Genomic DNA, 57,836 nt, shown 5'->3' with positions numbered 1-57,836 from the left:
GGCGGTGTGACTACAGTGTAGAAAAGAGAAATGAACTTGCCCCGCCGTTGGTTGTAGCTGGCGTGGGCTGCAGGGTGTAGATGGCTGAGCCATAGAACAGGCAGACGGCTGTCAGGTGAGACCCACAGGTGCCATCGCTTTCTGCGGCGGCTGCCTCTGGTCCTCATGGCCCATACAGCACGGGCCACGCCGCCATAAGAGGCCAGGATGACGGCGGAAGGCACCAGCAGGATGAACACGCGGGCAGCAAACATCTGGCGCTCGGTGGAGTCCACGCCGCCGCCGTCGCAGGCCAGCTGGAGCAGCGCGGGCAGCTCGCAGATGAAGTGGTCTACCCGACCGGGCGCGCACAGCGGCCGCGCGGCCAGGAGCGCGGTTTGCTCGGCAGAGTTGGTGAGGCCACCGAGCCAGGCGGCGCCGGCCAGAGCGTGGCAGAGGCGCGGGGAGGCGAGGCCGGCGTAGCGCAGCGGACGACACACGGCGGCTGCGCGATCCAGAGCCATCACCGCCAGGAGGACGCACTCGGCGAGCCCAGCGCCAGCGATGCGCACAGCTGCGCCAGGCAGCCGCCGCGCTCCAGCCTCCACTCCCGGCCGCCAAGGTTGGCCAGCAGGGGTGGCACCACGCTCGTGGTGAAGCCCGCATCCACCAGGGCCAGGTGGCAGAGGAAGTAGTACATGGGCGTGTGTAGTCGCGGCTCGCGCACCGCCAGCAGCACCAGCGCCGAGTTGCCCGTCAGAGTCAGGAGGTAGCAGAGGAGGACGAGGACGAAGAGGACAGGCTGCAGTGAGGGCCAGTCGGAGAAGCCCAGCAGGAGGAAGCGCTCCTCTGTGCTGTGGTTGCCCTAAAGAGGGAAACTCGCAGGTTTGGAAGGACGACACACAGGGCCATGTGTCCCTTACAAGCAAAGGAAAACCCGGACCATGGGAGAGGGGAGGGGGAACAGATGGCAGCACACACATGCTTAGGTGTCCACTGGAGCTCATTTACAGATCTGAACCCTTAGTTTAGGAAGGCAGCCATATATTAGTATACTCTAGTTATATATTTACCCGAAAATTCTATGAGGAAATAAATAGAATCTCCCGCTTAGAGATGAACAGACTTGGGCTCAGTAAGGTAAAGCATCCCAAGGTCATAGATAAGTGAGTGGTCCTGTACTCAGGACTGTTTGATTTCCAAAATCAGTGTTTTTTCAGTGGCTTTCCTGCCAGAAGGAGAAGTTTTAATTTGTGGTGAATCTCTCTTCTAGGCTGTGTCCAATGTCCATGCCACTCCTGCTTACCAGCTACTGTGATGAGCGTGAAGAACACAGATGGACACATATATACCAGCCTTTAAATCCAGAGTCATCTGGGTAGAGAAAGACCACTAGGCAGGAGACCTGGGTTTCACCTAGTAGATCTCCCTTTGGCTAATGATGTGATATGGGGACGTCACTTCATTTCCTCCCACCTCAATGTTTTTCTCGTGTGAACCATTGAGTATGAACTAAATGACCTCTGAGGTTCCTGTACTACCTTCCTGGCTCTCATTTTAATAAATATTTTTTTCACTTTAATAAGTATTTTTCAAGCAAAGTAAAAGTGGGTGCAAAAGTCTTAACCCTTGAGGTAATGCCAAATCAAATTTGTAACAGTACAGAAACCATCATGGTTGATGTGATGGATAAAAGTCACATAGAAATCTTCCTACTGCATGGTCCCTGACAGGTATCATTATAAAGATAACTTATTTTAAAAATCATATTCACTGTTCTTAAATTATAATCCTATAATTTTTATTGTTCAGAAAAGAACCTTCTTCCCCCAATACAACATTGTATTTGTATGGTTCTCTCATTTATCTTCATTAAGCAGAACAAGTATTAATGTTCTGATTAACAATAAGGGTTTGGGGGACTTCCCTGGTGGTCCAGGGGCTAAGACTCAGCACTCTCAATGCAGAGACCCTTTGTTCAATCTCTTGTCAGGGAAGCAGATCCCACATGTCACAACTAACAGTTCACACGACACAACAAAAGAGTCCTGCATGCCACAGTGAAGATACTTTATGCTGCAACCGAGACCCGGCAAGCCAAATGTTGGTAAATAAATAAATAAATATAATAAAAAAAACCCACAAGGATTTGGAAGTCAGACTGCCCTTGTTCCATTCTTGCTTCTCTCATTTCTTACCCGAGCAACCTTGGCCAATGTTGTTTAACCTCTCTGTGCTTCAGTTTCCTCACGTGAAAGCAGAATTGGTTAAGTAGGTCAAACGTCAAGCTCTTAGATCAGTTTCTGGCAATGTCATAGATGGTGAATAAATGTTAACTATTAAACTCTATTTCATATCAGGAAATAGGCTTCTAGAGGGTTCCTATACTAGGTAAGGACAAAACTGGTGTGTGAATTTATATCCCTTTTCATATATTCACTCTGACCTTATGTGAAAAGTTAGATAATATTCTTATTTTTTGTAATAAGAGAGGAGAGCAATAGAGGTTAAATAACTTGCTCAAAGTCCCATAGTTTGTAAATGCCTCTCAGGATTTCAACCCAAATCTGATTAATTCAGGGATCCTTGCTTTTTTAAATGAACCAGGCTCTAATATACTAAGGACTGTGATGGATAAAATTCCTTACAAAGATTTACTTTTATTTCTGGATAATATAGTCATATCAAAGATGAAAAAAGTATGAAAGCTGACATTTAGGCTTATGGTTCAATGGTGTTAGGGACGTTGAGTTATAAAAAGTCAAATTTTGTAATTCTGTGGCTACATAGATACACAACAGTTCAGCCAGGCAAGCCTTAAGACACTCTTCTGCAAACCCACCAAACTCTGAAAACAGGCACACAGTGGTAAAATTGTACAGACATCTTTACTGCAGGTACACACACATTCCCAAACAAGTAGCTCAGACACGTTTGTACACACACACACAAACACCCCATAATCCTCCTCAAGCATCCAGAACACAAATATGTTGTAAAAAATATTCTAATGTGTCCTCACACATCATTTGGTGTTCTAGAATGCACCCTTCATTCATTAGACCATTTTTAAAAAGTGGGATGTGGTAGTAAGCCTACCTTCATGTCTTATTCTTTGGCACTGATGTTTAGGCCTTCAGCTAACAAATGAAAGGCTGGTCTCTTGCTCCTGCTCTGGATTCTCTGGGTTTGCAGTGGCCTTTGGAGGGATGAAAGAAAGGCCAAGTCACATGACTGTTATCCCTGGAATGGGTGCCTGAGATCACAGCTGTTACCTTAGGGAAGAAGACTCGGTGGGTGCTTCTTGCTGGTCAGCAGAGGAATGAATAGAATGTCCTGGGGCAAGAAGTCCCCTAAGTCCTGGGATACACTGAGATCCAGGTAGAGGTGGTGATGCGGGTTCCAGGAGAACCCTGTAATGAGGGGTAGACAAGGCGAAGACCTGACCCTTGTGGTGATGGCAAATCAGTATTGGTGGTGGCAGCAAAGATGTCTTTCCTTAAAAATGCTTTTTAAAGAATGAAAAAAAGCCCACATCTCATTTTATTAGATTTGACTCCTACGTGTTCAAAACAAAAAAAGAGAAGCATAAAAATGTTTTTTTAAAAAATAGAAAAAAGTCTGCATCCCAATTTATGTGTTTAAATAAAAAAAGCATAAAAATGCTTTTTTAAAAATAGAAAAAGTTCATATTCCATTTTATCAGATTTGACTCTTTATGTATTTAAAACAAACAAACATAAGCATAAAAATAGTTTTTAAAATATAGAAAAGAAATGTCCTTCCTGATTCTTAAGGGCAGAGCAGTTGTAGAGAATGAGGAAGGAGCCGGGGAATTAACCCATTCCTGTTATTTAGAGAGAGGGTGGAGCTCTGGGGACTCTATGACCCTCTCCCATAATTAGTCCTTTGTATGGAGGTGTCCAGAGAGAGAGCTCTCCCAGGGTAGGCAAGGGAAAATACTAGAGGGAACGGTCCCTTTGGGTAGAGTGTCCCTGGCAGTGTGTGGAAGCCAGAGGCAGCATAACTCCTTCTCACATTGTTGCTACTCTTAATTTTTAACTGGTTTAGGATTTCATTCTCTGTTGGGTGACCTTCAGCCAGCTGTTCAACCTCAGTGATTCTTGGTGTCACCATCTGTAAAACGTAGGTAGCAACCCTGACCTGTGGGAGATGTTATACATTTAATGAGGTCATCCTCAGTTTTGAACGCAGCTTCGGCTCTCGCTTCATCAGCTTTACCCCCGACACTCCTCAATGCTGTTATTTCCCACCTCACCCACTTTGCTTTCCTTTGAAACACACACATCTGTATGTACCACTTTACATCTCCACCAACAGCACACCAGGGTTCTCTTCCCCACATCCTCACCGACACTTGTTATCTCTCTTGTCTTTTTGATGATAGCTTTGTAATAAGTGTAAGGTGATATCTCACTGTGCTTTTTTGGGGGGGAGTTCTGTGATGGGTCTTAGTTGTGGTGTGCTGGGTCTCTATTTGTGGCACTCAAGGTTAGTGTCTCTGAGGCATGTGGGATCTTAGTTCCCAGGCCAGGGATTGAACCCGTGTTTCCTGCATTGAAAGGCAGATTCTTAACCACTGGACCACCAGGGAAGTCCAGTCCCCTCTCACTGTGGTTCTGAGTTGCATTTCCCTGATGGCTAGTGACGTCAAGCACCTTTTCATGTTCCTGGTAGCCCTTTTTTATGACTTTGAAAAAAACACTCTATTTAGATCCTTTGTCCACTTTTTAATTAGATTTTTTTCTTCCTGAAAAATATCTGTTCAAGTCCTTTGACAATTATTTAATTGAATTTATTTTGCTAGTGAGTTGTATATGTTTTTGTTTGGAATATTAACCCCTTATCAGATAATATGGTTTACAAATTTTCCTCTTATTCTGTGAGCTGCCTCTTTTGGGGGCCTAGTGAAGACATTTGAACCCAGAAACCTTCACCATGGTCCCTTTGATCTTCTTTCCATGTCTCTCAGGATCTTTCAGAGTCCTTGTATTCATCTTGAAATTAACTTAAATGATTCCTGCCTCAATAAGAGTGTTGGAAGGTTGGAGAAGTATGTGACTTTCTCCAGTGCCCCTCTCCCCAGATAGAGCCAGTAGTCTGAGGTCTGACATTCAAGGCTTCTGAGAATCCAGCCTCAAGTTTTCAGGCTCGAAATATGTTCTGCTTTTTCTCACATAAACTTGCTGCCCTGGTGGGGTTGGGTGACTATTTGTGCATCCCCACCTCTGTATCTTCGCTTGAAGGAATGCCCGCCTTGTCCCCTTGCACCAACCTCATTCCTCCCCACCCCTCCAGCTTCAAAACAAGCATCACCTCCTCCAGGAAGTCTTTCCAAGCCTCTACTCATTTCCCACAGCCTTTAGAATTTGCAAAAACTAACAATCTTTTTTCACTTTCTGCTTTTCATTTCATTATAGGGCTTCCCTGGTGGTCCAGTGGTTAAGAATCTGCCTGCCAATTCAGGGGACTTGGGTTCAATCCCTGGTCCAACATCTCTGGAGGACCCAGAGCTCCTGCTTCTCAGCCCCATGGCACCTGAGTTTCTCCCACTTTCCTCGCCTCTTCCTTAGTTGACCCTTACAGTGACAGCGCATACCCTAGAGAGACAGAGAGGCTGCCGGGGAACAGAGTGAGCACCCACTCATGTTTTCTGGACTGAGCTGAAGCCTTTGTCTCTATTCCTCACCCACTCCTGCTTCCTACATCTCTTTCCTGGCCCCCAAGGGAGATCCTCTCCTGCCAGACTCTCCAGTCCCTCCCTGGGACCCTGATCTGTGAATCCCAGAGAGCCTGGGGAGGAGGTGAAGCAGGGGGATCCGGGAGTGCAGGCTGGGAAGGTGAGATCCATGGGTGAGCACGCTGCTACTTAGCTCCTTAGCTCCTAAAAGAGGCTGGCCCAGGGAGCCCAGACACCAATTTCCCTGTGAGCTAGTGAGTTTTCCTCTGGGCTTTTGTGGTGGTCCTTCTCTATCTCCACCAGCGGGTCACCCTGCCTGCACCCCTCCTTTTCCCATCCGAGTCACCTCCCACTTCAGTTCTGCAGAGTGAGGGGAGGAGGCCACCTCTGGAACTGATGCCTAGGGGTGGGGCACACTTTAGAGGGTGGGTCCTCTGGGGATGGGAAAGTTATGGGAAAGTCTGGGGAGAGAGGTGGAGAAGAGGAAGCCTGAGGGAAAAGGAAGTGGGAGGTGAAGTGGAGGGCCAGGGGTTGTTGTGGGCAAGGGCAGGATCCGAGAATAGAGCAGGATGTGAATAGGGGTGATAGCTCCTAGGTGTCAGGTTCAGGGAGGTAGAATGGAGTAGGGGGTGATACCCTCAAGAATGGGATCTCTAATGGCCTCCCCAGCTTAACTTTCCCCTATCTTCATCATCCACAGCTAACTGCGATGTCCTTGCACTTTGCAGCTGGGGTTCAGGGGAGAATGTGGCCTCTTGACTTCCCCCTTTTCTTCTACTTCTTCCTCTTTCCTACTTTAGTGGCGACTCTGTGTTCCTTTTCCTTTTTGCTCTTTGGGCTAGTACTCAGCCATCACTTTCCTTTTACTCCATCTCACAAGCCTGACTGTTTCAATTTTCTCTGAACTCAAAGCTCTGACTTGTCTTATGATGAAACCAAGTGGGAGGGATTCATTCATTTGTTCATTCAGCATGTATACAGAGGCAAGATCACAATGGCCAGAGAACCTGGTTGGGCCAAAGGAGACCTAGGATTCTGGTCTGCACTAGGTAGCTTTGTGACCATGGACGCCTTTAAATCTCTGTATGCCTTTGTTTTCTCATCTTCCAAATGATGGGATTAGACCAGATAAGCCCATTTTTCTGCTCAGATGCCCTATTGACTCCTTGATGCTGGAGTTATGTTTGGACTTATGATGCTGGACTCAGAGTCACTTGAGATGCTCTCTTCTGGGCTTGAAGTCCTAAAAATTCCCACCAAGTAAAACAAAGCTCAAGTTTTAGGTTGTGAATATTTTTTAAGTTGACAGATGCATTTGGTCAATTTCTAGAGCCCTCCCATTATCGTTTTTGATAAATCTATAGTTTTTGTTAATGGTGGTGGTCAGAGTATTTGCTGAGTGCTTGCCTCACTCAGATGTTTTAAAAGTTCCCCTCCACCTTAACCTTCCTAACCCCTAAATAATGATAAGGTAAGTAGAATCAGGAAATTAAATCTACTAAGACCAAGTAGAAACAACCTTTTATTTGCGTTCTTTTTGAAAGGTCTGAGTTTCTTGCGAGGATCCAGACCTTGGAGTCTGAAGTAACCCTGTACACCTTCCCCTTTCCAAGTGCTTCATTCAGCACATATTTATAAAACAGCTTTATAATCGTACAGACCTGTTAAGTGTGTCTTATTTCCCCCATTTTACAATGAGGAAGAAGTCTTAGAGATCCTGAGTGATTTGCTCCACGGGTCAATATTGGCCTCAGTACACGAATCTGCCAATTTGCCCTGCATTTCATTTCCACCCATCTCGAGCCCTGGCTTCTGCTTTCCGCTACAGGGGACATCATGAAATCCTTCCCGGCCCAGGAGATCTGTGAGGCAGGGACTCTTTCCCCAGCCCTGCCCAGGAGCCTTCTGACAAGGTTTTCTACTGGTGCCCTTGAGGGCAAGGAACTGACCCTTTGCACTGCCATCGACTCTCCTTGATGACCCTTTTCTGCTCCAGACCCGCTCAAGTCTTACCAGTGCCCGCGGCGGGGGAAGGGCTTCAGCCCCCCTTTCAAACGGAACTGCCAAGAGCGCAGCCCCACGGGGCGAGAAGCTTTTCCAGGGTCCACAGCTCAATCAGAGTCTGAGCTGGAGCTCAGATCCAACGTGTCAGTGCTGCAGGCACCACGGGGAGGCTCCTTTCTGCTGCGCGCCGTCTGCGGAGCGCTTTGGCCTCAAATCTGTAGAGTTGCTGAGGACACCAGCAGTGCACGCACGCAGCTGAGCTGCCCTGGCCGCAATACACCCGCAGCTTTGGCCGCGTCTCATCATGCTCGCGCACCAGCGAATCCACAGGGGCCTGCAGCCCTACCGCGGCAGTGAGTTTCGACAAGCGTTTCCACCTTGGCTAAGACCCGGCACCGGCGCATCCACGGTGCAAGAGGCCCCACAAGTGCGCGGACTGTACCAACTGTTTCAGCCACCGCGCAAACCTCACTCGGCACAGGCGGGTCCCCACCGGCGGGAAGCCCGGCAAGACAAGTGGCGGGATGGCACGGAGCTCGCACCTCATCCCGCATCTGTGGCTGGGGACGGCTACGACCAGGGCTTCAGCAGATGGTCGCGCATCGCAGGGTCTATATGCGCGAGAAGCCCTAAGGCTGCGCGACCGACCGGAGTGCAGGGGTGCGAGGTGGGGGCGGCAGGAGCTTTAGTCCCAAAACCAACCTCATCACGTCCAGAAGCTGCAAGCCTTTGGCCACCTGATGCGAACAATTGACACACTGGGAAAGACCCTGATGCTGGGGAAAGATTGAAGGCAGGAGAAGGGATAATATAAGATGTGATGGTTGGATGGCAGCACCGACTCAACAGACATGAGTTTGAGCAAGCTCTGGGAGATGATGAAGGACAAGGAAGCCTGGCCTGCTGCAGTGATGGGGTCGCAAGGAGTCAGACATGTCTGAACTACTGAACAACACCAACCAGGGTTTTTGCCTTTTCTCAGAGTGAAGAAGAACTAAAGAGCCTCTTGAGGAAAGTGAAAGAAGAGAGTGAAAATGTTGGCTTAAAACTCAACATTCAGAACACTAAAATCATGGCATCAGGTTCCATCACTTTGTTGTAGCCATGCGTTCCGGGAAACAAACTCACTCAGAAGGACAATGCAGATAGTGGAGTGCAGCTTATTACACCGGTGGGCCCGAGGCAGAGTCTCCTCTTAGCCAAGGACCCCAAACAGTTTTTGTGAAAACCTTATATACCCTAAGTATACATGCACAAACCCGTCTCCCCAAATTCCCTGAAACTAGTCTGAACAATAAACTGTGGAAAATTCTGAAAGAGATGGGAATACCAGACCACCTAACCTGCCTCTTGAGAAATCTGTATGCAGGTCAGGAAGCAACAGTTAGAACTGGACATGGAATGACAGACTGGTTCCAAATAGGAAAAGGAGTGCATCAAGGCTGTATATTTTCACCCTGCTTATTTAACTTATATGTAGAGCACATCATGAGAAACGTTGGACTGGAAGAAGCACAAGCTGGAATCCAGATTGCTTGCAGAAATATCAATCACCTCAGATATGCAGATGACACCACCCTAATGGCAGAAAGGGAAGAGGAACTAAAAAGCCTCTTAATGAAAGTGAAAGAGGAGAGCGAAAAAGTTGGCTTAAAGCTCCACATTCAGAAAATGAAGATCATGGCATCTGGTCCCATCACTTCATGGGAAATAGATGGAGAAACAGTGTCAGACTTAATTTCTGGGGGCTCCAAAATCACTGCAGATGGTGACTGTAGCCATGAAATTAAAAAACGCTTACTCCTTGGAAGGAAAGTTATGACCAACCTAGATAGTATATTCAAAAGCAGAGACATTACTTTGCCGACTAAGGTCCGTCTAGTCAAGGCTATGGTTTTTCCAGTGGTCATGTATGGATGTGAGAGTTAGACTGTGAAGAAGGCTGAGCGCCGAAGAATTGATGCGTTTGAACTGTGGTGTTGGAGAAGACTCTTGAGGGTCCCTTGGACTGCCAGGAGATCCAACCAGTCCATTCTGAAGGAGATCAACCCTGGGATTTCTTTGGAAGGAATGATGCTAAAGCTGAAGCTCCAGTACTTTGGCCACCTCATGCGAAGAGTTGACTCATTGGAAAAGACTCTGATGCTGGGAGAGATTGGGGGCAGGAGGAGAAGGGGACGACCCAGGATGAGATGGCTGGATGGCATCACACACTCGATGGACGTGAGTCTGAGTGAACTCCGGGAGATGGTGATGGACAGGGAGGCCTGGCGTGCTATGATTCATGGGGTCGCAAAGAGTCAGATGTAACTGAGCGACTGAACTGAACTGAACTGAACTGAACTGAGTCTGAAGAAAGGAAAAAGAAAGATACAAGCAAAGTTAACCCATGATTCATATGCCTTAAGGCTAGGTAGCTAACACTGGACAACTCTCAATAGGCCTGTGGTCATACCCCAATAAGCATAATAGAATGTATGGTTCTATTCAGTTACCCAGATAATTAAGGTATTCTTTTAGGCTACAGAGAGCTCTGGGGCTCTCCCTTCCCGGGGCCTGGTTTTCCAGTTGGTATGCTGTTTCCATAGATACTGAGTATATAGCTCAAAGTCCACAGTCCAGCCCAAGATGGAGTCCTATTTTCAAGATAGAGCCTGTTCTGTTTCCTCCTTCAACTTCATGGCAGATAGATGAGAAAACAATGGAAACAATGAGAGAGTTTGTTTTTTGGGGGCTCCAAAATCACTGCAGATGATGACTGCGCCCATGAAATTAAAAGACACTTGCTCCTTAGAAGAAAAGCTATGACCAACCTAGACAGCATATTAAAAAGCAGAGATTACTTTGCCAACAAAGGTCCATCTAGTCAAAGCTATGGTTTTTCCAGTAGTCATGTATGGATGTGAGAGTTGAACTATAAAGAAAGCTGAGCGCTAAAGAATTGGTGCTTTTGAACTGTTGTGTTGGAGAAGATCCTTGAGAGTCTCTTAGACTGAAGGAGATCCAACTAGTCCATCCTAAAGGAAATCAGTACTAAATATTCATTGGAAGGCCTGATGCTGAAGCTGAAACTCCAATACTTTGGCCACCTGTTGTGAAGAACTGACTCATTGGAAAAGACCCTGATGCTGGGAAAGATTGAAGTCAGGAGGAAAATGGAATGACAGAGGATGAGATGGTTGGATGGCATCACTGACTTGATGGACATGAGTTTGAGTAGGCTCTGGGAGTTGGTGATGGACAGGGAAGACTGGCGTGCTGCAGTCCATGGGGTTGCAAAGAGTCGGACATGACTAACTAAACTGGACTGAGTGGCCTTCAGGCAAATCTCTGGGGTTGGTTGTTACTAAGCAGGGTTTCTAAGCAGGCCTCAGTCCTTTCTGCCTCTTCAGTTTCTTCCCTGCCCCTATCCCAGAAGTGTAAGAAATCCTAGAGAGCATCACACAGCTAATCCCTGGGTCCTCAGGGAATGATCCTGGAGCAGAAGGTATGGGGCAGGTGGTGTGTGCTCAGGTTAAATCTGTCTGTAGAATTTTCTCATCTAACTTACATCATCTTATTTTCTAATGTTTTTACTCTCACTTGTTGGAGCCCCTGGTCTGCCTCATGGTAGAAGATAAAGAGGGAGGAACAGGTGGCCCCCTTTTGAAGAGGTCCCCTGAAATAATTTCACCTCCTAAATGACCTGAGCCCTGCAGCCCAAGTGTCCTCATTTGTACCATCCCATGGTGAACTTGCTCCTCCTCCCTCACCCAAATCTTCGGTTTTCAGAGTTCTGAATTTTGGTGTTACGGGATTGTGTTGTTTCTTTAGAATTGTACTCTGCTTCACTGGTGCAGCTTCCTGCCTAAGTGTTGCATTAGGGCAGGAAGTGGTGGGAGTCTGTGTGACTAGCAATTAAAAAGGCCAAACAAGCAACATTTTTTGTTTCCACAGAACTCAAAACAGGGGGTAGAAGTCAAACACAGGGGAGATGGTGGTGGAAAGTTAGCGGCCTGGTTTCCTCTCAGCACTTGATGTTTTCTGGTTGAAAAGGTATCAGAGGTGATATGGTGAGGGTAGCAATACCATTCTTTGCTCAGTCCTCTAACTGAAAATCAGACTTTATGGAGCTGAAAGTTATCACCAAATTCTACTGGATGCACTTCCTGGAGGTTGGTAATTCCTGTATGTTTCCCTGTGCACCGACTTTTCCCTTCAATCAGCTGTTTTTTTGCTGGAAAAAAAATTATTTTTAAGCTTGTGGTTGGTGGAAGCCAGCACTTCTTTTTCTAGATGAATTATTTGACTAGCCTGTTTCCTGTGCATTCTTGGCAACTGGTTTAAAAATACATTTATTTTGACTTTCTAATTTTTCTGAACTTTCCTGGAACCTAGCAAGTTCTGGGCAGAGGCCTTTCCCTATGTCATTGCATACTATACACTTTAGGTCAAAATATCAGCAGTTCCAAAGAATAGCAAGGAGAGATGCAAAGAAATAGAGGAAAACAATAGAATGGGAAAGACCAGAGCTCTCTTCAAAAAAAGTAGAGATACCAAGGGAACATTGCATGCAAGTTCAGTTCAGTTGCTCAGCTGTGTCCCACTCTTTGCCACCCCATGAATCACAGCATGCCAGGCCTCCCTGTCCATCACCAAAGTTCACTCAAACTCATGTCCATCAAGTCGGTGATGCCATCCAGCCATCTCATCCTCTGTCGTCCCCTTCTTCTCCTGCCCCTAATCCTTCCCAGCATCAGAGTCTTTTCCAATGAGTCAACTCTTCACGCGAGGTGGCCAAAGTACTGGAGTTTCAGCTTTAGCATCAGTCCTTCCAATGAACACCCAGTACTGATCTCCTTCAGAATGGACTGGTTGGATCTCCTTGCAGTCCAAGGGACTCTCAAGAGTCTTCTCCAACACCACAGTTCAAAAGCATCAATTCTTCAGCACTCAGCTTTCTTCACAGTCCAACTCTAACATCCATACCTGACCACTGGAAAAACCATAGCCTTGAGTAGACGGACCTTAGTTGGCAAAGTAATGTCTCTGCTTTTGAATATGCTATCTAGGTTGGTCATAACTTTTCTTCCAAGGAGTAAGTGTCTTTTAATTTCATGGCTACAGTCACCATCTGCAGTGATTTTGGAGCCCCCAAAAATAAAGTCTGACACAGTTTCCTCTGTTTCCCCATCTATTTCCCATGAAGTGATGGGACCAGATGCCATGATCTTCGTTTTCTGAATGTTGAGCTTTAAGCCAACTTTTTCACTCTCCTCTTTCACTTTCATCAAGAGGCTTTTTCATTCCTCTTCACTTTCTGCCATAAGGGTGGTGTCATCTGCATATCTGAGGTGATTGATATTTCTCCCGGCAATCTGGATTCCAGCTTGTGCTTCTTCCAGCCCAACGTTTCTCATGATGTACTCTGCATAGAAGTTAAATAAGCAGAGTGACAATATACAGCCTTGACGTACTCTTTTCCTATTTGGAACCAGTCTGTTGTTCCATGTCCAGTTCTAACTGTTGCTTCTTGACCTGCATATAGGTTTCTCAAGAGGCAGGTCAGGTGGTCTGGTATTCCCATCTCTCTCAGAATTTTCCACAGTTTATTGTGATCCACACAGTCAAAGGCTTTGGCATAGTCAATAAAGCAGAAATAGATGTTTTTCTGGAACTCTCTTGCTTTTTCCATGATCCAGCAGATGTTGGCAATTTGACCTCTGGCTCCTCTGCCTTTTCTATAGCCAGCTTGAACATCTGGAAGTTCATGGTTCACGTATTGCTGAAGCCTGGCTTGGAGAATTTTGAGCATTACTTTACTAGCATGTGAGATGAGTGCAATTATGCAGTAGTTTGAGCATTCTTTGGCATTGCCTTTCTTTGGGATTGGAATGAAAACTGACCTTTTCCAGTCCTGTGGCCACTGCTGAGTTTTCCAAACTTGCTGGCATATTGAGTGCAACACTGTCTCAGCATCATCTTTCAGGATTTGAAATAGCTCAACTGGAATTCCATCACCTCCACTAGCTTTGTTCATAGTGATGTTTCCTAAGGCCCACTTGACTTCACATTCCAGGATGTCTGGCTCTAGGTGAGTGATCACACCATTGTGCTTATCTTGGTCGTGAAGATCTTTTTCGTATAGTTCTTCTGTGTATTCTTGCCACCTCTTCTTGATATCTTCTGCTTGTGTTAAGTCCATACCATTTCTGTCCTTTATCAAGCCCATCTTTGCATGAAATATTCCCTTGGTATCTCTAATTTTCTTGAAGAGATCTCTAGTCTTTCCCTATCTATTGTTTTCCTCTATTTCTTTGCATTGATTGCTGAGGAAGGCTTCCTTATCTCTCCTTGCTATTCTTTGGAACTCTGCATTCAGATGCTTATATCTTTCCTTTTCTCCTTTGCTTTTCACTCCTCTTCTTTTCATAGCTATTTGTAAGGCCTCCTCAGACAGCCATTTTGCTTTTTTGCATTTCTTTTCCATGGGGATGGTCTTGATCCCTGTCTCCTGTACAAGGTCACGAACCTCATTCCATAGTTCATCAGGCACTCTATCTATCAGATCTAGTCCCTTGAATCTATTTGTCACTTCCACTGTATAATCATAAGGGATTTGATTGAGGTCATACCTGAATGGTCAAGTGGTTTTCCCTACTTTCTTCAATTTAAGTCTGAATTTGGCAATAAGGAGTTCATGATCTGAGCCACAGTCAGCTCCCAGTCTTGTTTTTGCTGACTGTAGAGAGCGTCTCCATCTTTGGCTGCAAAGAATATAATCAATCTGATTTCGGTGTTGACCATCTGGTGATGTCCATGTTTAGAGTATTCTCTTGTGTTGTTGGAGGAGGGTGTTTGCTATGACCAGTAGTTCTCTTGGCAAACTCTATTAGCCTTTGTCCTGCTTCATTCTGTATTCCAAGGCCAAATTTGCCTGTTACTCCAGGTGTTTCTTGACTTCCTACTTTTGCATTCCAGTCCCCTATAATGAAAAGGACATCTTTTTTGGGTGTTAGTTCTAAAACGTCTCATAGGTCTTCATAGAGCCATTCAACTTCAGCTTCTTCATGTTACTGTTTCAGGCATAGGCTTGGATTACTGTGATACTGAATTGTTTGCCTTGGAAATGAACAGAGATCATTCTGTAGTTTTTGAGATTGCATCCAAGTACTGCATTTCGGACTCTTTTGTTGACCATGATGGCTACTCCATTTCTTCTAAGGGATTCCTGCCTGCAGTAGTAGATATAATGGTCATCTGAGTTAAATTCACCCATTCCAATCCATTTTAGTTCACTGATTCCTAGAATGTTGATGTTCACTCTTTCCATCTCCCGTTTGACCACTTCCAATTTGCCTTGACTCACGGACCTAACATTCCAGGTTCCTATGCAATATTGCTCTTTACAGCATTGGACCTTGCTTTTATCACCAGTCACATCCACAACTAGGTATTGTTTTTGCTTTGACTCCATCCCTTCATTCTTTCTGGAGTTATTTCTCCACTGATCCCCAGTAGCATGTTGGGCACCTACTGATGTGGGGAGTTCCTCTTTCAGTATCCTAACATTTTGCCTTTTCATACTGTTCATGGGTTTCTCAAGGCAAGAATACTGAAGTGGTTTGTCATTCCCTTCTCCAGTGGACCACATTCTGTCAGACCTCTCCACCATGACCCGCCCGTCTTGAGTGGCCCCACAGGGCATGGCTTAGTTTCATTGAGTTAGACAAGGCTGTGGTCCGTGTGATCAGACTGGTTAGTTTTCTGTGAGTATGGTTTCAGTGTATCTGCCCTCTGATGCCCTCTTGCAACACCTACCGTCTTACTTCGGTTTCTCTTACCTTGGACGTAGGGTATCTCTTCATGGCTGCTCCAGCAAAGCACAGCTGCTGCTTCTTACCTTGGATGAGAGGTATCTCCTCACCACCGCCCCTCCTGACCTTGAACATGGAGTAGCTCCTCTCGGCCCTCCTGCTAGGCACAATAAAGGACAGAAATGGTATGGACCTAACAGAAGCAGAAGATTTTAAGAAGAGATGGCAACAATACACAGAAGAACTACACAAAAAAGATCTTCAGGACCCAGAAAACCACAATGGTGTGATCACTTACCTAGAGCCAGACATCCTGGAGTGCATAGTCAAATGGGCCTTAGGAAGCATCGGTATGAATAAAGCTAATGGAGGAGACGGAATTCCAGCTGAGCTATTTCAAATCCTAAAAGATGATGCTCTGAAAGTGCTGCACTCAATGTGCCAGCAAATTTAGAAAACTCCATAGTGGCCACTGGACTGGAAAAGGTGTTTTCATTCCAATCCCAAAGAAAGGCAATGCCTAAGAATATTCTAATTACCACACAATTGTACTCATTTCACATCCTAGGAAGGTCGTGCTCAAAATCCTTCAAGTTAGACTTCAACAGTATGTGAGGCAAGAACTTCCAGAAGTACAAGCTGGATTTAGAAAAGGCAGAGGAACCAGAGATCAAATTGTCAACATCCACTGTATCATAGAAAAAGCAAAAAAATTTCAGAAAAATCTGCCTGTGCCTCATTGACTATGACAAAGCCTTTGGCTGTATGGATCACAACAAACTGGAAAATTCTTAAAGTGATGGGAACACTAGACCACCTTATCTGCTTCATGTGAAACCTGTATGCAGGTCAAGAAGCAACTGTTAGAACTGCACATAGAACAACGGACTGGTTCAAAATGGGAAAGGAGCACCTCAAGGCTGTATATTGTCACCCTGCTTATTTAACTTATATGCAGAGCACATCATGCGAAATGCTGGACTGGATGAAGCACAAGCAGGAATCAATACTGCTGGGAGAAACATCAATCACCTCAGATATGCAATGACACCACCCTAATGGCAGAAAGGGAAGAGGAATTAAAGAGCCTTTTGATGAAGGTGAAGGAGGAGAGTGAAAAAGCTGGCTTAAAACTCAACATTCAAAAAACGAAGATCATGGCATCCGGTCCCATCACTTCATGGCAAATAGATGGGAAAACAATGGAAACAGTGACAGACTATTTTCTTGGGCTTCAAATCACTACAGACAGTGGCTGCAGTCATGAAATTAAAAGACACTTGCTCCTTGGGAGAAAAGCTATGACCAATCTGCTGCTGCTAAGTCACTTCAGTCGTGTCTGACTCTGTGCGATCCCATAGACGGCAGCTCACCAGGCTCTGCCGTCCCTGGGATTCTCCAGGCAAGAACAGTGGAGTGGGTTGCCATTTCCTTCTCCAATGCATGAAAGTGAAAAGTGAAAGTGAAGTCACTGAGTCGTGTCCAACTCTCGGCGACCCCATGAACTGCAGCCCACCAGGCTCCTTCATCCATGGGATTTTCCAGGCAAGAGTACTGGAGTGGGGTGCCATTACCTTCTCCATGACCAATCTAGACAGCATATTAAAAATCAGAGAGAGTACTTTGCCAACAAAGGTCCACATAGTCAAAGCTATGGTTTTTTGGTAGTCATGTACAGATGTGAAAACTGGGCAATAAAAAATACTGAGCGCTGAAGAACTGATGCCTTTGAACTGTGGCGCTGGAGAAGACTCTTGAGAGTCCCTTGGAGTGGAAAGAGATCAAACCAGTGAATCCTAAAGGAAATCAATCCTAAATATTCATTGGAAGGACTGATGCTGAAGCTGAAACTCCCGATACTTTGGCCACCTGATGCGAAGAGCCAACTCATTGGAAAAGACCCTGATGCTGGAAAGATTGAAGGCAGGAGAAGGGGATGACAGAGGGTGAGATGGTTGGATGGCATCATCGACTTAATGGACATGAGTTGAACAAACTCCGGCAAATAGTGGAAGACAGAAGCCTGATGTGCTGCCTTCCATGGGGACTGTCCTTGGCAGAGTCGGACTGAGGAACTGAATTTCAGGATGTCAGGATTGGTGTACCACCCTGTGGTCATAATGGAGAACTGCATCATCTCCAGAATTCTGGAGAGCAAGACCCGATCCTGAAATACTGGAGCAAGTATCCCTTGAGCTAAGGTCTAGGATACTAATTTTAGTCTTTAAGCTGGATTTTACCCACAGAATTCCTGATTCAGTAGGTCTGGGGAGGCCCCTGAGAATTTTACATGTCTATGTTCCTGAGAGATGTCGTTCCTGCTGGTTAGGAGACTGCATTTTAAGAACCTCTATCCTAGTTTAGTGAAAAGGCAGTAGTATAGAGCCCTCAGCTCCATCTCTGCACGTTCCCACCCAAATCCAAACCAAAGGTAATCAAAGTGTTCCAGTCTGTAGAGTGTCTGTATTGAAGAGATGGAGATTGTAATCTGTACCAGTCCCTGACCACAAGAGGGCGCGTTATAAACTTGTCTGTTGTCTCATTAGTTCGAAAAGCTCAGAGAAGTGCAAGGAAATGAGAGAGCCCAGATGAAGACTGGCTTACCCAGGAGAAGCCCTACGGTTGAGCAGGGCACACTGGGACATGGACAGACTCGGACTTGGCCACCTTTTCAGACTCTTCCTTTTATTTTATTTACTTAACATTTTGGCTGGAGGACATGCGGAATCTTAGTTCCCTGACCAGGAATGGAATCTGTACCTGCCTGCAGTGGAAGTACAGAGTCTTAACCACTGGACCACAAGGGAAGTTCCCAGACCCTTTGTTTTTGTTTGGCCTCTCTATATGTCTAAGTTTCATGTTCTGAAGTGTCTTGCTCTTAGAACTCTACATTAACCTGTGAATGAAAAATGATAACATTTTCAGAAATTCCTGAAATAAAAATTGCCTGTGATTCAAAGGGAAGGGCTTTTATGAGCCTTTAAAAGTGTGCTTCAGGTACCTTGCCAGGCAGTTGTGTTACTGTTTTTAGTGCAAGTGTCTGGTGCAAATCCACCACGATATTGGGACTGCCTCCTAATAATACCATAGATGCTGATGAGACTTCCCTCTTTGGGAGATCTCATCCAGACACAGGGCTATGGCCTGTGTGAGACAATAACCTCAGATGACATTTTCTTAGTGAGATACTGGCTGCCTAGATACAGATCCCAGATATGATGAGCACCCATCAGAAAGATGGGGCAGAAGCCACATTGGATTTGGGGAGCAGATTCGTATTTGTCAGTAGATTCCTTAACCTTGGGTAAAAGTGGACATCGGCCACCCAGAGATCTCTCTGATAACTGGCTCCTCCCTGTATCTTTTCCTTCTTTCCAAATGAACATATGCTTGTCTGCTCTCTGCTAGAAATCTCCACGTGAATAAACAGAAATGTGAATTCTCTTATATCTGGGGTCATAGTTCAGAATTTAGAGACTTGCTGTCTATTTTGAGTGGTATTTGGCATGGCGACCAAGGGGACAGTTTGTATTGGACAAGATTCAAGCTTTCCTGGTGGCTCAGATGGTTAAAGAGTCCACCTGCAATGCAGGAGACCCAGATTCGATCCCTGGGTCAGAAGATCCCCCAGAGAAGGTAATGACTACCCACTCCAGTATTCTTGACTGAAGAACCATGGACAGAGGATCCTGGTGAGGAGCCATGGAATTGCAGAGAGTTGGACACAACTGAGTGACTAACACACATACACAATGTAGTTAAAGATGCCTTGGTAGCAACAGTGGGGAGGGAGCGTTTACCAGATCTTCTTTTTGGTTCTTTATCCAAGAATTAGCCACAAGAAGCAGAAAGTCCTCAGGGAAATTGACATGGAATAGTGGAGCTTGAACCTGACATAGAGCTCATTTGAGTCAGCCCTTTTCCTTTCAGCCCTCCTCTCTGCTGTCTTTTCTATGCTCATGACCCTAGATCTTGTTCTAGAAAAACTTTAACAAGCCTTACATATTATCCACAAAGTAAGGATGAGGTAGACTGAACAAAGAAAATGGCAGAATAGAAAAACTAAGGTGATGTCAGATATCAGGTGAATATTTAAAAAGGGTACTGTGAGGGAATGTACCTGGAGATGGCTTACAAATTTGGCTTTAAATTTACTAGTTGTCATGCAAGCAGGGCAAAGTGATTAATTAGTTTCTTAAAAAGTTAAACACTTTCTGTATGATCCAGCTATTCCACACCTAAATATTAACTGACGAGAAATAAAAGCAAAGACTTGTACATAGTGTTCAGAGCAGCTTTATTTGTAATAACCGGAAACTGAAAACAACCCAAATTGCCACCAATAGGTTAATGGATAAATATTTTGTTGTATGTTTGTATAATGGAATGACACAGCAATAAAAAGAAATGAGCTGTTGATTCACACAACATAGATGACTTTCAAGTTAATTGTGCTGAATGAAAGAAGTCATAAAAGAGTACATACTTTGTAATTCCATTTATATAAAACTCTAGAAAAGGAAAAATAATCTATAGCCACAGAAAGCTGATCAGAGGTTGCTTGGGAATGAGCAATGTGTGGAGGGGTAGAAGGGAGAAATTGAAACAGGACATGAGAAAACTTTTGAAGGGCTTGAATTCTTTCATGTCATGCATGTGGGAATGGTTTCACAAGTGTGTGCGTGCATGCATGTGTGTGTGTGTGTCCAACAGCATGTCCAACTCTTTGCAACCCCATGGACTATACTATGGAATTCTCCAGGCCAGAATACTGGAGTGGATAGCCTTTCCCTTTTCCAAGGGATCTTCCCAACCCAGGGATTGAACCCAGGTCTCCCACATTGCAGGTGGATTCTTTATCAACTGAGCTGCCAGGGAGGCCCAGATTCACGGGAGTGAGCATTATTTCCTCAACCAGCTAGCAAGCACCATCTGGGCAAAATCACCACCCTGTATTTCTCTGGTATTCACCACAGTGCCAAGCAGAGCAGTGGGCATATGGAAGGCCTTCAGTAAATGCTTGTAAAACTGAATAAAGTATTGCATATAAGAAGACGAGTATGGATTAGATTTTTAATAGTGACTGAATATTTGCCCCCGAGACATGGTTTCTGATGGTCTCAGCTCATCTTATATTTTTTGTTCTGTGTGTCTCTGACTCTTCTGTACTTTGCCATTATATCTGCTCTATAGTGGCCTGGTTGTCTTTATGTCTGTGATGGGTGTGGAGTCTCTTCCTCCACTCCTTTGAATCTTGGTGCAGGAGGTCACTGACACTCCAAGAAGAGCCTTGTCTCTCCCAGCAAAGGTGCCCAATGTGCAATGGATATTATCCTCTGGACAGATCTGTCTGGCTCTCTAATAAAACCATTTATGGAGACACTATTTTGTGTGAGACATTGAACTTGGCTATTTAACAAGTCTATAAATCCTCAACAAACCCAAAGAAATACTCTATTATTATGCAAATTTTATGGATAAATAGATTAAGGCTCAGAGTGATGATATAGTTCTCCTGTTATCACACAGGTCATCACCTGGAAAAATTATGGCCTTGAGTTACAGACATTATAATCTATTCTCTTAACTACTCCCGGAGTGGGTAGCTATTCCCTTCTCCAGGTGATCATCCCAACTCAGGAATGGAACCCAGGTCTTCTGCATTGCAGATGGATTCTTTATCATCTGAGCCACCAGGGAAGCCCGATTCTCATAAGAACTTACCTTTATTGAAACTTTTTTCATTGCTCTCACTTCTTAAGGGCTTTTCTGTCTACCTGGTGATGGATTTGCCTAGGTATAATTATGTGTGCTAAGTACTAACCAGCAGGACCACTCAGAATAAATGTACTTAAAATGTACAAATGTCAAATAACTTCAAGGATCATTACTCTGGTTGGAAATTTTATTACCTTCATTGGTGAGGATGACAATTTGTAACGTTTTCCCAATTATCAGCTTGTCTGCTTGTAAAGTTAATCCTCCATCCTAAATATTTCCTGTTTCTTAGGAGAAGGCAGAATAGTGTTTGCCGGCGTGTGCATGCGTGGGTTGCTGAAGTCGGAGGAGGGGTTTGATTCCAGTAGTTCTTTAAGGTAACATTTTCTTCTTGACAAGCTGCCCTCTTCCAAGAACCATGGCTCCTCTCCCTTTGATCTTTGGTGATTTGGAGCTGACTGGGAATGGGGGTTATCACCAGCGATCTTTTGTCAAATCTCTGCTGGCCCCATTTTCTTGATGGTTCTCTTTAGGGCAGCCTTGACATCAGCGTTCCGGAGGCTGTAGATGATGGGATTGAGGATGGGGGTGACTACAGCATAGAAGAGGGAGACAAGAGGGTCACTGGCGGGATCATAGCTGGCCTTAGGCCGGATGTAGATAAAGATGGCGGTGCCATAGAAAAGGGACACCACCACCAGGTGGGAGGAGCAGGTGGAGAAGGCTTTGATGCGGCCAGCAGCAGACGGGATCCGGAAGATCGTAGCCATGATACGCCCATAGGAACCCAGGATGAGGCCAAAGGGACAGAGGATGAGGAGAGCAGCGGCCAGGATAATCTGTAGTTCGTTGAGAGAGGTGTTGCCACATACCAGCTGCAGGACAGCCTGGATCTCACAGAGGAAGTGTGGGATGGCCTTGGGGCCACAGAAGGGCAAGGAGAAGACAAAGGAGGTGTGGCCCAGGCCCACCAGTGCCCCACAGGCCCACGCTGACCCAGCTAGACACAGGCACGTCCGTTGGCTCAGCAGCAGTGGGTAGCGAAGGGGTTGGCATATGGCGGCGTAGCGGTCATAGGCCATGGCTGCCAGGAGGCAACACTCTGTGGCACCGAAAAGGAGAAAGAAGAACATCTGGAGAGCACAACCAGAGAGAGGGATGCGGCGCTGACCGGTGAGGAGGTGGTGAAGCAGCAGGGGACCGTGACAGACGTGTAGCCGATCTCCAGGGTTGAGAGGTTTCGAAGGAAGAAGTACATGGGGGTCCGGAGGGCAGCGTCAGCGGAAACCAGCACCACGATGAGGAGGTTGCCAGCCATGGTGAGCAGGTAGACGGTGAGAAAGAAGGAGAAGAGTAAGCCCTGGAGGCTGGTCAGGCGGGAGAAGCCGACAAGAATGAATTCGGTCACCACGGAGGTGTTCGTAGGCATTCTGCGCAAATCCCTTGTGATGAAGGATGAAAGAAATGGTGAGGGAAAGTTGCAATTATGAAATCGTGAGGTGGGCAAAGATGGAGTCTTGAACTTCTCTGTTGGTCAGATGGTTAAGACTCCTCCTTCCAGTGCAGGGGATGAGGGTTCCATGCCTGGTAGGGGAACTAAGATCTCACGTGACACAGGGTCTGGCCAACAATTAAAAATAAATAAACCTTGTTTCAAAATTTGAAATTTTAAAAAAGATGACCTCTTCTTGTATCTGAGCCAAGCATTGGAACTTCTGTCTTTTAGGCTTTCATGGCCTTTGAGGCAGCACAGCCTTGAATCCATATTAGACTCTTGCTGACTCTTGGAACCCTGGGTGAATGGTGCTCTCTGTGCCTAACTCCCTCAGCTGACTTCTCCCTGGTGGTGCCCACCTTTCATAGCAACACACTGAATTCTGTTTTCAGTTGCTCCAGGGATGAGGGCTGGATCATTCTAGCCTCCTTTTTTACTCTTTTTTCCCTTGCTCTTCCTTCCCACAGTGCTGGGGACAGAATTTTCCCTCCCAGCAGATATTTCCCTCCTCAAAGTTAGATGTGTTCCACGTTCAGGGAGGGCATGAAAAATCCCAGTTTAGTCGGAATTTTCTTTGTGTTTTTTCCTTTTTGAGTCCTTCTGTATCTGTCTTTTATTTTCCTTCTTTCACATGGTTCCTTTTTCCATGTCTCTCAGTTTGTCTTCCCTCTCACGCAATTTTCACATAGTTCCCGCCCCCCACCAACTTCAGCTCTTTCTTCAGTTACCAAATCCGCTCAACCTTCCTCTATTTTTTTTTTTCCTGTCAGTTTCCTATCTAATGGCAATGAGATAAATTTCATGGTTTTCAAAGGGGAGAGAAGAAATTGGAAAGATTCTCTCTCCTATAGGCAGTTAAACTGTTAATTATCCAAAGGAGTGAGAATTGCTCTAGTTTTTGAAGATACTCAGGAAGGAGATGGCAGGGTCCTTCCTGGTTGCTTATTTCTGCCTTTTACAGCCCTCAAACTTCATCTCTATTTATCTTAATATGTATGCAAAAATCCAAACCACATGTGTAAACTTCACAGATCCACACGCTAACATATTACATTTCTAAACACAAGCACAGAAAAATAGCCCAATATCCTCAGATGCTAGAGTCAGCTAAGATCACAAATAAATTATGTATTGTATATACATGCAAATATCACTACAAATAACAATAAATGTGAAAATCCATTTAACCTAGAAATATAAATACACCCAGATATATAATAGAAGCGTAAATCTAAATTCTTTGCAAACGTAAAACCATATTCAAGAACATCTATTAAAAATACAAGCTCACACACGGAGGTCCTTTTGCCGTTCGAGTGTCCTTGGTTCATTCCACCTTAGTGGCTCTTTCAGTGTTTTTCAGGAGATGCTATCAGAATTCTTTCTTTTTATTTGAAGAAACAGCCAGTGATAAAGGCAGATGGCCTTGGATGACTTGCTTATTTTCTCCTTTCTCTACACAGTGGATCCCTCCTGAGGAAGGTACTGTTCAATTTGGTTTCTCTTTCATGTCTCTGAGGACCTGAGTCTCCAAGCATATTTGACTTTCCAAAGGGAAGTGCTCTTCACACAACCAATTAATGTGTTGTTTTAAAGTCTGTGTCTTAGGTTGCAGAAATTGGAGGGTGACCTGTCAAGAGCATATCAGAGAAAATGTCCAGGGCTATTGTTTTTCTTAGCTCTCCCATAACATCAAAACTCTAACCCAATTAAAAAATGGGCAGATGAACTGAAGAGACATTTTTCCCAAAGAGGAAATACAGATGGCCATCAGGCACATGAAAAGATGCTTAATATTGCTGATTATCAGGGAAATGCAAACCTGAAACACAATGACCTATCACCTCACATCTATTGGAATGGCTGTAATCAAAAAGAAGACAAACAGCAAATGTTGGTGAGGATATGGAGAAAGAGAACCCTTGTACACTGTTGGTGAGAATGTACTGGTGCAGCCACTATGGAAAACAGTACAGAGGTTTCTCAAAAAACTACAAATGACTCAGCAGTTCCACTCCTGGGTATATATCCAAACCAAACTGAATCAAAACACTAAAAAGATATATGCACCCATGATCATAGCAGCATTATTTATAATTGTCAAGAAATGGAGGAAACCTAAGTGTCCATCAACAGATCAATGGGTGTAGGAGATGTAGTACACACACACACACACACACACACACACACAGAGGAATATTACTTAGCCAAAAATGGGATGAAATAATGCCATTTGCAGCAACATGGATGGACCCTAGAGATTATCATGCTAAGTAAAGTAAACCAGACAAAGACAAATATTATATAATATTGCTTATATGTGGAATTAAAAAAATGATACAAATGAACTTCTATACAAAATAGAAATACACCCAAAGACATAGAAAACAGACTTATGGTTACCAAAGGGGAAAGGAGGGGAGGGAAAATTAGGAGTTTTCTATCAACATGTGGCCTTAGAAAGTATCACTACGAACAAAGCTAGTGGAGATGATGGAATTCCAGTTGAGCTATTTCAAATCCTGAAAGATGATGCTGTGAAAGTGCTGCACTCAATATGCCAGCAAATGAAAGGTCAGTTTTCATTCCAATCCCAAAGAAAGGCAATGCCAAAGAATGCTCAAACTACTGCACAATTGCACTCATCTCACATGCTAGTAAAGAAATGCTCAAAATTCTCCAAGCCAGGCTTCAGCAATACTTGAACCGTGAAATTCCTGATGTTCAAGCTGGTTTTAGAAAAGGCAGAGGAACCAGAGATCAAATTGCCAACATCCGCTGGATCATGGAAAAAGCAAGAGAGTTCCAGAAAAAACATCTATTTCTGCTTTATTGACTATGCCAAAGCCTTTGACTGTGTGGATCACAATAAACTGTGGAAAAACCTGAAAGAGATGGGAATACCAGACCACCTGACCTGCCTTTTGAGAAACCTATATGCAGGTCAGGAAGCAACAGTTAGAACTGGACATGGAACAACAGACTGATTCCAAATAGGAAAGAGTATGTCAAGGCTGTATATTGTCACTCTGCTTATTTGACTTATATGCAGAGTACATCATGAGAAATGCTGGGCTGGAAGAAGCACAAGCTGGAATCCAGATTGCCGGGAGAAATATCAATCAACTCAGATATGCAGATGACACCACCCTTATGGCAGAAAGTGAAGAGGAACTAAAAAGCCTCTTGATGAAAGTGAAAGAGGAGAGTAAAAAAGTTGGCTTAAAGCTCCACATTCAGAAAACGAAGATCATGGCATCTGGTCCCATCACTTCATGGGAAATAGATGGGGAAACAGAGGAAACTGTGTCAGACTTTATTTTTTTAGGCTCCAAAATCACTGCAGATGGTGACTGTAGCCATGAAATTAAAAGACACTTACTCCTTGGAAGAAAAGTTATGACCAACCTAGACAGCATATTAAAAAGCAGAGACATTATTTTGCCAACAAAGGTCCGTCTACTCATGGCTATGTTTTTTCCAGTGGTCATATATGGATGTGAGAGTTGGACTGTGAAGAAGGCTGAGTGCTGAAGAATTGATGCTTTTGAACTATGGTGTCGGAGAAGACTCTTGAGAGTCCCTTGAACTGCAAGGAGATCCAACCAGTCCATTCTGAAGGAGATCAACCCTGGGATTTCTTTTAAGGGAATGATGCTGAAGCTGAAACTCCAGTATTTTGGCCACCTCATGCGAAGAGTTGACTCACTGGAAAAGACTCTGATGATGGGAGGGATGGGGGGCAGGAGGAGAAGGGGATGACAGAAGATGAGATGGCTGGATGGCATCACTGACTGGACATGAGTCTGAGTGAACTCTGGGAGTTGGTGATGGACAGCGAGGCCTGGCGTGCTGCGATTTATGGGGCTGCAAAGAGTCGGACATGACTGAGTGACTGAACTGAAGTGAACTGAACTGATACCCACTATTGTATGTAAAATAGATAACCTATAAAGAATCTATTGTATAGCACAAGAAACTGTACTCACTATTTTGTAATAAGCTTGAAGGGAAAAGAATCTGAAAAAGAATATATATATATATATATATATATATATACATGAATCATTTTACTGTGCACCTGAAACTAACATAACATTTTGAATCAATTAAACTTCAATAAAAAAGAAAATAACAGGCAAAGTTTATTTGGGGTGCCACAACAAAGTATCACAGATGGGATGGATTAAGAAAGAGATTCATTATCTCACAGTTCTGGAGTCTGGAGATCCAAGTGTTGGCAAGGTTAGTTTCTTGAGTCTACTCTCATTGCTTATAGAAGTCTGTCTTCTTCTATGTATTAAGACACTGGTTTTCCCTCTGTGTATCTGTGTCCTAGCTGCCTCTTCTTAAAAGGATACTAGTAGTCATATTGGATTAGACCCCATTCCAGGTACCTCATTTATCCTTAATCATCTCTTTAAAGGTACTGTCTCCAGATACAGCCTCATTCTGAGGCATTGGTCATTAGGGCTTCAACACATGAATTCTTCTGGGGGTGAGAGATGTGGTCACACACAGTCCAGTGCATAACAGCACTACAAGGAAAGAAAACTACATGCCAATCTAATCTAATAAACCAGCATTTGTTCACTGCTTTCCGTTCAGTTACTCAGCCATGTCTGACTCTTTGCAACCCCATGGACTGCAACACACCAGTCTTCCCTGTCCATCACCAACTCCTGGAGCCTACTCAAACTCATGTCCATTGCGTCAGTGATGCCATCCAACCATCTCATCCTCTGTTGTCCCCTTCTCCTCCCGCCTTCAATCTTTCCCAGCTTTAGGGTCTTTTCCAATGAGTCAGTTCTTCACATCACGTGGCCAGAGTACTGGAGTTTCAGCTTCAACATCAGTACTTCCAATGAATATTCAGGACTGATTTCCTTTACGATGGACTGGTTGGATCTCTTTCCAGTCCAAGGGACTCTCAAGAGTCTTCTCCAACACCACAGTTCAAAAGCATCAATTCTTCGGCTTTGCATCATTTCTTCATTCACTGCTTTGCATGTTATTAAGTCTACTGAACATCAGAACTTCTCTCTGAGAGAACTAAAAAGGATTTGATGTTCTTTGGTTACCTGCCTGATAGCAAGTGAGGGAGCTGGATGTCCAACCCAGATGTACAGACTACAAACCATGTGCGATTTCCCAGCACTTGTATGAACATGAGAGTATTCACTCCTCTGGAGAAGCTGAGAAATGGAAGGAACAGGCAAAAATGGACACACTGGTTGGCAGAAGGAGCAACTGTTTCGCTTAACATGTGCCACGGATAACTTCCCAGAGCAAATATATAGGCTTGATGATTGGACTTCCCTGGTCATACAGTGGATGGGAGTCTGCCTACAAATGCAGGGACACTTGTTCAATCCCTGTTCTGGGAAGATTCCTCATGGTTGGGGCAACTAAAGTGGGTGTGGCAGAACTACTGAGCCTGAGCTCTAGAGCCTGCGAGCAACTACTGAGCCCATGCACTGCAACCACTCAGGCTCCTGAGCCTAGAGCCTGTGCTCCAGAATGAGAGAAGCCAGTGCCGTGAGAAGCCAGTGCGCTGGCAAGAGCAACCCCTACTTGTTGCAACTAGAGAAAGGCTTCGCAAAGTAACAAAAACAGTGCAACCAAAAATTAAAAAATAAAAGCTAAGCTTAATGATTAAAAAAGCTGCCTTGCACAGGTGAAAGTCAATGACTAGGAGTTATTTTCTGCTGGATATCCCGCCAGCTTTGCTTTCTCTGCTTCTCCTGTGGCTCCATCAGTTTTTCTCCCTGCTGGAGTGGTAGACCTTTTTCATCCGGGACACCAAGACTTTCAGAGCCTCCTTGACATCCTTGTTACGGAGTGTATAGATGAGAGGATTGAGAAGGGGAGTGATGACTGAGTAGAAAATAGCCACAATCTTGTTGATACTTGACTCATACTTAACCGCGGGGCGGACATACATGAATATGAGTGTGCCAAAGTAGATGGTGACCACGGAAAGATGAGCTGTGCACGTGGAAAAGGCCTTCTGCCGAGCAGCAGCTGAGGCCATGGCTAGAATTGTGGCCAGGATGTGGGCATAGGAAGCCATGGTAAAGACCAGGGCTCCTAGGATAATGACAGTGCTAAAAGCATAGCCCACAGCTTGGATGGTATATGTGTCTGTGCAAGAAAGGCGGAAAATCTGGTCAGCGTCACAGAAGAAGTGGTTGATCTGGTTGGGGGTGCAGAAGGAGATCTGTGTAAGGAGGAATGAAGGGAACATGGGGCAGAGGAATCCCACACACCAACAGATGCCAGCCAGGGTACCACACGTTTGAGGGCTGAGCAGCAGTGGGTAGTGGAGCGGTCTGCAGATGGCCGCATAGCGGTCATAGGCCATGGTGGTGAGAAAGAAGAGTTCTGTGGCAGCCAAAGAGAAGAAGAAGTAGTACTGGGTGATGCAGCTGGGAACTGAGATGACCCCTTGGGAACTGAGAAAGTTGGCCAGCATTTTGGGCACGGTGACTGTGGTGTACCAGAGCTCTACCAAGGAGAGGTTGCAGATAAAGAAGTACATGGGAGTGTGGAGGCTCCCGTCCAGGGCCACAATGAGCACAATGAGCCCATTGCCCACCAGGGATAAGAGGTAGACCAGGAGGAAGAGGTAGAAGAAGAGCAGCTGCAGACGTGGAGAGCTGGAAAATCTCATGAAGATAAATTGAGTGACCAAGGTGCGGTTGGCTATCTCCATTCAGCCTCGTGGGTCAGCTGGGCATGGAGAAGACATATGAAGATCTTGAGATGTCTTAAGTTACATGGTTTTCTCTCCAGCTTTATCCCACCATCTGGACTCCACACACTCCCAGTATTCCTTTTAATTCACTCTTTGACTGCCTCAGAGCTTCTCCAAAGCAGAGAATAGTCTACTTCTTCAAAAGTAGGGTTACTAAATATTCAAGACGCTCTCTTTCTTCTCATTGAAATAGGTCCTAAAATGTCACATTTCCCAGGAATTCTCTTTAGAATGATTAGAGGAGCGGATTCAGCTGTGGCTCTAACTAGAGTGAACATGGAGCCACACTGTCCCCAAGCATAGGTTGAATTGCATATAATTGTAGATATCAACTTTTTTGGACTTCAGACCAGGAAGTTCATATTATTTAACTTAATATTTCCAAGGATTGATTAGTGTGTAGCCCTGAGCTCTCTGATCCCAAGAATCTTTAACCTTCAGACTTGCAGAAGATATGGGATTTTACTGATCTTCTATCTGCCTGCTCTGGACAGTAGCTGTCTTGCCATCAGATCTCAGAAGGTGGGGAGTAGTGAGTGTGTTTCCCTTTGTACAGATTCCAGCACAAGACTGGATAGAGGCCCTTCATGGAGACTCTGATTCTGAGAATCAAAGGCAGAGTAAGAGAGATCTTCTTGCTCAGTGAAGGGTAAGGAGTGGAATATAGTTTAACGTGAAGAGTAAATGTAGGCTTGGATTCCCAGATGGGAATGTGGGGATGGGTTAAGATCCTTGAACTGAACTGAACTGAACTAAGATCCTTGAAAGGAAACAACTGTTATAGATATTTTAAATCCAAACTGATCACAAAAGCAAGGCTCAGAGGATACTCAGGTTTGCATAGCTGAAGTTCATTGGGACGGATGAAGGTGATAGCATTGACATTATTGAGATGTGAGTTTTACATATTTTCCACATCTTGCAGGTTTCTTCATTTGAAGTGCTCTAAAAATGGAAATATCAAATATATTCAACATTAGGAGTAAGATTAATTATGCTATACATTAAAATACATGAAATAAAAAATACACAAAAATTGTTTTGACACAATGTAAAGGTATGATGCAAAATCTAATATTCAATATGATCTGATATATATGCCCAAGATGTCAGATTACCAGTGACTTCTTAAATGTAAATTTTTGTGTCACCACTTTATAATAAATACACTTTCAGTATCAAGAGGGATATTTTATTTTGGTATTAAAATATTTATTTTATTTTGATGTCAGAAATAAGTTAGTTGATAAAGATCCTTTAGACTGCAACCAAGTCCTGGCATAGCTGAATAAATAAATAAATATTAAAAAGAAATGCATTGAGTTAGTTAAGAAAAACTAGAAAAAATTGATAAGTATTAAAAAGAAATTAAGAATCATCTGAATATTTTCCACTCAGTGTGAGAAACATTATTTATATTGGAATGTTAACTTTTAAAATATTTTATTTTCACTTATGTATTTATACACACATACACAAACACACACATGCAAAGACAAATGCACACTTAAAACCATAAGAAGAAATTTCTGAACTCTTCATCCTTTACTTTTCATTCTTCCACTACCATCTCCTGGTTCAGGCTTAGTACCATCTCCTTTGTTCATGACGCTACCACCCATCAGCTTTCCCATGCTGCAAATATGGATTCATGTTCAATGACTCCCTTCTTCCCCTTTCTCTTTCTCTGCCCCCGTGTCAATACTTACTAAAGTGCTTTGTGATATATCTGTTTATGTCTATTTTTCTACTATTAAACCTCAGCTCCTTGAAGTTGGGAGCTCTACGTTATTCAAGGTTTTATTCTCAAAACCTAGGATACAGCATGGAAGACAGAGCAGTGAAAACTAAGTGTCAGGTAGAAGAATGAATAGATACACCATCAAAGCTGCTTGCTAATTGTTACCCAGCTTCTTTCTATTCCAAAGTGTCCAGAATTCCCTGCCAGATGGATTTTCCTGGACACAGTTTTCATTCCATCATTCTTTTGCCTACGGCACAGTGATTTCTATAATACTATATATCAGGTTCCAATTCCTTGGCTTGGCATTCTTTCGCAGACCCTGCAACATGTGTTCTATACCACCTGTCTAAGAAAGTGTGTTTTTAAGTTTGCGGTAGGATTTTTCCTATTTCCCCAGAGCTCATTCTAAATACAAACTTTCTGTGTCTGTTTTCTCCCAGTAAGAACTGCTGAGAGACTTATGTCAGAAGAAAGAACTCTTCCTCTCTACTCTCTCCAGCCCCAAATTTTTACTTATCTATGAATACCATTGAGCTTCTGACTTCAAGGAGCTCATGTCTAATAGTAGAAATCTAGATATAAACAGATGTATCATGAAGTATTTTGGTAAGTGTTATAAACATGGGCTAGTCAAAGGACCTTAAGGAAAGCACCGCAGTTGAAGGATCTGACTTTTTAAAAGCAGAGAAAGGTTTCACAGAGAAGGTCAAATTCAACATCAGTCTTTATGAATACAAAGGAGTTTTTAGGTAGCAAACAGCAGGGTGCTTGCAAATGCACGGAGGCAGGAACTGAACACTGAGGAGTTCCCTAGGGCTTTGGTTAAGGTAGAGCTTCCCTGGTGGCTCAGACTGTAAAGCATCTGCCCACAATGCAGGAGACCCGGGTTCGATCCCATGGAGAAGGAAATGGCACCCCACTCCAGTACTCTTGACTGGGAAATTCCATGGACTGAGGAGCCTGATAGGCTACAGTCTATGGGGTTGCAAAGAGTCGGACACAACTGAGAGACTTCACTTTCACTTTGCTTAAGGTGAGGGCTGGGAGGAAGGGGTGGGTCATTTTTGTGGGGAAGGCAGGGCTTGCTTGCATGGACAGGCTATCTCCATCTCTGACCTTCCAACAATCTTCTTTCCTAAGTCAACTCCCTTCTTTCCCTGAAGGAAAAGTGAGACCTGCAGAGAAAAGACACTGACTTCTGATTTCCTCAGTGGATGCTCACCCACCAGCAGATACTGATGGGGCTAGGGGAGGAGCTTTGGGAGAGGTGATGAGGTGAGACCTCTGGGCAGAGAAGAACTAGATCTTGCTTCCTTGAAGTACTGATTTCCCAGTGGAATGAAGACGAATCCATGTGTAGGTACAGGCTCCAGAGTCAGCGTTATAGAGAGCTGATGCATTTGGGCCCATACTGGGTCATCGGGCAAAGAGTTTGGGGCATCAGGAATTTCGTATGAGGCTCTCAGTTGGGAGTCAACTGGCAAGATGAACCTGAGTGGATGGCCAAGGCTTAAGGGAGCTGCTCGACTTCTGTTTAGATTACTTCGGCTTGAGCCAAAGTTCCAACCAAGAATAGGATGCAACCTTATCAGCATATTGATCCTCTTCTTCCTTATCTGCCCGACCAGAAAAAGTAGATATGGGGGGAGGGGTCATGTGAACAGACCGGGCTCTCTCCCTTTTACTGCTAGTAGAGCTAGTAGAGCAAATGTAGGACTGGCTGTTGGCTGGGGTTATTAAAAAGGCACATTGATATGAAAACGTGATTGGAACAAAAACGAACGGGGATTTGTGTGCAAAGTTTCACCCTAATAGAAGCAAAGGAAAAGTAAATGTCTTAATAGCCAGAGAACACTTTGAAACATAAACATGACCGACAAATCAGGGAATCTAACTCAGGGGTCATTAGGCAGTTGGTGACCCAGTGGAAAGGGAGGCAGTAAACAGAGCCCGGTGTATGGCAGTAACCATGAAAATACAACTGCTGTACACTTACAATCCATACATTGAGTCTTCTTAGTACTATATACATATATCAGCAATCACTGATGCACATTTAACATTTAGAGAGTCTAAAGGTTGGGGGCCATTTTAGGCAGCTTTCCCTTTTTGGCCCCAAACCCTTGATTCTTTTCTGCCACAGTGCCTTTGCTCATGCTTGGCATCCTCTCCTGTGTTTTGTGAAACAGCAACCATTCTTTTTGATTCATTTATGAAGTCTCAGCCAAATGTTCTAGTCCAGGGACTAGTGAAATAATCCTGAATTCTTACTGTTTAGAGAGCTATACAGTTCAGAAGAATGGCAACTGGACCTGGAAATTCTGATGCAATAAACTTCACCTACAATAAGTGTTCCGCAGCCCAGAGAGGAAGGGGTTTGGAACAATCTCATCTCTTTTCATCCATGCTGGATTCTGAACAACAGAACTGACGGCAGCATATTTATATTTTATCTTTGTACCCTGGAACCAGTGTTCACAATACTATTGTTTTTCCCTGTATAAATCTATGATATTCCTTACTGTATTTTATTTTCCAAGATGGGAATGAGTGAGAGTGTATAGGGGGAGTAAAACAGACTCTATGCTTCCATAAACTTTGTGGTCAAATAAGTAGTGGTCCCCTTCCTCCCATCACCAAGAGGCTGTGCTTATAGTTGCTGGTATCACAATATTTATGCCTAGAATTTGGTCCAGGAATTAAGAAATGGCATCTATCATCTCTCATTTGGTTATCTTAAAGAATTCATTTAATTTTCTGCTTCAAGGTTTCCTCTGAAACTTTGGACAAATCATCTCTAATCCTAACTATAAGAACTCTTGGAAAATGTCTTGAAAACCATTTTCAAAATGTCATTGAAAACTCAATGACACAAAAAATGTCATCGAAAACTCTTGAAAACCATTATAAATATTTTCCTTTTCTTACCTTCATTTATTGATTTCAAAAACAGGCAAATATAAAAAATGAATTTTCAGATATCACTAAGTGAGAGCCATTTACTGTGTGACTGCCCTTTGTGAAGTTACGGACAAAGTTGAGTCAGAGGGATATACATGAAAACTGTCAGTCTTTGAAAAATATCAGGTAGAGGTCAAACAGTGGGTTGTTCAGCTGTCCCTGAGAAGCCGAGTATGATTCAGAAATGAACAACTCTAGGTGCTCCACCTTCTCTATCTCTCTCCCTACTTCAGCAGCTGATAAAGAATACTTTTCTCTCCTCCATCCATCACTCTGGACATTTATTCTCTAGTTCTAAAGAGGGGGAGAAATACTCTGCACCATTCTGCTATTCAGTGAAGCTCCAGGTTACATTTGGAATGTCCTATCCCGGCTATTTTCAGTTTAGGTTTTCCTTCCTTCCTTCCTTCCCCTATCCTTTTTCTTGCTAAGTCACTTCAGTCCTGTCCGACTCTTTGCGACCCCATGGACTGTAGCCCACCAGGCTCTTCTGTCCATTCTCCAGGCAAGAACACTGGAGTGGGTTGCCATGCCCTCCTCCAGCGGATCTTCCCCATCTAGGGATGGAACTCGAGTCTCCTGCAGCTTCTGCATTGCAGGCAGATTCTGTCAGCCACTGCGGAAGCCTTTAAAATAGGGATAATGCAACTGAATTCTGACTAAGAGAGCAGATTTGACTCACTATCATTAATTACCTTCTAACTTTCCATTCCTAATTCTTTTTACATAAATAAAGACACTGACCCTCACTACCTTAGGCATCAGGGCAGGAGTTGATAGCACTCACCAATGATGGGAAAGAGGACCAGAAAGATGCATCCGTTGGTTCTGTGGGACAAAGAGGTAGGGTGCAGCTTTTGTCTTAGGAAAAACAGTAACAAAGTCCAAGTGAGAGAGGAGGTGTTGGAGAGGAGCTCCCCGTGTCCTCTTCTCCCAGCTCCCTTTTCAGAAGCATGTCTTCCTTAGGGGATCAGGGTCTCTGGAAAACCATGGAATCTTCAGAAGCACCTTCAGTTTATCTTCCAGTTTTTGAGCCTCCGTGCTCTGAGGTGATTGCCCTGTAGGTTGTTGGTGTGTGTCTCCTTTCCTCAGGGGAACTGTACTCCCTGAGACACACACACCCCAAGGTGACTCACAGAGATGATTGGTGTCAGGAGCCCAGCGGTCACACTGTTCCCTTAGAGTCAGAAAGCCCTGCCAGTGCAGACAGTTCCCTGTAGAAGGACCACATCTGCCTCTCTGTGTACGGACCAGGCTGATGGGGACCAGGTTTCCTCTTCTGCTCTCTGGAATGTCAGCTCTGAGGCTGTTGGTTCCAGAATTTCTTGATGTCATATTGTTCGATCTAGAGCTGCTGAAGAAGATCACTCCCCACACAGAGTCCTGTACGGTCAGTAATGACCATTAGTAATTGGGAGTGTGTCCAATGCCCACCTCTTTTTTTTTTAAGGTTATAATTTTTTTCTGTTTGTTTATTTATTTGGGCTTCCCTGGTGGCTCAATGGTAAAGAACCTTCCTGCAATGCAGGAGATGCAGGTTCGAGCACTGGGTCAGGAAGATCCCCTGGAGAAGGAATGGCAACCCACTCCAGTATTCTTGACTGGGAAATCTCATAGACAGAGGGGCCTGGTGAGCCACAGTCTATGGGGCCTCAAAGAGTCAGACATGACTGAACGACCAAACAACAGCAACAATATATTTATTTGGCTGCACTGGGTCTTAGTTGCAGCATGTAGGGTCTTGTTCCCTGACCAGGAATAGAACCTGGACCCTCTGCACTGGGAGCCTGGAGTCTTAGTCACTGGATCACCAGGGAAGTTCCCAGTGCCCAGTTCTTATGCTTTTGTTGAACACAAACATTTCTTTTCAGGCTTTAGGGAAGACCTTCCTCTGTGGGAGTAAAGAGAGTTAAGGAGGGGAAAGGTAACAGCAACTTGCCTTAATTCACTAATGAGCGCTTGAGGAAATTCTCCCAAGTACAGTTTGTGACAGGACAGGAAAAGTCCCATCAAGTTTGAATAATCATTACAATGAATATTCTGTTGTTTCATTCTATAGGGTTTTCAATTCACTGCTGCATTAGGGTCAACACTTTTTGGTACTGGAAAATCCCCCAAAGCTTGTCTGATGCCTTGTCCTCCTCCTGATTTCCCTTGTGTGTTTTTTCTTTTCCTATTGTGTTGTAGGAAGTAAGCATATAGCAGAGAGAGCAGTGACCAGGCCAGGGTTTCGATCTTGGCTGTTGAAGGTAATAAATAGAAAATAAATTTAAAGGGCAACTTGTATGGTAATTGGCAAACACATAAAAAATTTAAACATGGAAAGTTTTTATATGGAAAGAAACAAAAAATGTATGAATTGAAAATCATGTCTATCACCCCAAATCCCCAATAGCAAGAATTAGTAGTTTTGATGCTAACCAGGTTCTTGGCCTTCCACAGTCAATAGAAACTGACTACAGACCAGACAAGAAATTCAGGCAAGGCTTTATTGGGGCTCCTGTGCCAGCTGCAGGAGGGAGAGAAAGCAAGTAACACGTTCCCTTGCTTGTTCCAGTGGAGGGGCAAGCTCATTCCTTACATGGGTGAGGGTAGGAGTGTTTTCCCAATAGTCATGTACGGATGTGAGAGTTGGTCCATAAGGAAGGTTGAGCACCGAAGAATTGATTCTTTCAAATAGTGTTGCTGGAGAAACTTGAGAGTCCCTTATACTGCCAGGAGATCAAGCCAGTCAATCTTAAAGGAAATTAGCCCTGATTATTCATTGGAAGGACTGTTGCTGAAGCTGAAGCTGAAACTCCAGTACTTTGGCCACCTGATGTGAAGAGCCGGCTCATTGGAAAAGATCCTGATGCTGGGAAAGATTGAAGACAAAAGGAGAGGGAACAGCAGAGGATGAGATGGTTAGATCTTATCTAATCATCTTAGTTAGTTGATGCTAATTAACTAATGAATCATCTCAATGGACATGAATTTGGGAAAACGTTAGAAGATAGTGTAGGAGCCTGGTGTGCTACAGTGCAGGGGGCCACAAAGAGCTGGACACTATATAGTGACTGAACAACAAGGAGTGTGTCCAGGGCTTGGGTTGGAGTACACTCTTTTTTCTCCCAATACCTAGTTTTTGCTTCCAGCTCTTCAAAAATGGCAGTCGAGACTTTTGTACCTTTTGGTCTAGAATTAGCCCCAACTGCGCATGCACACAGTTATATTTAGTCCCATATAATTTCTTTGTATTTTGTAGCTGGAAAAGAGATGTGTCCAGGTGTAAGCTTTGCAGTATTGCAGCAAAGGATCCCAGGTCTCAGCGCTGTCTCAATTTCTTGATTATGTCCACAGAAACAAATGTGAGTGGTTTATTTTACTTTTTTGTACAAGTGGGAATGGAACACACTAAGCATACTATTTTGTACTTGATTTTTTTCTGTTTAACAAATATCGTAGAGCTCTTTGGCACCACTGGAAATAATCATAGGATATTAGGGCTTCCCAGGTGATGCAATGGCAAAGAATCTGCGTGCTGAGGCATTATGTTTGCAAATGTTTTTATAAGTAAAGGGAAAAGTATGTAAAGACAGATGCCAATAATTAAACAATGGTCTCATCAAGGTAGGTGGAGTGTTCTGGGGGGAGAAATAGAGAATATTCATTTTCTTTAGAGATTGCTATTTTATTTGAATTGTTATAGTTAGGGTGCATTATATCTATGATTTAAGCTATTGAATTAAAAAAAAGTAGTGGCATTAACTGTTGGCTGTAGATAGTGGACCATACAGTAGTTCAGAGAAAGGGGCTTTCTCTGTAGGTCTGTTAGGAAAAAAATGGGAATGAAGTAAGGGTTTGACTCAGATGGATGACAGTGAAGTGACTGAACACACTGCTGGGGATGAGAAGTCAATAGATCAGCCTGGTATCTGTGGAGAATTCACAGAAGGGAACAATGGGAGAGGAGCTGTCAGGTAGGCATTTGGACATGGAGGACACTGAAGGGCCTTTAAATCATGTAGATGTTACTTTGTAATAACATGTCAGCTTCCTTCCCCTTAAATCAGGCCCAATATTGGCAAGGCTTTGAAAATCCACATGAAATACTCCTCAGGGCTCTCTCAATTGAAATACTTTTTGGGATGGTGAAAAGTCTGAAAGCTGGATGTGGGGTGGAAGGGTTGAGAGCAGTCTTCTAGGAGGACCACTCTTGGGCATGGTGGTTTAGGGATGCTGTAGAGAACTTAGAGTTTTGTGATAAGTTCTGGGGAAAGAGCCTGGGAATGGGGGATGGGATGCTTAGTGGAGAGCACTAGCCCCCATGGAGATGGAAAGGTGGGTTTCCATATAACTCTTGGTTTCTGCTCTCCTTTTGGTCAAGCCAACAGTTCAGGAAACTCCTCTGGAGAAAGACAAATATCTCAGGGGACTGATATTTCGTTTTTATTTAAGGTTGTTTTCCTGTCAAGTTGTAATTGGTTCTCAGGGGCCCCTCCCCTCTTGGCAAATGTCAGCCCTCTTTTGTGATAAAGGGAAGGATCTACAATGAAAAGCCAAAGGAATCAAGGAACTAGAAAAGGAGATGGAGAGTGGAAGAGATAATGACTCTGGGGAGTGGAGGGTGAAAAGTGTGACATTTCTAATCAGTGTCCTACATTATTTCAGGTTGAGTTCAGGAGGAGTTGAAATTGGGAAACTTCAATAATCTGAACTCTTCAGAAGATCTTAGCACATATTCTGCTTTTCACAATTTTTACCTTTAGAAGGGCTATTGCAGGCGAGTTTCCTATTTTGTATAATTGTTCACAGCTTAGTTCACAGACTTTTTATAAAAAGCTAAAGAATTGGTATTTATGGAGTTGTTTCCTCTGATCAGTAACACATTTCATTTAACCCAGAGAGTCAAAAAGTCAGTTTTTCAAAGTCATTTGAAGAAATCCCACAGTCTTCCTCTGGAATCCTAGTGTTGCAACGTCTTCCACTAAAACTTTCCCATTTGTCTATAATCCTCACATCCTTCTATCTTCTCTTTTCCTTCTTCTTTCTTTCTCCCCACTTCCCCAACCCCTTGAAAAATAGAGTGGGAATGTGGTGATCTGAAAAGCTAGGATTATGCTATGACTTGAAAATTGTTTTCATGTGAATGAATTTTTTTAAGCTTAATTTTATTATTATTTTTTTTTTCCCAGACAGCATGTGGGATCTTAGTTCTCCAACCAGGGATTCAACCTGTGTCCCCAGTGTCCACTGTCCTCCAAACAGTGGAAACTTGTAATCTTAATCACTGGACCACCAGGGAAGATCCTGACTGAACTTTTAAAACACTCCCAATAACAGTCTTATTGTGGAGTTGACAATCATATTTTTCATACCTTCTGCTAGCAGATTCTGTGACACACACACACACAAACACACACACACACACAAACACACACACACATAAACACACACACATACAAACACACACATGCATGAACAAATATCTGCATTTTTGCTGTACCATTTCCCTCTGCTTCCAATCATTTGATGCATTCTCATTCTTAATAAACACACACACATCCCTTTGGATAGCATATGAGATCTTCCTTGCAGGTACTCAGGTGCATTTTCAGCTTTTCACTCAGTTATACGGCTTTGCTTTCCATTATGTCTCTCCTGCCTAGAATGCTATGCTCACTCTCCTATCCTTTGCCTGGCTGACTCTTGTTCTTCAAGACGTTTTACCTATAATTACTTCCTCAGGGAGCCTCTCTGACTTTGATTCTCACACTCTGTCAGTTCCTAGTTTGAGTTGGTTTTCTCTCTATTCACACAGCACCTATACTTTCATCAATCATATTATTTACTACCTTTGTATTATAAAATCTTGTGTGAAATTATAATTTAAAGAACATTATTTTTAAGGGAGAGGGCAATCTAGAGACTATAAGGTTATAATTGTGCTAAGATAAAGAGGTTGTAAGACTAATGAAGAGAGAATACATAGGAATTTTACAAGTAAAAATCGATAAAGTGCTTGAGGAATGAAGAGACAGTGTTAAGATAAAGATGACTGCAATATAGTAAGCTTGGGTATCAGGAAGAATTTCCAAACCGCTCGCAGTGAAGTTGGTTGTGATCAAGGAAGATAAAACAGGTTTTTTTTTTTTTTTTTCCTATAACAAGCTGATTGTAAGCTGTGATAGGACACAAAGCAGGCATTTGAAGGACATTACACTGTTGCTCATGAGGAAGGCTCTATGACTGGTTACAGAGATTGGGAAAGTAGAATTTAGTGAATCATAAAAACATTGGTGGTGGTTTAGTTGCTAAGTCGTGTTTGACTCTTGTGACCCTGTGGACTGTAGCCTGCCAGATTTCTCTGACCATGGGATTCTCCAGACAAGTATACTGGAGTGGGTTGGGATTTCCTTCTCTAATAAAAATATAAGATTGAACTAATAGGTTAAGGTCTCTGAAGACTGGAAATTGTGAGTCAGAATCATTGATCAAACTTCTTGAGTCTTGAATATGTGCACAATTAAGGAATACAGCAGAGGACAGGAGTTGGAAAAGCAACTAAAAAGGGGACAGATGAGGACGTGTGTAAATGATTCTTGTTTTTGAGACTCACCTTTATCTTTTTTGTTTTAGCTCTACTTATCCCAGGCTTGGTGTAGAAGATGCAAAGATGCACTAGAATCTCTCGCTTAATCACTGCAGAAACTTGGATGATCTTCATGGAAATGGTCTCCATAGGAAACCAAACTATTACTGAATTTGTCCTTGGTTTCTATGTCAGAGCTGAGCTGCATCTCCTTCTCTTTATTGTGTTCACTGTCATCTACGCATCCATCATCCTAGGGAACATGCTAATCATTGTGGCGGTGGTTAGCTCTCAGAGGCTCCACACACCCATGTATTTCTTCCTGGCTAATCTGTCCTTCCTGGAGATCCTCTATACTTCCTCAGTGGTGCCCAAAATGTTGGAGGGTTTCTTGCAGGAGGCAGCCATCTCTGTGGCTGGTTGCTTGCTCCAGTTCTTTATCTTTGGTTCTTTAGCCACTGCTGAGTGCTTCCTACTGGCTGTCATGGCATATGACCGCTACCTAGCCATCTGCTACCCCCTCCGCTACCCTCTCCTGATGGGACCCAGATGTGTTTGGGGCTGGTGGTCATAGCCTGGCTCTCTGGCTTTCTGGTAGGTGTAGTGATTATAGCCCTCATGGCCCAACTGAGATTCTGTGGCCCCAACCACATTGACCACTTTTACTGTGACTTCATGCCTTTGATGAGCCTGGCCTGCTCAGATCCCAGTGTAGCCCAGATGACAACATTCATTCTGTCTGTGGTCTGCCTCACTATTCCCTTTGGACTGATTCTGACATCTTATGGCCAGATCATGGTGGCTGTGCTGAGAGTTCCTGCGGGGGCCAGCAGAAGGAAGGCTTTCTCCACGTGCTCCTCCCACCTAGCTGTAGTGTCCACATACTATGGTACTCTCATGGTCTTATACATTGCACCCTCTGCTGTCCACTCCAAGCTCCTCACCAAGGTCTTTGCCCTGCTCTACACTGTGATCACCCCTTTCTTCAATCCTGTGATTTATACTCTGAGGAATAAGGAAGTTCAGCAGGCACTGTGGATGCTTCTGTATGTTAAACAAGCTGAAATGCTTGAAAGAGGATGGTGGTAAAGATGTTAATTGGACTTCGGGATTGGTTGGGTAGAAGTAACTTTGTCCTGTTTTGACATTTCTCTCTGTGAAAAGTTTTATAGTTACTGTACTCATACTAAAAATGAATATTGTAGAGCAATAATTTTTAAGTGTTTTAAATTTTTTACTTTAATATTTTATAATTTCTTTACCAAATAGGCTTTAAATACTTCCTATAGGAAATAAATACACAAAAACAACAATGCAAAACAAACCTGGAGATAAGTTGAAACATGGAAGTTTGTAATGTGGTTTTTCATTGATGACTATGTCTTGATCCTCTTTTTATTTTTTTCCAATATGTATGTATTTATTCTTCAGAGATTTTCAGCATAGCTAAACATGAATTAGGTGATCTCTGTGAAAGCTCATAATCATTTTTAATTTTTCCACCATGCAAATATAGTTCACATTTAGATTTTCCTGTAATAAATTCTTAGGAGTTGAATTGTTAGGTTAAAGGGAAAGCATATTAAAAATTAAAGCTGAATGCATTTAATTGTTTAACTACTTTACTGTAGAAAGTTTCAAATATACACAAAAGTAGATAGAACACTATAATGAATCCCACACAGCCATCATCTAGCATCAATATCAATATTTGCCAATCCTATTTCTACTGCCTATAGCTCCTTTTTCTCTGAAACATTTTAGAGCAAATTTCAGATGTGTTAAGTATTGTGTTATGTGAGTAGTGTAGCTATGTTTTCCATGTGTAAATACATTTAATCCTTGAACAACATGGATTTGAACTGCACAGTTTCACTTAAAGGCCGACATTATTTTTTTTTTAGTAGTAAATACAGAAGTACAGGACTTATGACTGGTTGAATCCATAGATAGGGAACCTCATATGCACAGGGGAACCATGTGTACAGAGAGCCAACTCAAAGTTATAGGTGAATTTTCAATTTCTCAGTGGGTTATTACCCCTGACCTTGGTGTTGAATCAAGTGTACTCAGTATGTTTTATTGATGAAGGCATTTAAAGAAAAAAACATGCCAACCTTGATGTTATGATATTTAAAAATACTTCCCCAATGGCATCTAATACTCAGACTATGTTCAAATATCTCCAATTATCTTTAAGTAAATTCTTAAAATCAGGATGTAAACAAGGTTCACACTGTATCTTCTTGTGGTTTTAAGTCCTTTATTTTATAGCAGTCCTTCTCCTCTCTCTCTTTTTTTTCCCCATACTTTTGACTTATTGGGGAAATTAAGCTCACTGTAGAATGGTTTATATTTTACATTAGACTTTCTGCTGACTTATGGTTTTGTTTGGTGTCTACCCTTATATCTTGTATCTTATATGAACTTGTTTTGTGTCAATCTCAGTCTATTGATAGTGTAGTGATGCCATCAGCTAAGAATGCCTGAGGCACTCACTTGGGCTCTCCCTACAGTCATTTCTCTGACCAAGGCTAATGCTGTGGCTGGGCTGACCCTTGTGGTTCTTATTATGATTGCAGGATGCATCTCAGCAACAATCATTGTGGAAATTTGAAAATACAAGGTTTATTACTTATAGGTCCTGGAGGTTATATGAACACCTGGGGCCATACAAAAAGAATTTAGGGAGAGAGAGAGCATGGATCTGGGACTCTGCCATTATTGGGATCAAGGGTGGGATGTCTAGGGTGCCATGGGTTCACTCTTTATCAATGAAAATAAAACACAAGAGGAGAAATTAAAGCATGGGAGGGAAAAGCAGGGTCACTTAAGTGCTCAATTCATGGAGGTCATCCAAGGTTTTCTAAAAGGGGAATTCATGGGTGGGGTGGCCAAGCTCTTTATTTAAATGTGTAATTGACTATATGTTTATTTGAGGTAAATGTGTTTGAAATAAATGCCTGTCAATCAAAAGCTTAATGTTAGGCACTTGCATTACAATAAAAAAGGTAATTATCAGGCGCTTAACACTACAAACTAATATTAAGATAGAAGCTTAATTGGATTTGGAAGAAGAAGATTGGTTTTTGTTCTAGGAGATGCTTCAAGTCAGGGAGGATCATCTTGAAATAGATGATTATCTTGAATCAAGGGGGCTTGGTTTTATGCTTTGGTAGTATGCGTTTGTGGAAAGACTAAGGTGTCACTCTCTTGTGTGACATGACTCAGACTCCAAATTCTCTCTTCCTGTTGGACATGGGTTTCCCAGGTGGCTTTAGCACTGGTTTCCCAGTGCTAAAGAATCTGCCTGTCAAGAAGGAGAGTGGGGTTTGATACCCTGGAGAAGGAAATGGCAACCCACTTCAGTATTCTTGCCTGGGAAATCCCATGGAAAGAGGAGCCTGGTAGATACAGTCCATGAGGACGACTTAGTGCCTAAATGACAACAAGAACAACTTTTTAATACTGGGAAGTCCCCCAAAGCTTATTTGATGCCTCGTCCTCCTTGCTTTCCATGTATTTCTTGTTTTCTTATTGTGTCTCCTTTGCTATCTCACATATGGGGTCATCGTTACCATCTTTCTAAATTCCATACATATGTGTTAATATACTGTATTGGTGCTTTTCTTTCTGACTTGCTTCATTCTGTAAAATAGGCTCCAGCTTCATCCACCTCATTATAGCTGACTCAAATGCGTTCTTTTTAATAACTGAGTAATATTCCATTGTGTATATGTACCACAGCTTTCTTATCGATTTGTCTGCCGATGGACATCTAGGTTGCTTCCAGGTCCTAGCTATTGTAAACAGTGCTGCGATGAACATTGGGGTACATGTGTCTGTTTCAATTCTGGTTTCCTCAGTGTGTATGCCTAGCTGTGGGATTGCTGGGTTGTATGGCAGTTCTATTTCCAGTTTTTTAAGGAATCTCCACACTGTTCTCCACAGCGGTTGTACTAATATGCATTCCCACCAACAGTGTAAGAGGGTTCCCTTTTCTCAACACCCTCTCCAGCATTTATTGTCTGTAGACTTTTTGATAGCAGCCATTCTGACTGGCGTGAGATGGTACCTCATTGTGGTTTTGATTTGCATTTCTCTGATAATGAGTGATGTTGAGCATTTTTTCGTGTGTTTGTTAGGCATCTGTATGTCTTTGGAGAAATGTCTGTTTAGTTCTTTGGCCCATTTTTTGATTGGGTTGCTTATTTTTCTGGTATTGAGTTGCATGAGCTGCTTGTATATTTTTGAGATTAACTCTTTGTCAGTTGCTTCATTTGCTATTATTTTCTCCCATTCTGAAGGCTGTCTTTTTACCTTGCTTATAGTTTCCTTCATTGTGCAAAAGCTTTTAAGTTTAATTAGATCCCATTTGTTTATTTCCATTATACTGGGGGGTGGATCATAGAGGATCTTGCTATGATTTATGTCAGAGAGTGTTTTGCCTATATTTTCCTCTAAGAGTTTTATAATTTTTGGTCTTACATTTAGATCTTTAATCCATTTTGAGTTTATTTTTTGTGTATGGTGTTAGAAAGTGTTCTAGTTTCATTCTTTTACAAGTGGTTGACCAGTTTTCCCAGCACCACTTGTTAAAGAGATTGTCTTTTCTCCATTGTATATTTTTGCCTCCTTTGTCAAAGATAAGGTGTCCATAGATGTGTGGATTTATCTCTGGGTTTCTATTTTGTTCTATTGATCTATATTTCTGTCTTGTGCCAGTACCATACTGTCTTGATGACTGTAGCTTTGTAGTATCATCTGAAGTCAGGCAGGATGATTCCTCCAGTCCCATTCTTCTTTCTCAAGATTGCTTTGGTTATTTGAGGTTTTTTTGCAATTCCATACAGATTGTGAAATTATTTGTTTTAGTTCTGTGAAAAATGCCATTGGTAGCTTGATAGGAATTGCATTGAATCTATAGACTGTTTTGGGTAGTATACTCATTTTTGCTATATGATCCTTCTGATCCATGAACATGGTATATTTCTCCAACTATTTGTGTTGTCTTTGATTTCTTTCATCAGTGTTTTATAGTTTTCTATATATAGGTCTTTCGTTTCTTTAGGTAGATTTACTCCTAAGTATTTTATTCTTTTCATTGCAATGGTGAATGGTATTGTTTCCTTAATTTCTCTTTCTGTTTTCTCATTGTTAGTGAATAGGAATGCAAGGGATTTCTGTGTATTTATTTTATATCCTGAAAATTAATTAGCGCTAGTAATTTTCTGGTGGTGTCTTTAGGGTTTTCTACGTAAAGGATCAAGTCATCTGCAAACAGTGGGAGTTTCATTCTTTTTTTCCCAATCTGATTTTCTTTCATTTCTTTTTCTTCTATGATTGCTGTGGCTAAAACTTCCAAAACTATGTTGAATAGTAGTGGTGAGAGTGAGCATCCTTCTCTTGCTCCTGACTTTAGGGGAAATGCTTTCAATTTTTCGCCAATGAGGATAATGTTTGCTGCGGGTTTATCATGTATGGCTTTTATTGTGTTGAGATATGTTCCTTCTATGCCTGCTTTCTGGAGAGTTTTTATCATAAATGGGTGTTGACTTTTATCAAAGGCTTTCTCTGCATCTATTGAGATAATATGTGGTTTTTATTTTTCAATTTGTTAATGTGGTGTATCACATTGATTGATTTGCAAATATTGAAGAATCCTTGCATCCCTGGATAAAGCCCACTTGGTCATCATGTATGATGTTGTTGGATTCTGTTTGCTAGAATTTTGTTGTGAATTTCTGCATCTATGTTCATAAGTGATATTGGCCTGTAGTTTTCTTTTTTTGTGGCATCTTTGTCTGGTTTTGGTATTAGGGTGATGTGGCCTCATAGAATGAGTTTGGGAGTTTACCTTCCTCTGCAATTTTCTAGAATAGTTTGAGTAGGATAGGTGTTTAGATTTCTCATTTTTAAATGAGATTACAGGGACTTCTTTGGTAGTCCAGTGGTTAAGACTTTGCCTTCCAGTGAAGGGGGTGTGGGTTTGATTCCTGGTCCAGGAGCTAAGATCCCACATGCCTCCTGGCCAAAAACCCCAAACATAAAACAGAAGCCATTTTGTCACAAGTTCAATAAAGACTTAATTTTAAAAAGTGAGATGCAACAATTTCTTGCTATTTGCAATAGTTATGCTTTTTATATAAAATTTCCTTGAACACTGAAGTTGTTTGTGAGTATCAAATGCTTATTTTTGCTCTAGGGGAAATTCAGGGTTATATTCTTACAAGCTCTTGGTCACCTTTTTGTCAACTGATCAACGTATAGTCTTGTTTTAAGTGTGCTTCTGCTTAAAGACACTACATATATGTCATTCATTAACCCTGAACTCACAGCCAATAGCACTGTAACTCATGGCTGAAAAGAGCTTATCTAATACATGCATTTTTCTCTGTAAGGCCCATCACAGTCTTTTTGCCCTTGGGAAATTAGACAGCACTTTAGTACTATACTTGGGGACCAGTGAGATCACCAAAAAACACTCCAAACTGTGAAAAACATGGCACTAAATATACCATGAAAAGGCCACTTACTTATAGCATAGAACTGAAACAAGAGGGCAAAACTTTATCTTGTTCAACCTAAGCTGGCAACAGGTCTATCAGCTGACTCAATTTTTCACCATGTGCACATGCTAACACCCATGCATAAGTAGAAAAGTACTGAAAATATTGATTTTGGGATTACAAATAAATTTTAGAGAGCAAGCGTTTTGACAAATACTGAATACAGAAATTATGAATATTGACTATTGTAATCTTATCTCCTCTTGCAATCTTTGGTGTTTTCTTCCCAGCTGAAACTTTAAGACATTTTCAGAAGGCCAAGGATTATGAGTCAAAAGCCATGTTTTTCATTTAGGCATCCATGAAGGCATTTCTATTCATTGTTTTGCTACCCATTTATGAAACAACTACAATGTACCTCTGGAACAAAGATGAATAAGATACACTACTTGCCCTGAGTATTACTTATTTCTAGCTTGAGTCTAGTGAAGAAGAATGCTAAATTTCTAATAGAAACCACAAAAGACTATGATTTGTCTTGCTAAAATCTGGCTGGATAGAATACCATCTCTTTTGTGTAAAATTGAATCTCTGATCCTCAAGAAGTGTTGGAACGTATGGGATAAAACATTTCGAGTTAGGTCCATGAAATCCTGTTGTCAAAGACTCCTTGGGTGCAAATTTCTTAAGATGCAAGGGAAGGGATCGGGGAACTATTAACAATAACCAGATAAGAGAACTGGGCTCTGGTTTGTGAAATAGCCTAGTGACATGGAGGACCCATCATGTTTTCATTTGTTACAATATGAATCTATTACTTTTGGAATTTGATAAATAAAAAATAAATTTAAAGAGCTGTTTATAGGATAACTGGTAAATGTAAAAATTTAAACATAGTAAAGTTTTTACACAGCAATTTTTAAAAAAATGTACACAATGAATATTATATCTTTCTATCACCCGAAACCACTGATACCCTTACCTAGAATCCAGGTACAGATAGAGTAGTTTTGATACCCACCAGGGTTCTTGAATTTCCCCAGTCAATAGAAATTGACTAGAAGCCAGACAAGAAATTCAGGCAAGACTTTACTGGGGCTCCTTCACTCCCTGCATGAAGGAGTGAAAACAAGTAACAGATTCGATTGCTTGCTACAGAGGAAGGGTGAGCTCCTTCCTTACATGAGGTGAGGCTGAGGGTGGGAAGAGGGATGGGGCCAGAGGGGTGGCTTAGATGGTTTGTGTACCATTTTGTATTGTTAAGGGCAGGGGGGCATCCTCAGTACCCTGCTTTTCTCTGAACACACAGTTTTTGCTCCTAGCTCTTCAGAAATGGCAGTTGGGTCTTTAGTCTTTTGTATCTTTTGGTCCAGAACTCACCCAGGCCCACAGTTATCTTTAGTTTCATATAGTTTCTTTGTATTTTGTAGCTGGAAGAGAGGTGTGTCAAGGTGCAAGCTTTGCAGCACTATAGCAAAAGGTCCCAGCTACTAGGCCTGTCTCAGTTTCTTGACTATGCCCATATAAACAGGTATGAGTGGTTTATTTTATGCTTTTTACACAAATGGGAACATACTAAGCATACTGTTTTGTACTTTATTTTTTCTGTTTGACAAATATCATGGAATTCTTTGGCAACATCGGAAATAATCATTGGATACTACGGCTAACCAAGTGGCACTTTGGTAAAGAATCCACCTGTCAGTTCAGGAGACACAACAGACACGGATTTGAGCTTTGGGTTGGGAAGATCCTCTGGAGTAGGAAATGTAAACCTGATCTAGCATTCTTCCCTGGAAAATTTCAAGGGTAGAGGAAGCAAGTGGGCTACAGATAGTCCATGGGGTCACAAAGGGTCAGACATGACTGAGCAACTGAGCTCCCATGTTATGTCTGCATATGTTTTTATAAGTAAATGGAAAGGTATTTAAATACAGACACCAACCTTTCACAATGATTTCCTCAGTTGTGTGGAGTGTTTGAGGGGAAGAAAGAGAGAATCTTCATTTTTTTTTTGAGGTTACTATTTTATTTGAATTGTTACAGTTAGGGTGTATTATAGTTATGATTTAAGCTATAGAATTAAAAAAAAATGTAGGCGGCATTTACTGTTGGCTGTAGACAGTGGACCTTACAGGAGTTCAAAGAAGGGGGATTTCCCTGTTGGTCTGTTAGAAAAGCAATGGGAATGAAGTAAGGGTTTGACTCAGATGGATGACAGTGAAGTGACTGAACACACTGCTGGGGATGAAAAGTCAATAGATCAGCCTGGTATCTGTAGAGAATTTGCAGAAGGGAATAGTAGGAGACGAGCTGTCAGGCAGGCATTTGGGCACGGAGGACACTGAAAGACCATATAATCATGTAGATGTTACTTTGTAATAATATGCCAGCTTCCTTCCCCTTGAATCAGGCCCAGCATTGGCAAGGCCTTGATAAGCCACATACACTACTCCTCAAGGGCTGTCTCAACTGAAATACTTTTCTGGGATGGTGAAAGGTATGAAAGCTGGGTGTAGGGTAGAAGGATTGAGAGCTTAGCAGAGAGCATTAGCCCCCATGGAGATGGAAAGGTGGGTTTCCATATAACCCTTGGTTTCTGCTCTACTTTTGATCAAGCCAACAGTTCAGGAACCTCCTCTGGAGAAAGACAAGTATCTCAGGGGACTGATATTTCCTTTTCATTTAAGGTTGCTCTCCAGTCAATCTGTAATTGGTTCTCAGGGGCCCCTCCCCTCTTGGCAATTGTCAGCCCTCTTTTGTGATAAAGGGAAGGACCTACAACAAGGAAAGCCAAAGGAATTGGGGACCTAGAAAAGGAGATGGATAGAAGAGAGAATGGCTCTGGGGAGTGGAAGGTGACAGGTGTGACATTTCTAATCAATGTCCTACATTATTTCAGGTTGAGCTCAAGAAGGGAGGAGTTGAAGTTGGGAAACTTCAGTAACCTGAACTCTTTGGAAGATCTTAGCACATAGTCTGCTTTTCACAATTTTTTTCCTTTGGAAGTGCTTGCAGGTGAGTTTCTTATTTTTGTATAATTGTTCACAGCTTAGTTCACAGATTCTTTAAACTATAAGTAAAAAATTGGTATTTATGGAGTTGTTTCCTCTGATCATAAACACATTTTCTTTAACCCAGAGAGTCAAAAGTCTGTTTTTCAAAGGGATTTGAAGAAATCCCAGTTGCCCTCTGGAATTCCAGTGTTGCAACGTCTTCCACTAAAACTTTCCCATTTCTCTATAATCCTCACTTCCTTTTATCTTCTGTTTTCCTTCTTTCTCCCCACTTCCCCAACCCCTTGAAAAATAGAGTGAAATGTGGTGATCTGAAAAGCCAGGATTGTGCTATGACTTGAAAATCGTTTTCATGTGAGTGAATTTTTATTTTTTTATTTTATTTTATTTTATTTTACTTTATTTTACTTTACAATACTGTATTGGTTTTGCCATACATTGACATGATCCCAAACATGAACCCCCCTCCCACCTCCATCCCCACAACATACCTCTGGGTCATCCCCATGCACCAGCCCCAAGCATGCTGTATCCTGCATCGGACATAGACTGGTGATTCGATGCTTACATGACAGTATACATGCCTCAATGCCATTCTCCCAAATCATCCCACCCTCTCCCTCTGAGAGTTTTTGGCTGCATAGCAGGCAGGATCTTAGTTCCCTGACCAGGGATCAAACCCGTGCCCCTGTGGTGGAAGTGCGCAGTCTTAACCACTGGACCTCTATGGAAGTACCTGAGTAAATTTTTAAAACATTCCCAAGAACCGTCTTGTGTATGACAACCATATTTTCACAGACTCTGCTAGCTGATTCTGTGATAACACACACACACACAGGAATAGCTGCATTTTTTCCTATACTTTTCCCCTCTGCTTCCAATCATTTGATGCATTCTCATCTTTAATAAACACACACACATCCCTTTGGATAGCATATGAGATCTTCCTTGCAGGTACTCAGGTGCATTTTCAGCTCTTCACTCAGTTACTTGTCTTTGCTTTCCATTGTGTCTCTCCTGCCTAGAATGCTGAACTCACTCTCCCATCCTTTGCCTGGCTGACTCTTGTTCTTCAAGTCTTTTTACCTACAATTACTTCCTCAGGGAACATCTCTGACCTTGATTATTACACTCCCTCAGATCCTAGTCTGGGTTGAGTTTCTCTCTACTCATGTGGCATCTGTACATTCCTCAATCTTATTATTTGTCATGTTTGTAGTATAAAATCTTGTATGAAATTAGAATGTAAAGAAGATTATTTTGGTAAGGGAGAGGGGAATCTAGAGACTGTGAGGCCAAAATTGTGCTAAAGAGGTCATGACACTAATGGTGGGATAGCGAAGAGGGACTATATAAGAATTTCCCAAGCAACAATTGATAAGGTGCTAGAGGAATAAGAGACAGTGTTAAGATAAAGACGACTACAATACAGCAAACTTGAGTGTCAGGCAGAATTTTCAAACCACTCACAATGGAGCTGGTTGTGCTCAGGAAAGACAAAAGAGATTTAAAAAAAAAAAATCACGCTGATTGTAAGCTGTGATAGGACACAAAGCAGACATTTGAATGACATTATATTGTTGCTCATGAGGAAGGCTCTATGACTGGTTATAGAGATTGGGAAGATAGAATGTATTATATCATAAAAATATTAGATTGAACTAATAGGTTAAGGTTTCTAAAGACTGGAATGTGAGTTTGGATCAACTTTCTTTAGTCTTGAATATGTGCACAGTTAAGGAATGCAGCGGAGGACAGGAGTTGGAAAAGCAGTAAGCAATTAAAAAGGGGAGAGAAGAGGACAACATGTGTTAAAGATTCTTGTTTTTGAGACTCAACTTTATCTTTTTCATTTTAGCTCTACTTATCTCAGGCTTGGTGTAGAAGATGCAAAGATGCACTAGAATCTCTTGCTTAATCACTGCAGAAACTTGGATGATCTTCATGGAAATGGTCTCCATAGGAAACCAAACTATTACTGAATTTGTCCTTCTTGGTTTCTATGTCAGAGCTGAGCTGCATCTCCTTCTCTTTATTGTGTTCACTGTCATCTACGCATCCATCATCCTAGGGAACATGCTAATCATTGTGGCGGTGGTTAGCTCTCAGAGACTCCACACACCCATGTATTTCTTCCTCGCTAATCTGTCCTTCCTGGAGATCCTCTATACTTCCTCAGTGGTGCCCAAAATGTTGGAGGGCTTCTTGCAGGAGGCAGCCATCTCTGTGGCTGGTTGCTTGCTCCAGTTCTTTATCTTTGGTTCTTTAGCCACTGCTGAGTGCTTCCTACTGGCTGTCATGGCATATGATCGCTACCTGGCCATCTGCTACCCCCTCCGCTACCCTCTCCTGATGGGACCCAGGTGGTGTTTGGGGCTGGTGGTCATAGCCTGGCTCTCTGGCTTTCTGGTAGATGGCTTGGTTGTAGCCCTCATGGCCCAACTGAGATTCTGTGGCCCCAACCACATTGACCACTTTTACTGTGACTTCATGCCTTTGATGAGCCTGGCCTGCTCAGATCCCAGTGTAGCCCAGATGACAACATTCATTCTGTCTGTGGTCTGCCTCACTGTTCCCTTTGGACTGATTCTGACATCTTATGGCCGGATCGTGGTAGCTGTGCTGAGAGTTCCTGCTGGGGCCAGCAGAAGGAAGGCTTTCTCCACGTGCTCCTCCCACCTAGCTGTAGTGTCCACATTCTACGGCTCTCTCATGGTTTTGTACATCGCACCCTCTGCTGTCCACTCCCAGCTCCTCTCTAAGGTCTTTGCCCTGCTCTACACTGTGGTCACTCCTCTTTTCAATCCTGTGATTTATACTCTGAGGAATAAGGAAGTTCAACAGGCACTATGGAGGCTTCTGTATGTTAAGCAAACTGAAACGATTGATTGACGGGGGATGGTGGTAAAGATGTTATTTGGACTTCGGGATGTCTTCCAGGATTGGTTGGGTAGGAATAACTGTTCTGTTTTTACATTTCCCTCTGTGATAAGTTTAATAGTTATACTAAAAATGGGTATTGTAGAACAATAACTTCAAAGTGCTTACTTAAAATATTTTACTTTAATATTTTATTATTTCTTTATTAAATAGGCTGTCAATATTTCCTATAGTAAATAGCTATACAAAAATAGCAACACAAAACAAATCTAGAGATATTGGCTACCTGTATTATGTATGTAAAACAAGTTGAATCATGGAAGTTTGTAATCTAGTTTTCATTGATGACTATGTCTTGAACCTTTTTTTATTTTGACCAATATGTACTTATTTATTCTTGTGAGATTTTTAGCATAGCTAAACATGATTTAGTAATCTATTGTGAAAGCTCTTAGTTCACCATACAAATATAGTTCACATTTAGATTTTCCTACAATAAATTCTTAGGAGTTGAATTGTTGAGTTTAAGGAAAAGCATATTAAAATAAGTTTAAAGCTGAATGCATTTTAATTGTTTAGCTATTTTATTGTAGAAAATTTCAAATGTACAAAAAAGTAGATAAAACATTAAAATGAACCTCATATAGCCATCATCTAGCATCAATATCAACGTTTGCCAATCCTGTTTCTACTGCCTAAAGCTTCTTCTTTTTTTGGAAAATTTTAGAGCAAATTTCAGTTGTATAAGTACTGTGTTGTGTGTGTTGTATAAATTGTATTCTGTGTGCAAGTACATTTGATCCTTGAACAACATGGGTTTGAACTGCATAGGTCCACTTAAAGGCAGACATTTGCAATAGTAAAAACTGCAGCAGTACAGGATTTGTGGTTGAATCTGTGGATAGGGAACTTCATATGTACAGAGGAACCATGTTTATGGAGGATCAGCTCAAAGTTATGGGTGGATCTTCACCTTCTCAGTGGTTCATTGCCCTTAACCTTGGTGTTGTTCAAGGGTCTACTGTATTTGGTATGCTCGCTGACTGATAAAGGCATTTAAAGAAAAAAAAGTGCCAAACCTGATGCTACAATATTTAAAAATACTACTCCAATGGCATCTGATACACAGACTGGGTTCAAATTTCTCTAATTATCTTTAAGTAAATTCTTAAAATTAGGATGTAAACAAAGTTCTTGTATCTTGTATTTCTTAGCCTCTTATTTCATAGCAGTCCTTCTTCTCTCTCTTTCTCTTTTTTTTCATGCCTTTGACTTATTGGAGAAATCTCTTTATCTGTAGAAGAGTTTATATTCTACATTAAACTTTCTGCTGACTTATGGTTTTGTTTGGTGTCTACCCCTATATCTTGTATTTTATATAAAATTGTTTTGTGTCGGTCTCAGCCTGTTGATGGTGTTGCGATGCCATCAGTTAAGAATGCCTCGGGCACGCACTTGGGCTGACCCCACAGACATTTCTCTGATCAAGGCCAATGATGTGGCTGGGCTGAACCTTGTGGTTCTTATTATGATTGCAGGATGCTCCTCAGCAACAATCATGATAGAACTTTGAAAAAACAAACCTTGTTTTTTCAAAGTTCTGTAGACTGCCAGGCTCACTGTAGACTGCCAGGTTCCTCTGTCCATGGAATTCTCCAGGGCAGAATACTGGAATAGGTAGCTGTTCCCCTCTGCAGGGGATCTTCCCAATCCAGAGATCAAACCCAGGTCTTCTGCATTGTAGGCAGATTCTTTGCTATCTGAGCCACCAGGAAAGCCCTGAAAAAATAAGGTTTGTTATTCATAGGTCTTGGAAGTTACATGGCACATCTGGGGCCACACAAAGAGAATTTAGGGAGAGAGAAAGAGAGACGGAGGCTCTGCTTCTATTAGGGTCAAGGGTGGGGGTTGCCTAGGGTTTCATAGGTTCACTCTTCATAGGTGAATATAAAACATGAGAGCAGGAATTAAAGCATGGGCGGGAAAAGCAGAGTAACTCAAGTGGTCAGTTAATGGAGGTCATCCAGGGTTTTCTAAAAGAAGAACTTCATGGGTGGGGTGGCCCAGCTCTTTATCTAGATGTGTAGTTGACTATACATTTATTTGAGATAAATGTGTTTGAAATAAATGCCTGGCAATCAGAAGCTTAATGTCAAACACTTACATTACAATAAAAAGGGTAATTATCAGGCACTTAAACTACAAAGCTAATATTAAGATAGAAGCTTGATTGGATCTGGGTTAACTTTTAAGCAGAATATCATAGAGCTCCTGTGATTTCTATTGCACCATATCATGAGGTGCACAATGATTGGTTGTCCCATTTTTAGTGATGCTATTTATATTATTGACCAGAGGGTTCAGGTGGCATCTGTCTGATCTGTGTATTATTCAGTTTTCAATCAGATTTTCACCTAATATCTTTAGGGGATAAAAGTTGATAAAAGTTGCTGATTAATGCCAAAGTGATTTAATTATTTGAACATATATTTTCTTTTAATGTTTTGAATGTATCTGTAGCTGTTGTAAAACATTTGTCTGTGGATTTCTATATCTGGGCCACATCAAATTTAGTTTTTATTCACTTCCTTTTCTCTTGAATATTGATCAGATTTTACCAAATATTTGTATGACTGATAATTTTTTGATTGAATATAGGTTGTTGAGGAAACTCTGGATTCTCTTACTTTCTTTAGAAGAAGATTGGTTTTTGTTCTAGCAGACATGTCAATTCATGGAAGGTCGTCTTGACCTTGAAGATCATCTTGAATCAAGTAGGCTTGGTTTTATGCTCTGGGAATATGGATTTGTGGAAAGCCCAAGGTGTCACTCTCTTTTGTGATATGACTCAGCCTCCAAATTCTCTCTTCCGGGTAGCATGGTCAGGGTTTTGGATTTGGCCTGTGTTCAGTCAGGTCTAGTGTACTCAAGGATGTGGTTTTTACTCTTAAGACTTGGACTTTAAGAGTGATAGTTTGATAACAAGGGTATTGATAAGGTGTGCAGAGCAGCCCACTTTCCTGGTACTGCTCTTCTCCAAGCCCTGCTCCACTTTTCATGTGTTTTATTTCAATCCTATAGCAGCTTCTTTCTGATAAGTCTAAAATGGTCTTTCCATTCATACCTTGAAGTCAGCCACAGCATCTGTTTCCCCCAAACTATTTTTGGATATCTTCTACAAAGATCCCTCTTCTCTTGTGCCTTATCCTACAACTTTCAGTTGCTTGAGGTGCCCCATGTTTCAAACTCTTGATTTCTGATTTCTTGGTGAGTGGGATTGCTCATGTGTTGATTCACAACCTTGGGAATTCCCTGGGTGAAATATTCCCTAAATATGGAAGTTGTCCTGGTTTCTATATCAGTTTTATTTCCAGTTGTCTATGTAATACTCTGTGTGAATCTTGATGTTAACTGATGCACTTTGTAAATGTGGTGGTGAAGTGGGGAGAGATTTTTTCCAAATGCTTTTTTATGGAGATTATCCTTAATCTCAAGAACTTTTCATACTCAGAATTCTTTTCAGGGAACTCTTCACTTCCTTATTTCTTAGACTATAAATGAAAGGATTGAGAGTGGGGGTTACCAGGGCATACATGACAGCAGCACCCAGCTCCCCAGAGGCATGAGAAGCTGACAGGGACTTCAGGTAGGTGGCAAAGACCGAGCTGTAGAAGAGGATGACCGTGGAGAGGTGGGAGCTGCATGTGGCCAGGGCTTTCTTCTTCCCCTGTGCTGATGGGACCCGAGATACAGCAAGGAAAATACGGGCATAGGAGTTTATGATGCAGAGGAGAGGGCCGATTCCTAAGAGTCCTGTCAGAACCATCATCAGGTCCTCATTGAGGTGGGTATCAGAGCAGGAAAACCTTAAGAGTGGTTTGAAATCACAAAAAAAGTGAGGAATCTCTAGATTAGTATGGAATGATAGTCGAGTTAACATTAAGGTTTGGATCAAAGAGTTGGAGTGGGCCACTCCCCATGCCCCACCCACCAGCAGTGCACATCTGCAAGGAGTCATTAGGAGTGCATAGTGCAGGGGATGGCAGACGGCAGCGTAGCGGTCGATAGCCATGGCAGTCAAAAGCAGGTTGTCCATGTTAGCAAAAACTGCGAAGGAATATAATTGGGCTAGACACTCAGAGAAGGAGATCGATCCGTTGCTGGTCCACAAAGTCTCCAGCATTTTGGGGGCTGTGGTGGTAGTGGAGCAGAGGTCGACCAGGGAGAGCTGGCTGAGGAAGAAGTACATGGGAGTGTGGAGGTGGATGTCAGCACCAATAGCCAGCAGCAATAGCGAGTTTCCTAAGAGACTCAGCAAGTAGAGGGTCAGGAAGAGACCAAAGAGGAGCTGTGGCTTGTCTGGGTCACTGGACATTCCTGAGAGGACAAAGTCAGGGTTCTTGCTGCAGTTCATTTCAGGTCTTGATGGGCTACAGGAAAAGAATCAGCATAAAGAGGATTCACTTAGTTAGCTACAGATGGATAAAACCTTGGATCCTTTCCCTTGGCAATGGGTTTTACTTATACCACCAATGGGAAGAATGGATAAACAAAATACCAGTGGGGAAGACAAGAGGTGTACCTCACAAAAGATGGTCAAATTAAGGAAACATCAAGGGAAGCGAATGAGAGAAACAACAGAGATTTCCTGGAGGTCTTAAAGTGTAAAGAGTTTTCTTAATGATACTTTGTATAATTGGTGAT

The 57,836-nt window shown here is 42.5% G+C and overlaps 5 protein-coding genes and 1 pseudogene across 5 annotated transcripts; 2 read left to right on the top strand and 4 right to left on the bottom strand.

Annotated features, from left to right (window-relative positions):
• LOC108633431 overlaps positions 1-8,231 on the bottom strand; it is a 10,109-nt pseudogene extending 1,878 nt beyond the window's left edge.
• Positions 21,690-22,627, bottom strand: LOC102187359 (olfactory receptor 10C1-like). Its single transcript, XM_005696686.2, is given in 2 exon segments — positions 21,690-22,399; positions 22,402-22,627. Coding segments are annotated over 2 exon segments (936 nt in total).
• On the bottom strand, positions 28,449-29,408 carry LOC102188723 (olfactory receptor 6N2-like). The gene has a single exon (XM_005696689.2). It carries the CDS (start codon positions 29,406-29,408, stop codon positions 28,449-28,451), a length of 960 nt encoding a protein of 319 aa, XP_005696746.2.
• LOC102188991 (olfactory receptor 11A1-like) lies at positions 40,860-41,815 on the top strand. Its single transcript, XM_005696690.2, is given in 2 exon segments — positions 40,860-41,274; positions 41,277-41,815. Coding segments are annotated over 2 exon segments (954 nt in total).
• Positions 52,197-53,144, top strand: LOC102187636 (olfactory receptor 11A1-like). Its single transcript, XM_005696687.2, has one exon. It carries the CDS (start codon positions 52,197-52,199, stop codon positions 53,142-53,144), a length of 948 nt encoding a protein of 315 aa, XP_005696744.2.
• LOC102189258 (olfactory receptor 1361-like) lies at positions 56,623-57,546 on the bottom strand. The gene has a single exon (XM_005696691.3). It carries the CDS (start codon positions 57,544-57,546, stop codon positions 56,623-56,625), a length of 924 nt encoding a protein of 307 aa, XP_005696748.3.

This window comes from Capra hircus, chromosome 23 (assembly GCF_001704415.2).
Source record: "Capra hircus breed San Clemente chromosome 23, ASM170441v1, whole genome shotgun sequence".
Classification (NCBI taxonomy): domain Eukaryota; kingdom Metazoa; phylum Chordata; class Mammalia; order Artiodactyla; family Bovidae; genus Capra; species Capra hircus.
This window is presented reverse-complemented; position numbering and strand designations above follow the sequence as displayed.

What these genes read in the sequence shown, in the direction of transcription:
- LOC102188723 (XM_005696689.2), bottom strand. Translation starts at nt 29,408, where the DNA reads ATGGAGATAGCCAACCGCACCTTGGTCACTCAATTTATCTTCATGAGA.
- LOC102187636 (XM_005696687.2), top strand. Translation starts at nt 52,197, where the DNA reads ATGGAAATGGTCTCCATAGGAAACCAAACTATTACTGAATTTGTCCTT.
- LOC102189258 (XM_005696691.3), bottom strand. Translation starts at nt 57,546, where the DNA reads ATGAACTGCAGCAAGAACCCTGACTTTGTCCTCTCAGGAATGTCCAGT.